Source organism: Onychomys torridus, chromosome 4 (genome assembly GCF_903995425.1).
Source record: "Onychomys torridus chromosome 4, mOncTor1.1, whole genome shotgun sequence".
Classification (NCBI taxonomy): Eukaryota; Metazoa; Chordata; class Mammalia; order Rodentia; family Cricetidae; genus Onychomys; species Onychomys torridus.
Window position 1 is genome coordinate 133,033,638 of NC_050446.1, and position 68,992 is coordinate 133,102,629.

Sequence of the window (68,992 nt, forward strand, 5' to 3'; positions counted from 1 at the left end):
AAGATTCATGGGGGGGGGGGCGCGCTGGAGAGATGGCTCAGTGGTTAAGAGCACTGTCTGCTCTTCCAGAGGTTCTGAGTTCAATTCCCAGCAACCACATGGTGGCTCCCAACCATCTGTAATGAGATTTGGCGCCCTCTTCTGGCCTGCAGACATCATGCAGGCAGAACACTGTATACATAATAAATAAATAAATCTTTAAAAAAAAAAAAAAGATTCATGCCCAGCAGTGGTGGTGCACACCTTTAATCCCAGCACTCAGGAGACAGAGGCAGGCGGATCTCTGTGAGTTCAAGGCCAGCCTGGGCTGTAGAGTGAGTTCTGGGTCCTCTAGGAGAGCAGTGAGTGGTCTTAAATCACTGAGCCATCTCTCTGCCTGATTTTTGTTTTGTTTTGTTTTTGTTTTTTGAAACAGGGTTTCTATGTAGCTTTGGAGCCTGTCCTGGACTAGCTCTGTAGCCCAGGCTGGCCTTGAACTCACAGAGATCCACCTGCCTCTGCCTCCTGAGTGCTGGGATTATAGGCGTGCACCACCACCGCCAGGCAGGAGTTTTTAAAATAACAAATTAATTTTTTTAACACACATGTATAGTACTAAATGATTCCAGGCCTCAAGTCATGGTTTTTGAACGCTGTAGGATCTCCTCCATTGGAAATATGTTTTAAGTCATGCTCTGCACCACATGGAGTACTTTTTGCCCATGGTAAAAGACATCAATCAGCCGGGCGGTGGTGGCGCACGCCTTTAATCGCAGCACTCAGGAGGCAGAGGCAGGCGGATCTCTGTGAGTTCGAGGCCAGCCTGGTCTCCAAAGCGAGTTCCAGAAAAGGCGCAAAGCCACACAGAGAAACCCTGTCAAGAAACAAAGGAAGGAAGGAAGGAAGGAAGGAAGGAAGGAAGGAAGGAAGGAAAGAAAGAAAGAAAGAAAGAAAGAAAGAAAGAAAGAAAGAAAGAAAGAAAGAAAGAAAGAAAGAAGGAAAGAAAGACATCAGTCAGAACATTTCCATGAGCTCTAGACACTGTCCCAGGTAGATGGGTGCTCAGTTGGCAGTTGCCCTGGACAGGCAAAGCTAAGCTGGCTGAAGGTTTGAGGTGTTTAGAGCAATTCGAGGCTAGCTTGCACTTACGGGTGAGACTCTGTCTCAAAAAGAATTAAAAAACAAAACAAAACAGTGACTTGTGTTGGAAACTTTCTAAAAGCTCTGAGACTACACCAGTTCTGCTCTTGAGAGATCCTTCCAGGAAGCCTAGCAAGCCGAAGCATAGGCCACGCCTATCTATGGCCACGCCCCTCAGCCATCGCCGCCTCTCCAGCCTTGCTTGAATAGAGAGCGGCCCAGAACCACGCATGCGCCCTTTCATTGTCGACTCCTGCGCAGGCGTAGTGGAGACTCGCGGCAACTATGGCGGGCCCAGCGCCGGGTACAATTATGGCAGAAGACTACTTTGGGAATGCGCCGGAGTGGGGCGAAGAGACAGACGGCGGCCAGGTGAGAGTGCAGCAGGCGTCCCGCCAGGAAGCCGGTTTTCTGCCGCGTCCTCGCCGGCCAGACCCGGGTACAGGGGGCGTGAACGCTGGCTGGGGTCACAGCCGCCCTGTTGACCCTTGACTCCCCGACCTCCGACCTCGGGCCCCAGCGACTGCACTGAAGGCTTCGGGCTGGTCCTGCCCCTTTGGGGCCTCAGTTTTCCCATTGAGTTGACTCCCAGTGACTCCTGGGCTTACCTCTCTGCCAGGCAAGAGCCCTGGTGCCTCCTGGCCCGAGGGAGCAGAGGACTAGAAGGACGAGTGAGCAAACTTTTCTTTGGGCTTTCCAACAGTTTTGTTTCATTTTGATGTTTGGGTAGAACCCAGGTCTTTATGTATTCTAAGTACAATGAGCTACTGAGCTACATCCCCAGGCCCTCAGTAGGACTTTTTAAAAAAGATACAAAGTAAAGAAATAGAACACTTTCCTCAAAAGTAGTGAACAAACTCTTAACGCCACACTCCAGCGTCGGGGGTGGGGGTGGGGGGACTCCCTGGTGTTGGACAAACCATACTTTTCCCCCCACATTTGGGTTGATTTCATCCATCCTTAGAGTACAGGACAGGAAGGATCTTGCAGCTCCGACTGTCCAGGATTTGGGGTGAGAGATGGGTGGGTGGCACCATTCAGTTTCCCAGCAGAGACGTATCCAGGTGTGTGATTGACATAAGCTTTGCAGGTCCTTCTGGACAGTGTGCAAGGGAGCCTGGGAATTTGGCTTTTTTTTTTTAACAGGAAGCAAGATGAGCTTTGAATGAAGATAGGATGCAGTGAGGTAGACCAGCGGTATAGTTGGTTGTGCAGTGAGGGCGGTGGAGAAGAGGAGAGGGGTTGCTGAAACTGAGGGAAGTCCTCTGTGGTTGATGGTGGAACAGGGGCGATAGTCATTGGACACAGCTGCCTTGCCAGCCAGTTGAACCTAATCAGTAAAATGAGTCAGTGAGAGTCCAGAAAATCAACTGGAGAGTAACTGAAGAAGGCTCCCAACCTTAACCTCCAACCTCTACATACAGACTATGTACACACAGGAACACATGGGTAGCTCACAGACACAAGAAAGTACACTGTGGATTAGCTTGCTGGTGGCTATTTTGCATATTTTGTGCATGTTTAGTGTTTGGAGTCACAGAGTCTGGCCTAGATTCCACTGAATTACAGTTTTTGTTTTAGTTTTTTTGAGATGGGTTTCTCTGTCATTTTGGAGCCTGTTCTGGAATTCACTCTGTTGACCAGGCTGGCCTCGAACTCACAGAGATCCACCTGCCTTTGCCTCCGGAGTGCTGGGATTAAAGGCGTGTGCCACCACCAATCGGCTTGAATTTCAGTCTTAATGACCCTGGTTTGGCTCATTGACCCTCATGATTTCTCCCTGATGAGAGTGATGAGCTATCAGGGTGTCCAATCTTCCACTTGGGTGTCCTGAGAGAATTATGTGACTCAACACTGTCATATATGAGGATGTTCTAGTGCAGTGTGCAAACACTGGACACCTCTGCAGACTGCACACTTGTTTCATCTCTCTTCTCTGGCTGTGCTTGGAAGGGAGAGAGTCCAGAGAGTCGGAGGACAGTGGCATGAGTTGGGTCCTCTGAGTCCAGATGATGGCAACTGAGAGCAGTTGATTGACAGACACATGGATTAGTCAAGCTGTAGGTTGTGCATGGAGATGACAGTAGGTGAGACTTGACAGGTAAGCAGGGTAGAGGCATATAGAGCTTAGCTGTTCTTCCCCTTGAAGGAGATAGGAAACTTCAAGCAGCTAGATCGGATGTGTGACTTCATGAGGGTAGCATGATTTCAGGGGATGACGGACGGAGGCATGTGGAGGAATTGCTACAGTGAACATACAAGAAAGAAGGGCCAAACCGGACCCTTGTATGGGAGATGGAATCTGGGGTCTTGCTGGCAGGCTGTGGGAGGGAAGTGAGGGGAGGAAAAACTGAAGGTCCTTCCAAGGCTTCTGGTGACAGGTGGATGGTGGGAGGAGTCCTTTATTAAAATATCATTTGGTGGGCAGATGTGTTTCCAGGGAAAGACAAGATCAGCTGGACTTCCGGAGTTTGGAGTCCTGCTGGAATGGTGAGTGAAAAGGATAGTGTTGCGTGCCTGAATCTGGAGCAGTCTGACAAAGGTCCAGCTGAAGCTGTAGATGTGTGAGCAGGTGCATGGCCTGGTGTCAGAGAAATGTTGTGGGAGTGGGGACAGGGTAGAAACCTGGCAGTGTTGACACATGTGAGTGGTTCTCAGGCGAAGCACAGCCTGCAGAGCACCTTCACATATGCAGCCAGAGAGCATACATACCGGTCTTCAGAACAAAGTCATAGGGTTCATCTGCGCCCAGCACATCGCTTTCAGAGAGTCCAGACCAGTGGGAGCAAAGCTTCTGTAAAGACCACATAGTAAATACCTTAGGTTGTGTGGGGCTGTGCCACAGCTACTTAACCAGATTAGGGAAATAATCATGGGTAATAAATAGTACATGACAGTGGATATAAGCATTTTCCAATAAAGCTTTATTTACAAGAACAGGAAGAGGGCTCAGTTTGGCTGTTGTTTGCTAGTTCCTGGCCTGGCTTCTACTACTTTATGTCAGTTGCCTGGAGGTTGGTCTCCTAGTTTGTGAATGCCTTCAATGGAAAAGTTTTGTCTTGTATTTTCTAGATTCCCAGTCTCCATGCAGTCATTATTACAGAGCTTGTTGTTATGACGACTTTGCAGCCGGACAGACCTGGGGTCACTCAGTCCACCATAACACGTAGTTGTCAGCAGGTCAAGCAGTTTGTGTGGATTCAGCCCAAGACTGTGTCCAGCTCTAGCCAGGCCTGCTGATTCAAGGGTTAATGATCTTGACTTTTGAAGAGTGACTTGGTGGTTCCTACCGTCAGGATCACTTTATTGGTCTTTGTTGGAGAGCATCATTGGGTAGTACATGCGGAGTAGCAATGGGGACTGGCTGTTGAGCTGAATGTCAGTTGTTGTTCTTGACCCTCCCGTAGCTCAGCTGTGGAATCCTCACACTTGTTGACTGGTATGGCATCATGAGTGCCTTTGTTTAAAAGGATACCATGTATGGTGTACCTGGGTCACCACCGTGGGCTGGCCTTATAGCCTGCTTGGTGCGGTTCCTGACCCTTTGATGTTGCCACTTATCCCACCTACATCATGAGGTTGTTATAGAGTCAGATGAAACCACCCTTGTGACACTTTTAAAATGGACGTCATTACACATCATTGAAGCAAGATTGCCAGGCATTTATATAACAGAACACCTCTCTGGGCTCTTGCCTTTCCCAGCAGCAGGAAGATGATTCCGGAGGAGAGGATGATGCTGAGGTGCAGCAGGAATGTCTGCATAAGTTTTCCACCCGGGACTACATCATGGAGCCCTCCATCTTCAACACTCTGAAGAGGTGTGTGAGTGCAGTGTACACACTCAGGGACTCGGGGAGAGTTTTGTAGTGCAAAGAGTGTGATCTTGGAATAGAGGCTTGTAGAGTCCCATGGCACCTTGGAAGAACCTTAAACTTGACCATGCCTTCCTCCTGCCCTCCTGTTCACCCTGGCTCCTCTGTGTCCATTCAGTGGAAAAGCCACCCTTTTGCTCTTCCCAGGTATTTCCAGGCAGGAGGGTCTCCAGAAAATGTCATCCAGCTCTTGTCTGAGAACTATACAGCGGTGGCCCAGACTGTGAACCTGCTGGCTGAGTGGCTCATTCAGACAGGTGCTTGAGAGGGGGTCCCTGTCCTGGCCACTCATCCCTCCTGTTTCTTTTCCATCTGTGTGTGTGTGTGTGTGTGTGTGTGTGTGTGTGTGTGTGTGTGCATATGGAGGTTCAAGGTTGATTTTTGAGAGTCATCTTAGATTACTTTATTACCTTACTTGTTAAAGTGGGGTCTCAGTCAGTGTGCTGATGTGGTTAGTCTCACTAGCCAGCTTGCTCTGGGGATGCACTGTCTCTGCCTTCTGAGTGGAATCACAGTGGACCACCATGCCTGCCTGGTATTTTAAATGGGTCTGGGTGTGCACACTCTGCTCACCGTGTCTGCATAGCATTTTGCGCACTGGATCCTCTCCCCAGCTCATTCCCTTCACAGGACGTTGGGTCCTTACAATGCTGATAAGTTCTGAGCAGTCTTGGTCTCCAAGACCCAAAGGCAGAAGGACTGACTCCTCCCAGTGTATTGAGCTCTGAGCTATGAATCAGGCACTGGGTTTGCAGGTAGCCCGCTAACAGAGTTCTCACCAAGCTGCTTCCACAACTATGGGATTACAGGTTGCACAGTGTGTGCCCAAAGTTGCCTTTCAAGAGGACTGTTAGAGCTAGCACTAAATGATGGGTAATTTAGTACTGGCTCGGTGATGGCTTTTAGCTAATGTGATCAAAACAGAGCCTTACTGTAAGTCCACTGCACTGGGTACAGTGACATCACTCAAGCGCTGTCCAGAAACCAGCTGCTTCACCACTGTCAGGGTGACTGGATCCAAGTGTGGCTCTTGGCTGCACCTGCTCTCTCCACGGGGGCAGAGTGTACTCCCCAGCTCCTCACCTGTTGGCTCTGGCCCTCTGTCTTTGATGAGTGAGAGTTTGAAGATGTCCCTCTTTTGGCCACACAGAAAGGGTAGCTATCTCGTGGATTCCTACTCTGTTTCTTTTAGGGTCTTACCACTGAATAGATCTAGAGAGTGTGAGGCATCCCCTGTTGTGGTTGGCAGCAGCTCTGCGACACTGGCAGGCTGGCCATGCTGTTTCTGTGGGGTGGGGGGATGGGACTTCAGGTAAAGCTTCCTTCTTCTCTCAGGTGTTGAACCAGTGCAGGTACAGGAGACCGTGGAAAACCACCTCAAGAGTTTACTGATCAAGCATTTTGACCCTCGGAAAGCAGATTCTATTTTCACTGAAGAAGGAGAGGTGAGGAGAGCTGAATTTGACAGCATACCCCAGGACCTTTGCTAGTTCTAAGGAGTGAGGTGCTTGCATGGGAGGCTGCCAGTGGTGAGGCCAAGAGAAGGCCCATTGCCTCCCACCAACTCCTGGGTGCAGGTGTGGGGTTAGAAGGCCGGTAGGGGTCCTCCAAGAAACAAGCACTGACATAGCATTATGCACACTGGAGATCATGGCTCAGGCCTTGTACAGAGTGTGTGTAAATATTGCAGGAGACTGGGGGATCCAGGCTATGGGTCAGATCCCAAGGGTAGAGGGCAGGATAGGAAGGAAGGTGTAAGAAACATCTCAGACTATGCTGCAGCTCTTGGGCCTTCCCTCAGGACCAGCAAATGGTCTTAAGTGACATTGTTGTGGGAGCCCCACTGTGCTCAGACAGTGGCAGGCAGCAGCCATGAGAGCCCGGTCAGGGGAGCCAAAGTACACATTTCCATGAGCGGAACCACCGGAGCTGTGCTGGTTGCCTTTCTTTCTCCTGCTGAGGGCATTGGGCTTGGCAAGCATGAGTTAGTTAGCTGTACATGATGTGCCCATTCTCCGTGGGACTCTCCATGTGTCTCCCACAAAGCATGTTTCCGCACCCTTCCGAGAAGTTAGGCAAATCTTTCAGAAGCTGTGAACAGGCACCCAGCAAGCCTACCATTCAGCTAACTGTGTGACCATGGCAAGCCCTGCTTCCCTAGAGCTGGGGACACCCCGGAGTCTCTTCCAGTTGGAATGGTTGCTAATGCAGACTTCCAAGACTAAAGTGAGGTCTGTGGCCTGGCCCTTTGTCTCTGGCAGACCCCAGCATGGCTCGAGCAGATGATCGCACATACCACGTGGAGAGATCTGTTTTATAAGCTGGCTGAGGCCCATCCTGACTGTTTGATGCTCAACTTCACTGTGAAGGTAGGGAGAGCCCTAGAGTCCAGGAAAGAGGAGGAAGCTCTGCTGTCTTGGTAGAGTTCTGGGTGCCTTTTCATCTTCTTGCTTTCGTCAGCCTTGCACCAAGCAGGGGAAGCAGAGAACTGGTGTCTGTGCTTCGATCAGCATTGACTGTTTCAAGGTTGGGCACAGTGGAGTTTAGATTGTACATGTGTGCTCAAGGGCCTCAGGCAGACGTGACCTATCTGCCTCTTCAGACACCAAGAGACTGTGAGTCTGGGCGAGTGAGCACCTTGCTGGTGGCCCAGCAGGAAGCACAGGCAAAGCTAGGGGTCAAGAGCAGTGCTCACTTGGCTCACTTCTACAAACAGTTGACTGGCTAACCACTCTGAAAGGTGGGGTCCCCAGGTGCTGACCCTTGGCTTTCGGGTTATATGGCAGCTCATTTCTGATGCGGGGTACCAAGGGGAGATCACCAGCGTGTCCACAGCCTGCCAGCAGTTGGAAGTGTTCTCCAGAGTGCTTCGGACCTCTCTAGCCACCATCTTGGATGGAGGAGAGGAAAACCTTGAGAAAAATCTTCCTGAGTTTGCAGTAAGCCCCTGTGAAAGTCAGGTGGAAGGGGGCTGCCCTGGGTCAGGCTTCAGGAGATGCCCCCTCTTTGTAAAGCATCTCCAGGTCATAATCCCTTTTGTCTGCCTTTATCACTATGACTGAACTTTGTCTCCCTGCAATCTTCTAGAAGATGGTGTGCCATGGGGAGCACACATACCTGTTTGCACAGGCCATGATGTCCGTGCTGGCCCAGGAGGAACAGGGTGGCTCTGCAGTACGCAGGGTCGCTCAAGAAGTCCAGCGCTTTGCCCAGGAGAAGTAAGACATGCTTCTGCTTGCCCTGCTCTTCCTTCCACCTCAGAAAGACTGTGGTCCCACTCCATGGCTCAGGCTCAAGCTCAGTCAGTTCTAACCTGTGCAGCTGAAGTCAGTGTAGCTTCTGGTGCCCCAGCCTAGAGGAGTGCTGTGCTGCTGATGGCCCTTTGCTGCAGACATGGTTGGTTGGGTGTGTGCACTTGGGCTCACTTGTGCTAGGAGACCTTGACAGCAGAATAGCCCGGCCTGCTCTCCAGTACCCTGCTTGTTCATGGAGTCCAAGGCGCTTCATTTTCTGCTGCCACGCCTTTCCTAATGAGCTGTGCAGGGTGTGTGAACCCCTTGTGGAGTTACAGCTACATCCAAGTCTTTTGAAGTTCACTGTAGCTGTTGTTCCTAGGGGTCAGTTAGTCACAGGGGTGAGTGACATTAGTGTGGGAAAGCACAGGGTTCCTGCCGGCTCAGCAGTGAACATTTAGGAGTGAAAGAAAGGAGAAAGTCATGAGTGATGGATGCTGTGTGGCTTTCCAACCAGAGGCCACGATGCCAGTCAGATCACACTGGCCTTGGGCACAGCTGCCTCCTACCCTCGGGCCTGCCAAGCTCTCGGCGCCATGCTGTCCAGAGGAGCCCTGAATCCTGCAGATATCACAGTCTTGTTCAAGATGTTCACCAGCATGGACCCTCCTCCTGTAGAGCTCGTAAGCCGCCTATGCTTCAGTGAGGCCAGGTGCCCCACATCAGGTGTCAGGGTGGTTTGGGGAGGCCTCTCAGTTCCCTTCATTCTCTTAAGGCCATGCGTGCTGGTCCCAGTGAAAATAGTTTTTATTGATGTTAGAGACACAGTCTCACTCTCTGGCCCAAGCTGGTCCCAAACTAGGCCAGCTACCCTGCCCTAGCTTCCCTACGTGCTGGGGGTTACATGTATGGCTCCACCTGGCGAAGCCCTCCCCCAACCTCTCTGGCACTACTGCAATTGAAGCCAGGGCCTGTCTCCCTCTGGGCACATCCTATGCTATGGGACTTGTGAGTTTCCATCCTTCCCTCAGCCTTCACCCTATCAGCACCCTACAGGTGGGTGAGCCAGCTCCTCCCTCCTTGCAGTCCACTCCCAAGTGTGCCTCTTCTTAGATCCGGGTACCTGCCTTCCTGGACCTGTTCATGCAGTCACTCTTCAAGCCAGGGGCCAAGATCAACCAGGACCACAAGCACAAGTACATCCACATCCTGGCTTATGCCGCTAGTGTGGTTGAGACCTGGAAGAAGGTACTGTCAGTGCTGAGAACCTATGGACCCTTAGACCAGTGGCCTCCTCGACTGTGGTGCTGGGTGGGGAGTTGGGCTGCAAGAACTCTCAAGGCTGCCCAGCATTGGAAATTCCTTTACCATTGTGCATAAGATACTGAAAGAGCTCAGTGCCTGCAGGAATTGTGTGGCACCTTTTACATTAGGACTGACTAGTGGCATGAAACTGACTTCCCTGAGCCTCCTAAACAGCAGCCGATGATGCGTGGCTTTGTGGGCCGTGTGACTGTGCAGTCGGACAGTTGAATTGACTTTTGACTCTTCAGACAGGGAAGGGGCCACATTCCCGTCCTCACTCACCAGCTTGTATGGTTTCAGAATAAGCGGGTTAGCATCGGCAAAGATGAGCTGAAGTCCACGTCGAAGGCTATAGAGACTGTCCACAATCTGTGCTGTAATGAGAACAAAGGGGCCTCTGAGCTGGTCGCTGAGCTGAGCACACTCTATCAGTGCATTAGGTGAGTGTGACACTCCCCAGCCAGTCCCTGGGGTGCCAAGTCCTCTCGTTCCCACAGTTAGACTGTGTGGACTCTCCTGTGGAGAAAGCCAGAGGAGCTTGGATTTCTCATTCCTAAACACACGTGGAGAACTTTAAGCAGCTGTGGCAGCGTGGGTGCTTTTCAGATGCTTTTTGGCCAGAATTCTGTTCGGCAGACCCTCACAAAGTAAAGAAAGGACATCCAGAATTAGAAAAACTGAGTTAAAGAAGTGTTCATTTGCCGGGCGGTGGTGGCGTATACCTGTAAAAGCACTTGGGAGGCAGAGGCAGGCAGATCTCTGTGAGTTCAAGGCCAGCCTGGTCTACAGAGCTAGTCCAAGACAGGCTCCAAAGCTACAGAGAAACCCTGTCTCAGAAAAAAAAAAAAAAAAAAAAAAAAATGTTCATTTGTGGTACAACTGTTAAGCCAACAAGCATTACGTGGACAGAAGTGATTTGTGATTAAGTACGTAAGTGTGTCTTTGGGAACTGCAACCTCTTAGGCTCACTTCCTGGGGACCAAGAAAGGGTCTGAAATAAAAGTAACCGTGAGTCCCCCAGGCTGCCAGGCGCCATGCTCTGCATTGATGATTGCCTCCTTTGTGATTAGTGGAGTGTTTTGAAGGAGCTGAGAATCAAATCCCTTGAGAGGAGCTGGTCTCATCAAAAACCACTTCCACCATGATCCGCTCGTGCAGGGCAGAGGGAAGGGAGCATTGCTGCTGTGTCCCCAGACTTGGTCTGTTCTTGCCTCCCGACTCTTCATTGCTCCTTGGTGTATTACAGCCACATTCCCCCACTCTGGTCAAAGGAAGCCTGTGCCTTGTCTGCCTGCAGGTTTCCTGTAGTGGCGATGGGTGTTCTGAAGTGGGTAGACTGGACCGTGTCAGAGCCAAGGTACTTCCAGCTCCAGACTGACCACACACCAGTTCACCTGGCTTTGCTGGATGAGGTGAGAGGGCGGGAGGGCCACCTGTGAGGGGCACAGTGGCCTGTGTCTTGGATCTTTGTCCCGATGTGAGGTTAGCAGATGCTCTCTTCGGAGCTGGTGTTTGTGTCCCACTGAGGCTACCCTTTTAAAGACCTGGTTTCAGTGACTGTAGATGTGTTTATCAAGTGTTATCAGAAGAGTCCTAGAAGCTGACAAGTGCTGTCCCCATCAGTGGGAGCCACCCTGGGTGGCCGTGACAATCCTGTGCATCCCTGTGTGCTGCTAGTAAGCCCAGCGAGCCAGCAGGTGCCTCAGGGACGTGACTTTGGCTGTCCACAGATCAGCACCTGCCACCAGCTCCTGCACCCCCAGGTCCTACAGCTGCTTGTTAAGCTTTTTGAGACCGAACACTCGCAGCTAGACGTGATGGAGCAGGTGAGCTGCGCCTTCAGGGCTTGTCAGGGCTAGGAGAGTGATCTGCCCCCCAGACCTGCCCCCTGACCCTGCTCTTCCACAGCTTGAGTTGAAAAAGACCCTGCTGGACAGGATGGTCCATCTGCTAAGCCGTGGCTATGTGCTACCTGTGGTCAGTTACATCCGCAAATGTCTGGAGAAGCTGGACACAGACATCTCACTCATTCGCTACTTCGTCACTGAGGTTGGTGGCACCTGGGCTTCAGGGGTCACTCCTTCCACTAGCCCAGCCCCTCTGCCTTGACATCATTCGTGTGATTCTCAACTCTGAAATCCATGCTTTTGGTAATCATGTTGACACTGATGGTTTATTAAATTCGTCTCACCTGTGGGACCTCTGCTCTGTCCCCAGCATTATGTTCTGTCCTTGGAGTTGGAGGCTGGGGTGTCTCCAGAGAAGCCCCGGGGAGGGGAGGGCCATCTCACACTGCCTGCCGTTAAGTGCCATGCCCCACAGCAGCAGGTGCAGTAACCCTGAGGTCTCCCCCACTAGGTTTTGGATGTCATCGCCCCGCCATATACCTCGGACTTTGTGCAACTTTTCCTCCCAATCTTGGAAAATGACAGCATTGCGGGCACCATCAAAGCAGAGGGCGAGCGCGACCCTGTGACGGAGTTCATCGGTAAGGCTCCCGAACATCTTGTACCACGATGGCCCGCCCCACCCCTCACTGCTCTAACCTGGGGCCTGTGTTCCTCTACAGCCCACTGCAAGTCTAACTTCATCGTGGTGAACTGAGAGCATCCAGAGCTGAAGCAGAACCTGCGGGGCCCAGCTCAGGAGGACCAGAGGACTGGTTCAGGATGCTGCTTGTCAAGAGGCTCAATCAGCCTCCAGGAAGGAAGCAGGGCGTGCTGGGAGGGGGCGGGGTCTGCTGGGAGGGAGCAGGCCGCTCTTCTTAAAAGGACTGTGTTCACAGTGCCCAGGAGTAGCACCAATGGTGGACAGCCCCTTCTTTGTAGTCTGTGGCCCTGCACCACATCACATGCAGGAGTCAGGTGTGTGCACCCCTGGGGAGGAACCCAGTAGGCCTGGGGTAGTGAGGATCCAGCAGCTGGGACACTTCCATGAGTCACCCTTAGGGTTTATGTAAGTTTTCTACCAATGACCCTGGTGGTTGGTTGTTTTATTGTTTCAATTTGCCAAGAGCAATGATGGGTTGAGTGGTACGCGTCCTCCTTTGCTACTCCCATGTAAATAAAGCACACAGGCTCAGTGCCTGGGGAGAAGCCAGTCACTTTATTCATCACCTAGGTAATCTAATCTAGAATCTAGAATTGTTTCCTCTCCCTTGGATTCCAGCATGACATCAGAACTGTTCTAGCCCATGCTGTCTTCTCTGGGTGGCTGAGGGCAGGATTTACCACCTCTTCTTGGCATGGCTTCTGCAGTCCACATACACTCTGGTCCTCATGTCCACAAGCACCGCTTCTAACTGTCCACTGTCCATAGTCACTCCTGTCATGGTTCACAATGTTGCTTCAGAGACGTCTACTTAAACAATGGGGTCCCCATATGTGCAGGCCTCCTCGATGGCGAGGTTGTAGCTGGCACCTACCCCTCCCTTGTAGGTGCTGGTCACGATCCTCATCCAGCCTCTCTCACCCTGTAAGAAGCAAGAACTTGGCATTAGTGCCTCAGGACACATCCCTCTGCTCACCCCTCTGTTCTACAGACCCAGGCCCTGCCCTGCAAAACCTGGGGGTCCAGACAAAGCTCTGTGACTCAGTCCTCTCCATCAGTACTTAACCTGAGGGTGCTCTGCTCTCAGGCAGCTAATGTAAGAAAGCATGACTGTTTCCCTGTGAAGACCCCACTTGTGGCCATTAGTAGACATGGCAGACACTGCATCTCTTCCGCATCTTCCCCTTGGCAATGTTTCAGAGTGTTCCTGTGCCTGGAATGGTTAGCAGTTAACACTGTGTCCTAAAAACCAACCTGCAGTTTTCCTCCCCTGGACTTACGACCTAACTTAAAAATATTCCTGAAAAATGTGTCTGATCACCATCATCAGGACCACTTGGCCCCAGCCTTGGCTGTGGAGGAGTTGGGTTGCTCAGGCTGGGGCTTGGGGAGGAACCACTGGCACCTCAGGGGCTGCAAAATACTCAGAGATGCACAGGACAGCAGTAGCCCTGCACAACTCAGATCCCAGAAGTAGCTTGTGCTCTGATGAGATAGCTGGAGCGACATGTGGACTCTGACCTGACCCTGAGAGAGGGAAACCATCTTACCCAGGGTTCGCCCCATGAATTACGGACGATCCAATACTCAATCCCATCACTGCTGACACCCCAGCCAGCCACGGAGATGATGTGGTTGATAAAAGTCTGGTCTTGATGCTCGGCATAGATGCCTCCGGTATAGTTAGCCATCTTCTCTGTCGCCATTATCCCGCAGCTGTGGAAATCAGTCAGTAATGCAGGAAGTGCATCAGCACTTGTGGGTGGCACTTGGGTCACAGTAATCGGAGTCCTGCGGTAGTGATCCCACCAACATTCCAGACTCAGCACAGCCAGGGGCTTCTCTGGCTAACTTAGACCTCAGGTTTACTTCTGTAAAGCTGACATTACTACAGGCAAAGAGGGCCACGTAGTGCTCAAGCTAGGGGCTCAAACTGACGGGGGGAAGGGGAACAAGACACAGTTGCATGCGTGTGTACAGACCCGGATGTGGTCTCACCGTCTGGGGACCTCTCCCTCACCTGATGGGGCCATTGGCGTAGATCTCTGCCATCATCTTCTCCCTACCCGAGAGGGAGCCATAGTCACCCACTCTCCAGAGGGTGTAATTCTGGATGGTGTGGCACTCTTTGAATTCGGTGCAGGTCCCACACTGGTTAAACTTGTCACAGTCTAGAACACAAGAAGTCAGCATGACACTGTCTCCTCATTAATCCACTAATGAAGCCTACCCCATTCTTTCCACTTTTCTAATTTAGCCTGGCATTCATTAGATGATAGCAAAGACCATCCCGCTCTCAGGTGCTGTTTAATTATGTGCAAGGAGTGATGAAAGGCCTCCCCTGGGCGTGGCAGAACAGAAAGAACGGACTTTGATTAGTACATAGTAGGCACTCTGAAGTTGCCCTTCTCCTCTCCTGTAAAGGCCGAGAGGAGGATGCTGTAATTGAAAACCCAGTTCAATCACACTATTAAAATGTAACCAGATGATTCCACTGCTGGGTAGTGACTAAATAGGCCAATCCACTTGATTTAAAGAAATGCATCCTCGGGTTGGGGATTTAGCTCAGTGGTAGAGCACTTGCCCCTGGGTTCAGTCCTTAGTTGGGGTGGTGGGGGGGAGAACTGCGTCCTCTTGGCTTCAGAAATATCAGAATTCAGGTTACAGGAATAGCCAAAGCAATCCCAAGGAGCAAGAACATCGTTTGAGGCATCTCAATACTTGACCTCAAATTACACTATAGAGCTATAGTGACAAAAGACTGGTGCTGGCATAGAAACAGACAGACAGACAAAATAGAGCCTGAAAATACCTGACAAAGCTATGCCCCTTAATTCATGACAAAAGAGGCAAAAATATACATTGGAAAAAGCCTATTTAATTAACAGTGCTGGGAAAACTGGATATCCACCTAAGAAAAATAAAATTTTTCTTTCATCCTGTACAAAATCCACTCACATTGGATCAAAGACCTTAATTTAAAACAAAGTTCTAGACAAAAATATAGGGAATACCCCATAAGATATTAGGGTAGGCTAGAACTTTCTGAGTAGAACACCATAGCACAGGAATTAGCCCCAAATAACAGATGAGACCACTGGAAAAGAAAATGTTTCTGGCTGGGCGCTGGTGGCGCATGCCTGTAATCCCAGCATGCGGGAGGAGAGGCAAGCTTCAGAGAAGGGGCTGACACTCAGAATTTACAAAGAACTACTGACATTAAGTACCAAGGAAGTAAGACTGCCAATCAACAAATGCTGCATGAAACATAAATGGCCAAAACTATATTTAAGAGAAAGTCTGGGGCCGGGCAGTGGTGGCCCACGCCTTTAATCCCAGCACTTGGGAGGCAGAGCCAGGTGGATCTCTGTGAGTTTGAGGCCAGCCTGGTCTACAGAGTGAGTTCCAGGAGCAAAGCTACACAGAGAAACCCTGTCTTGAAAAATAAAAAAAAAAAAAAAGGTCTGGGCATGGCGCCATGCACTTTTTTTTTTTTTTGAATGGAGACACCATGCTTCTCTGTAACAGCCCTGGCTCTTCTGGAACTCGCTCTGTAGACCACGCTGACCTCAGACTCAGAGATCTGCCTGTTTCTGCCTCCCGAGTGGAGTGTTGGGATTAAAGGTGGTATATAGAGGTAAGTGGATCTCTGTGAGCTTGAGGCCTGGTCTACACAGCAATTTCCAGAACAGTCAAAGACTACATAGTGAGACCCTGAGTCAAAGAGGAAGGGAAAAAAAAAAAGCGTTCAATATCCCTAGTCACCAAGCCATCAGGGGAAATGCAAATTAAAACAACTTTGAGAAACTACCTCATCCTGGTCAGAATGAAGAAATCTGACCAAAAATGTTGGAGAGGATTTTTGGAAAAAAGAAACCCTTATTCACTGCTGGTGGGGGTGCAAATTAATACAGCCGTTATGGAAATCAGCTTGGAGATTGCTCAAAAATTAAGAATAGAACTGCTATGACCCAGCTGTCTCTCCCTGCACACAAACCATGAGAACTCCATACCCACCATGGAGACACTGGCACGGCGTGTTTACCGCAGCTTTATTCACCGCAGCAAAGATTGGAATCAGACTAGTTGTTCATCAACAGGAGTGGATAATGAAAACCCGGCACATAGAAAACTCAAATACTATTCTGAAGAACAACAAAAGCACAACTTTTGCACAAAGAATGAATGGACTTAGCATTTACAATATTAAGCAAAGTGACCCAAACTCAGAAAGAAAAAAAAACTGTTCGCCTTCATATGCAGATCCTAGCCCATAATGCATACAGGTATGCAAATAAAGAAACGCACATGTATACAACATGTGGAAAGAACAAGAAAGATAATTAAAAATTGGCCAAGTGCTTGCTAGTGACATCACATCTATAAGACATTTTGTGTAAGTCCTTTGAATGTCCTTTCAAGGAATCACACATTTGTTTTTCTTTTTTTCTTTTTTGGTGTTTCAAGACGGTTTCTCTGTGTAGCCCTAGCTGCCCTGGAACTCACTCTGTAGACCAGGCTGGCCTTGAACTCGCAGAGATTGACTGCCTCTGCCTCCCGAGTGCTGGGATTAAAGGTGTGCGCCAGAACCGCCTGGCAGAATCATACTTTTTAAATATAAAGCTGTGCTCTTAACAGGCAGCATCCTCATGTGGTCTCACATGGGGCCGTTGCCTCACTGGGGGTCTGAACTGTAAATTATATTTTCTATCGAACACTGCTGCAGGGCATAGCTCTTTTATTTAATGAATACCAAACTTGTATTCATTAAACAATAATTTTACTTGTCCAAATAACAGAATGAGAAAGTTGCTAAAAGAATGTCGATAGCTGGGCGGTGGTGGCGCACGCCTTTAATCCCAGCATTTGGGAAGCAGAGGCAGGCAGATCTCTGAGTTCCAGGCCAGCCTGGTCTACAAAGTGAGTCCAGGACAGCCAAGGCTGTTACAGAGAAGCCCTGTCTTGAAAAAACAAAAACAAAAATAAAAAAGTTGATAATAATTCTAATTTTATTTATGAGAATACCTGGGAATAGTGATTTATTGTACCAGAATCTCAAAGAGTAATATGCTAGGAATTTGGAAATACTCAGAAGCCTGCTATCTTCCACTGTATGTTATAATTCTAAAATGTATCACTATTGCTGAATAAATGTACTTTATTTTTTAAAAATGAAGGAAAAAAAAAAGAATTAGGTTTAAGGACTGGGGAAATAAATCAGTAAAGTGCCTGCCATTGCAAACATGAGGGCCTGAGCTTGGATGCTCGCAAAGTACCCACATAAAGTCATCATGATGGTGCCTGTCTGTAATCCCAGCCCTGGGTGATGAAGTCATTTGGCTCTCTGAAGTCTGCTCCAGGCTCAGTGAGAGAACGAGGTGGAGCGTGACAGAGGAAGACACCCCTGAGGCTGACCTCTTGTGTTGTAACTATACATCTGTCCAGACCCTTCCCTGGGACAATAAACTTCTTGAGGATTACATCATCAGTTTCACCTGTCTCTCAGATACCAGTGCTCAGTGTGAGGTGCACCAGGAACATGGTGGCTCTCGGGCCATATTTGTTCCTACAGAGAGAGACTGATGAGTGGTTCTAATGAACCCAACCATCTGTGAGTCTGGGGAGGACCAGAGGGACCTAGCTTCAGCTGGATGACACCAGTTTGGGGTGGAGGAGGGAGGATAAGGTCTCAGGGACATTCCACAAAGCAGTCCTCTGCCTTCCCTCCACCCTGCATCTGTTCCCCTGGTGGGGTTTCTGTCACTTCTGGGTTTACCCATCCTTGACTCACCCAATTAGGCCAGAGAACTCCTTCAATTCTTAGTGGTGAGGCAGTAAGGTCTATGAGGTAGGCAAGGGAACACCATCCACACGGGTGGTGAAGAGCAACCAAGTGTCCTCCAGGCACCTGAGTTCCTCAGAGCATCCTGCCGCAGCCATGAGGGAGGTCTAAGGATCAAAGCTTACAGCCACAAAGGAGGGATTTGGTCCAGGAGTTTCCTTTTCTTTGGTTTCCAAGGAAAGCAGCCCAAAAGGGGTGTACCAACCATGGATTTCTGGGCCAGACTGCTCTGCCCATTCATGATCTGTCCAGGACTGCTGGGGCAGGAACCAGGCTAGTGCTACATGTCAACTGGGCAGGCTAACCTGCAGCCCAGAAAGCAGCCACCTGCTCTCAGCTCCAGATTGTGGGAAAGGTATGCTTTCTTCCATCAGCTGCCTAGCTGTACCGCCCCCTTATAAAAGGCCCATAAAACCATCCAAATGCCAGGTCTGAGAACACACACACCATATCCAATCCTGGCTACAGGGATGTTGTTCTGCTTATTTATTCATTATCAATGCTGGGATTGAGCCTAGGCCCTCATGCATGGCAGGCCAATGCTCGCTCACTGAGCTACATCCCTAGTTTGGAGTGCTGTTCTTCTGGTTTATCTCCATGCTGAACTCAACAAGGACCATGGGCTCCAGCTTTCTGTTATCCTAACACTAACCCACCAGGTTCAAAGTGACATCAGATAACCCTGGAGGCCATGCCAGGAACCATCCAGCTCTTCCTGGGGGCTTCAGTCTCCACCCCCACCCTCTTCAGCATCCCAGCCACAATATGACAGACATGGCATACTTGGGCTCTCAGCTATTCTTTCGGAAGAGGAACATGAAGTTGTACAGCAATGTGGGGGCACAGGCAGAGCCTACCTTGGTCCTTGGCCTGGTAGTTGTTGCAGGTCTCATCGGGGATGCCATGCTTATGAGCATACGCCCACACCGGAAGATCATTGCCTCCCTCACAGGAGCCAGCATTGCCACAGTCAATGACGTTCTGCACCGAAAGCAGGATGGAGGGCCAGGCACCTTTTCTCTTGATGTTGATGCGGTCTGCAACAGTCAGCACTCCGGTCAGCACCACCCACTCTCCCAACAGTCCATAGGGCTCTGCCCACTGGCTCTTCTATTGTGGAGGCCTCAGCTCAACTGTGGCTTCAAAAAAACATGCTCTGGTCTTCCTTGGGCACCATGACGTCTGTGTGTGTCTACAAGTGTCATGAGGCAGGGCCAGATCTGGAAGTCCCAAGAAGCATCTGCCATGGCACCACTACAGGATGGCAACAAGACCACTTGTGTAAGGAGGCTAGAGACCAGATACAGAAAGAAGGCTGGTGTGGGCATCGCCAGAGAAAAGCACAGCCCAGGGAGCCAGTGAGTCCCAGTGAGGGGCCAGACATCAGAGCTCATGTGCTGGGCCCACACATTAAGGGGCAGCTAGGATCATCACAGCATCCACTAGGGGATAGTTGACCTGCATCCTGAAAAACCATCTTGCTCTTTACTCTCAAGCTACACACACACACACACACACACACACACACACACACACACACACACACCAGCCATGTCTCCTTGTCTCCTCCACTCCTCCCCTGAAGCCAAAGTCTATCTTTGTTTTCCCTCCAGCCTATGGACTTAGCTCTGAGTCACCTCCCATACTCTTCCACTCTAGTCCTGCTCCACAAGGCTGCCATCTAACAGCACAGAACCTTCTAGAATTACCCCTCATACCCTGCACACACACACACTTGATGACCTCAGAAAGAATATCACTGAAAAACTCAAAAGCAGACCTTGTCTTGTCACCATTTAGACCTGTTTCTGTGCCCAGAATGTACTTCCTGTGCTAACAACAAACAGGCTCCCAGCTGCCCAAGGCACACAGGCCCATCTCTCCTGTCTCCTTCCTCTGCTTGGCTCCCTATAGTGTGGTGGTATCGTGTTCCCCAAAGTATTGTGCACCCTAATAAATTTACCTGGGGTCAGAGAATGGAACAGCCACTAGACAGACATAGAGGCCAGAAAATGGTGGCACTCACACCTTTAATCCTAGCATTCCAGAGGCAGAAATCCCTGTGGATCTCTGAGTTCAAGGCCACACTGGAAACAGCCAGGCACGGTGACACAAGCCTTTAATCCCAAGAAGTGAGCCTTTAATCCTAGGGAGTGATACAGATAGCAGAAAGGTGTATAAGGCGTGAGGACCAGAAACTTGAAGCTTTTGGCTGGTTAAACTTTTAGGCTTTTGAGCAGCAGTTCAGCTAAGACCAATTCCGGATGAGGATTCAGAGGAAACAGGATCAGCTGAGGAACTGGCGAGGTGAGGTAGCTGTGGCTTGTTCTACTTCTCTGATATTCCAGCATTCATCCCAATAACTGGCTTCAGGTTTGATTTTACTAATAAGAATTTTTTTTAACCTTTCTAGAGCTTTATTTAGAGAGAAGGGGAGAGGGAGAGAGAGAGAGGGGCCCAGAGAAACAGAGAGACTGCCCGGAGGGAAGAGAGCCGAAAGAGAAAAGCTAATAAGAACTTTTAAGATTCCTGCTACACTATAGCCTTCTCCCCTGTACATCCCCAGCAACAGTTTACCTCTCAGTGAGGGGCATCCTCAAGCCCACAGACCTGCCTTTCCTAGAGTCCAACCCAAGGGCCCAGGACTTTATGCCTTGCCTCGGCAGTATGAGGTGGGATCCACCACTGTTTGTATGTCTCTCTTTGGCCTCCCAAGCTTGCCTTGTCCAGGCCCCTATTTTGACACCACCCATCCATCCTAACTCCTCTCTACCCTCATCTGACTGCCTCTTCCAGAGGGCCAGCAGAGGGGCCACTCCAGCCTTCTGGAAGTGCCCGGGATGTCTCTTCTGCATTCAACCCTAGCAGTGTGTTTCTTAGGGCTTTCTGAGAGTCCTTTCCTTCTCTTCTCAGGTCTTTCCCTTCTGGTGACCTCAGCTAAGGCCTGATGGCAGTGGCTGGCTAGATAGCCTCAGGCCTGGCGTCTTCTACATTTGATGTAATGTCTAGTTTCAACCTGACCGTAATTTGCAGGCTTCTTGATGACCTTTCTACACTCTACCTTTTCTGACCTGGCTCCTTTTCATTCTCAGATTTCCATTCACACCTTCTGTGTGCTGAGCACTGTTCAAGCCGGAGAAGCCAGCCAGCAAGGGCAAGCTCTGCTCTGTGGACTTGTGCCATGGCAGAGGAGGACGGCAATGAGCAAGCAGAACAGCACAGCAAGATGTTCCAGGGGCATCCAGGGGCTAAGGTATCATGTGCACAGGGTAGCCTTAGTCATGGTGTTTCTTCACAGCCATCCAAGGAGAGAAGTGTAAAGATGAGGAGAAGAGCAACTTGCAAAAGAAGGTACCTATGCCTCACCTGCCGGTGTGAGGACAAGATGGAGGAGGAGCCAGACTGCAGGCTTAGGAGGTCAGAGAAGGACCTTGCCATTGGTCTAGATGGAATCCTGAGATAGTGTCAAATAAAGAAATTCGATGGGACTCAGGTTTAACAGACATATTCTGGGAATCTCTTGTCTGAGACCAGACAGGAGCAAGATGCTGGGAGAGGCATCCTTCATTAGACTAGTGGACAACCAAAGGACCTGTGACCAGTTTGTAGGAGCAACACAAGATGAGAGTCAGATAATCTCTGAGCTTTGCCTGAGTATCCTCAGGGCAAGGATGGGGTGCTGGTATGTAAGACAGGAAGGATGGCCTGAATGTCTGGGGTGGGTAGTTGCAGATGGATACAAAAGCGAGTCCAGGGAAAGGCCACAACTGGGAACAGAGGTCAGATGTGTGGGAAGTAAGGAAGCCAAGGAGCTGGGGAGGCCCAGGCTGGTGGGGAGTGTGAGACAGTGAGGGTCTGACTTCACCCCAATGGGGGAAGGCCGGGGTACACTGACTCATGAGTCTCAAAAAATGGCAAAGGGTAGAATATAAGTAAGGCAGATGAAGGCCCAGGGCAGAGAAGAGGAAGTGGTGGGGGGGTGTCCAGAATACCCAAGAGGAGCAGCAAGCAATGGGATGTCGAGAGGTGGGTAGGACCAAGGGGCTCTTGGTCACCTACTGGAGGTGACCGATGAAGGGATAAAGATGACCTCCAGTGATGAGGATAGGTGACCTCATAGAGAGAAGCGTGGATGCTTAACCACCCAGAGATGGCCACGGGCAAACTGGTTCCACTGCTGCCCCGCTGGCACTTGGCCAGGGCCCTGTGGAAGTCCCTTTTGGTGTCTGCTCAGAGAAAGAGGAAGTAAGACCTTGCCTACTACTGATGACCATGTCAGAGATTTAGGAAGAAAGGGTGAAGCAGCCATTTTCTCCGAGACACTCCACTCTAGTAATGGGGAAGGTGCAACCTCAGTAGGACCTTGCATCCATCTAAGGTTCCAAGCCCAAGAACCTCCAGCCATCCTCCCTACCCTGCAACGTTCTGTACCCTCCTCATGCACCACACTCCACAGACCTGCTGACCTTTTCTGCTCCCCATCACCCTCACCCCACCCTGTGCCCTGCTGAGAAGGTCTTTTCACTTCCCCAACCCCAGCCCCGGACCCCACTCCTGAGTGCTCTGGACCTGGCTCTGATCCTCTGCTACGGGCCTCCCCCACACACCCTGCCTGCTTGACTGAGCACCTCTTGACCTTCCCACACTAAAGCTTCTCAGACCACCTTCCTTCTGCCTCCTTCTCAAGGGTTGGCAGTACATCCCAGACCCCAGAGGTGACTCTGCAACATGACACAGCTAGCTACACCTGGCTAGCTCTGGGGTACAGATGGCACCCTCAGTCAGGAACTCCTCAACCTAAAGAGGGTGCAAGCTGATGGGCAGAACCCCAGCTGTCACTCACCTCACAGTGGAGTCTGGGAACTGAGAGCCAACTGGCAGGCAACAGGACTACACAAACCCTGCAGGCATGGGTGCTGCCATTTAACTGTTACTAATCCTCAACCTAGGCTCCACCTACAGCAGGCCAGGCCAGAAAGATACCAAATCAAGAGAGAGGACACTGCCTGTCACACCCCCAGCCAGGAGAGTCCCTTCCCCAGGGGCTTCCAGGGGCCACCTCTGCAAATGGCAAAGCTGAGTCTACATGCTTGAGGCTGAATGGCACTTCCTGGCTCCTGCTTCCTCTACCAAGGAAGGGCAGGCACAGCAGCCCTCTGTGCAGACCTCGGTGGCCAGGCTAAGATTTAAATCGAGAGAGCTGGCCATTTCAAGCTGGGGACTGTCAATCCCAAATACCAACTGCAGGGGTTGGGGATTTAGCTCAGTGGTAGAGCGCTTGCCTAGCAAGCACAAGGCCCTGGGTTCGGTCCTCAGCTCGGGCAAAAAAAAAAAGCCAACTACCAACTGCCTCCGAGAAGCAGTTTCACTTCCGTGACCCCATACAGGCTGGCAGCTCCATGATTTTGCAATGCTGCCTCCATCTCAGTGGCTGAAGTCACAAGTTCTAGGGGAGGGGGATACCCAGGAGCCACTTGTCACAGGGTTCCAGTCCAAGCCTGTTCCCCAGAGGCCCTAAGTGGGCCCACAGGACAGAACTCCAGAATGACAGTCACATCACTCTGGCAGAGGAAAAAAACCCAGCCTGAATCCTGGTACAGATTCACAGGGTCCTGGAACCCTGGGCTGTGGCTATCACGGCTCACATGGAGGCAGCTCCGGTGAAGTGCAGCCACCCGCCTTGTCAGGGAACTGGCCTGCCCTGGGCTTATCGTGGAGCCCCAGGCCACCCACCTGCCATAGCACTGGTGCTACCGTGGGCCCAGCAGGAACCACAGTACTGTGGGATGTGCTGGTTCCTGGTGACGCTGACATAGTTGACACCATCCACATTTCTCCAGTCCCAGGACTTGGGGAGGTCCGAGGGGGACAGGTACTCATACGGCCGAGGGTAAGTCCTGGGAAGAGGTTACCATTATGAACATCAACCCTGGAACACCTGGGACCTCCCCTCCCCCACCAGGGCCACAGACCCAGGCAGTCCTCCTGGGGCCTTCTTCTCTTTCCCAAAAAGTGGGAGTTTCAGAGCTTGTTCCTTTGACCACCAGAAGGGCCACCAGCAGAACTCAGCACTACTGGAGGCTGGCGGTGACAGGACATCTCTCAAATACACTAGTACCCACCAACTAAGGCCAGAGAGGTAAGGATTGCGCAATCTAGCAAACACCAAAGCTCTCCGGATGTGAAAGTCATCCCAAAAGGAAGGGATGAGATTTCCCAGGCAAAAAGTGGCAGGGTGGCCCAGAGAGAAGCAAGGTCCCGGGTGGCAGGGGGCGCGCGCCTGGCCTAGAAGTGTACCCTCTTCCTCCCCAGGCACAGCCCCGCGCCCACCTTCGCCCCTGCTGGGACAGCTGGTCCCCGCGAAGGGGCCGGTAGCAAGTCTGGCCCGGGCGGAAGTAGAGGCTGGCCTGCGCCGCGCCCGCCAGCAACAGCATCAGCAGCACCAGCCGCGGCTGCTGCACAGACCCCGACGACGCCATGCTCCTGCTCCTGGCCAAGTTGGATCCTGGATCACGCGCTGTACCTTCGACCTCTTGACCTGACCTGAAGACCCACGCGCTCCGGCCGCCCCGCCCTGTCCTTTAGGAGGCGCCCAAGTTGGACACACCCCGGAGGCGGGGCCTTCCCGCTGCTCCTGCCCCGGCCCTGCCCGACAGCCCCCAGGGCAGAATCTACACCCCAGGGATCAGCCTGATCAGCAGAACTTGAGGTCATGAAGGAGGTCCTACAACCAGACCCAGGATCTGACAGTGTCACTAGCCACTGTGATCGCTTGGACTGACTGAGCACAATTGTCAAACTTAAAGAGACCCAGGCATTCTGGAGCAGGGTAGGTCTCTGCAGGTTTCCATGGCCCACCCAGCCCAAGATTCTTCTGTCTCCCAGGTCGGGAATGATGGTGCAGTTTTAGGCTAGGCCTCCCCTAGGAACACACAGAGATTCCGTGAATCTCAAGAACAAGGTATGGGTCATCCCCAGCTTTGGACCCTAGCCTGGCTTTCTGAATCCCATTCCCCCAAAGGTTCAGGCTCTCCTTCACAGAAAGGAAGTTATGATCCTTCTAGAATTATTCTTTTATTTTTTATTTTATTTTTTTTCCTGGAACTCACTTGGTAGCCCAGGCTGGCCTTGAACTCATGGAGATCCACATGGGTCTGCCCCGCCACCAGTGCTAGGATTAAAGGCAGGTGCCACCACCGCCCAGCCAGAATTATTCTTAAGGGAATGTTCACTTGGCACATACATCATGAGACCCTGGGGTTCTGGGAAAGGGTCTCCGCAGCCAGATTCTTCCAAAATGAGGAACCGAGAAAGAAGTGGACCCAGGGTCTAGGTTTTGTAATTGAAGAATTTCCCCTTCCTCCTGTGCCCTATGAGTTATGGTCAACAGCCCCATGCCACAAAGCCATCTCCTCTTTTCTAAGAAAAATCTGCTAGGATCCTAGCTCAGGATCTCTCCAGATGGTGGCTGTCAGGTGCCCAGTGGCCAGCCATCACCGTTCCTCTGCCTGTGCTTGGAGGCAGTCAGAAATCAAAATGGCTGCTTTGCTGCTTCCCTTTCCAGATCATCAAGAATTCCAGCAGGACTCAGAAAGAAGACCCAGCCAGAACCACTCGTTTGAACCCCCTAAGGCAGTTCTCCCCAATGGTGACCATGTATTGACCTCGGAGCCCTGAGATCCACTCTGGTGGAGGGAGGAGGAAATGCCATCTCCCACATTGGTTCCATGTGGGTTCTCTCTTGCCTCCATAACCCCAGATTCACAGGAGCGGGGAAGTCAGTCTTAGTGATTTGATGATGTCATTCGGGTAAGGTCTACTGAATTGGGGAGGGATTGTTGCCTGGGAAGAAAACAACAGAGGTTAGAGATATAATTCAACAGGAGAGTATGTACTTAGCATGCTCAAGGACCCAAATTCAACTCCTGGCACAAATAATGAGTAAAATAAATGAATAAATTAAAAAATAAAGACTTATTTTTAATAATGTGCATGTGTCTATGTATTCTGTGTGTGTGAATGCCCTTGGAGGTCGGAAGAGCATGCCCAGCACCATGGAGGTGCAGTTACAGGCAGTTGTGAGCTAACAGATGTGGGTACTGAGACCCCAGGGCTGGTCATCTGGAAGGGCAGTCTGTGCCCTCAGCCTCTGAACTAATTAATTAATTAAGAGAAAGAAAGGAAGAAAGCAAGCTGAAAAACACTGTCTGTGTGTGGCAGAAGTTTTCTCACTCCCCAGAAGCCAGCCAGGGTCTTTTGTTTGTTTGTTTGTTTTCTGAGACAGGGTTTCTCTGTGTAGCTTTGCGCCTTTCCTGGATCTCGCTCTGTAGACTAGGCTAGCCTTGAACTCACAGAGATCCGCCTGGCTCTGCCTCCTGAGTGCTGAGATTAAAGGCGCGTGCGACACCACCACCTGGCGTGGACAGAGCTCATTTTCTTTATTTTTTATTTTTTTGGTTTTTTTGAGACAAGATTTCTCTGTGTAATTTTGGTGCCTGTCCTGCTCTGTAGACCAGGCTGGCCTTGAACTTAACAGAGATCTGCCTGGCTCTGACTCCCGGGTGCTGGGATTATAGGCGTGCACCACTGCTGCCCCAGCCAGGGTCTTGATGGTGCAAAGTCCACCCACACATTCCAAGGCATTGCAATCAGCTTGGAGTTATCCGGCAGGCCTAGGACTGAACTCCGTGCTTACAGGCAGCACACTGCTGTAGGCACACACCCTCAACTTACTATGTGAGCGTGCCCTGGCATTGTTACGGTACCCCACTGCACTTCGAAGCTGTTTAGCTACGGAGGACCTGCCATGAGGACATGGGACTCCGCAGTCTTGCAGAGCACCAAGCTTGAGAGGGTTCACTTTTTCCTGGCCCCAGAAAATTGAACAGCGGGTATGTTGAGCATGGTGTCGTCATTCGCCTGGCCTGCAGGAAGTCATAGAGTCTAACAGGCACCCAGTCTTGTCCTCTAAGCCTTGTCACAGGTTTTCTCACTATATGGTGCTTAAAGGTCGAGGTAGGAGCTGCAGGGTTACAGACTAGTGAGGTGTCACACCCTAGATAGTTGAGTTGAAGCTCCCCAGAGCTTCCCTAACACAGAACTCAGGAGGTGATGAAAAGAGAGTGGGGAGCTCAAGATTTTCAAACCAAGAAGGAAATGGGGCCGTGACTCACTCCCTGTATGTTATTTCAGCACCTTGTGATGGGTCAGACTCGGCACAGCCGAGTTGCCAAGGGCTCTTCACCTCCAAGTCTAGTGCCCATCAGGTGGTAGGTAACCACCCTGCACCTGCAGTCAGACCCCACTGGCCGCCCTGCTCTACCATTTTCTAAGTCCATGCTAGGCAAACCCGTCCCACAGTTCTTCGTTGTTTTTGGTGCATGTGTATGTGTCCTGTTGCAGGGGCAGCCACCGATCAATCAAAACTCCATTTACTGCTGCTGCTTCTGAAGGGCCTTGATGTTCTCTGAAGGGCACATGCATGAAGGGATATGACTGCTAGGACCTGGGACATGTGGGGCCTGTGATTTGCCTCTGCCTTGGTCCCATGCACACTGGAGGCTGAGTTCATCCCTGTGGAGACTCTCACTCAAAGTGGACTCACTGGCCCGGCAGCACGGAGCCATAGCCTGAAAGGTGTGTCCCTTTTTGACATCACTTCAGGTGTCAAGGAGGTCATTTTGGGGGTTGTGACTCATCTTCTGATCTGAGCCTGAAAGGAAGGAGGCTGGGGCAGGGCGGGCACCTTCCTGCCTTGGAGGCCCTGCTTACCCGCGTGCTGCTTCTAGCAGCTGTTTTATGAGCAGCTGTGTGTCTCTGCCACCCAGGCTTCGGGCACAGTCAAGCAGGTGTTCATGAACTGGGCATGTCTCCGGAAACTACTATACAGTTCTTTGCCTGAGTGACTGGCTGGGGGAGTTGTTCTCAGCGGGAACTGAGTCATTCTAGTTCAGGTGTTGCTGGAGCAGGTAACAGTCCTCCTTTGATTCTTCGTCCTCTCCTGAATGGGACGGGGTAGAGACATGTGGGAGGATGGCACTTCCAGTGAGATCAGGACTTAGCATGAGACTTGAGGCTACAGATCTGAATCTGAGGGGATTTTTGTTGTTGTTTTTGTTGTTTTTTAAATATTCCATAAAGTCTCCTGGCAAACACATGATCCAAGGCCACAGACACAAAAGACTATTCATTTCTAAAAATAAGGTTGATTTTCCCCTCATCCGAATAAAGAACAACATGCATATTTTTGAGTTAGGCCAGGGTCAACCCACCTTCCTAACCCGATGGGAGGGTGGCCTAGAGTTCGCGCATGGTGGACTGGCCTCAAGATCATTCTCTCCTTCTTCCTTTGTGCGGTATTGTCTGGCTCCCACCCTGGCCAGCTGCAGACATTTCCTATTATTGCACATTCCTGAGTGGGGCCACATCCTGGAGACAGCATTTGTTTTGATGGCTGCTGACAGTGTTCCAGAAGCAGGCTGGTTTTGCAGGGCACCATGGCTTCCTCACCAGCCAGCCACAGGCCTCCTCTTTATTCGCTCGGTCAATGGCCAGAAGCCTGTGCTAACTCACAGACATCCAGGCCAAGAAGGCCTTCTGATCCGGTGGTTCAGCTTTGTCATGGACCCTGCCACTGTCCCCAAGACCATCTTGCTTCATATCCTGACCTGCTGTCGGCACGTGTTTGCCATGAAAGTAGCTTCCTGGAGTCATGTTCATGAGGTTGGCTTCAGGGCCATTATTTCCGGAACATGCTGCCTACAGCCGGCACCTAATATATGAATAGTTGATACAGGAATCCACCCTTGAGGTCTTTCAAAGGGGCACTTTATCTTTTGTGGGATAGAATTCACTTGCCCTCTAAAGGCGTGACACCAGAACCTATTGGGTGACTCTTACCATGTGCCAGGCTTCTGCTTTTGGCCCAGGGTGGGGGTGGGGTGGGCCACAGGGAAGGGGAGCTTACATTCTGCTAAAGAAAGGTTGAAAAAGTAGAAAGTGCTGAGAGATGGTGCCAGATCAGTGGGCAAGGACTTGAGTTCCATCTTAGAACCCCCTCCCCCACACAAAAAGTCTGTCTATGATGACATACTTGTAATCCCAGTACTGGGGAGACTGAGACAGACTTGCTGATCAATTAGCCTAGACTAATTGGCAAGTCCAAGGCCAATTAAAGACCTTGTTTCAAAAAACAAGATAGGCCGGGTGTTGGTGGTGCACACCTTTAATTCCAGCACTAGGGAGGCAAAGGCAAGCAGATCTCTGTGAGTTCAAGGCCAGCCTGGTCTACTGAGTGAGTTCCAGGACAGTGTTTCACAGAGAAACCCTGTCTCAATAAACTAAAACCAATGGGGTTGGGGATTTAGCTCAGTGGTAGAGTGCTTGCCTAGCAAGTGTAAGGCCCTGGGTTAGGTCCTCAGCTCTGGATAAACAAACAAACAAACAAACAAACCAAACCAAACCAAACAAACAAACAAAACTAAGGTAGAAGCCAGGCAGTAGGGGCACACACCTTTAATGCCAGCACTTGGGAGGCAGAGCCAGGCAGATCTTTATGAGTTCGAGGCCAGCCTGGTCTACAGAGCAAGATTGCACAAAGCTACACAGAGAAACCCTGTCTCGAAGAAAAACAAGCAACAACAAAATAACAACAACAAAAAAAAAAGAAAGAAAAAAAGTAAAGTAGATGGCACCTGACCTTTACACACATCATCTATTCATGCATACACACTCATAACACACACACACACACACACACACACACACACACACACACACAGAGGGGAGCTGAGAGATTGGGGTCTTCTGTAATCATTTTCTTATCCTATGATCTGAGATTCAGTGATAAGGCCGTAGCCACCAGCTCTTCTGGAGGGAGACTGAAGAAGAGGGAACAGTGTGTGTGTCCAGGCCTTAGTGCATGGGAACCGCTGGCAGCTGCCATAGAGCAGAGGATGCTCGGGGGAGGAGATCTCAGAAGAGTTATCAGAGCACCAGGCTATGGGAAAGGTCCCTGCCACCTCCCACTGCCACCCGAGCGCCTAAAGCCACTTCCAGCAGGTCTGTCCATTACTCTTCTCCTGGCTACTCGGTCCCTCTCCACATTTCCCCACTCAGAGGACTTCTTATGCCTGTCTCACAACAGCAATGCAAGGTCTGCTTACCTCATGTGATGGCTAACCTTGATTGTCTACTTGATATACCTGCGCAGAGTGAACCTCAGGTGAGGAATTGCCACCCTCAGATTGGTCTGTGGGCATGTCTATGGACCATTTTCTTGGCTACTAATATAGAAATGTCCATGAGCCCAGAAGCAAGCCAGAAAAATGTTTCTTCATGGTTTCAGCTTCAAGCTTCTGCCTTAAGTTCCTGCCTTGGGTTCCCCCCATGATGGACAATAATCTATAAAAGCAAATAAACTCCTTTCTTCTCAAAGTGTCTTTGGTCATGATGTTTATTCCAGCAAGAGATCCCAAACTAAGGCGTCCGGGTTGTCACTAGTTTCAGGAGAATGGCTGAGGGGACCCGGTAACCGATGAGGAAGGACACAACCTACTGAGGGCTAATTTGAACGCCATGTATGGGAGGGCTGTTGGCAGTGGATGAAGGCATGACTTGGAGAGGTATGGGGAAAGGGCAGGATGCAGCTGTTCATCAGAAGGGAGGGAAGCACGCTGAGAGAACCCAGGCTCCCAGGATGTCGGACTGGGAGCCCTCTCTCCAGCCCGTCTTCTGATGCCTTGGACTGAACCCTTGGCTAGATGAGTCTGAAGACCTGCCAAGCTGTTCTGAAGTTGGGATGAGTCAGTTTCTACCTCCAGCCCCCACTTCTGGGCTGCAGCCGAGAGAGGAAGCCCACGCTCCTGTCAGCCTCCAAGTCCTTGGAGGGCAGGACCTTTTCTAAGGTCCCTCTGATAATATTTGCTAAATAAATAGATCTTTTCCGAGACTCATACACCAGCTCATGCAGACAAACCCTGGGCCTTGAAGAACTCTATATTTTTGTTTGGTTTTGGCTCCAGGTGCTAACGGCTATGAGCTTATCTCTGTTCCCACCACAGATCATTGCTTATCAGTGGCTGCACACCTTGGGAGATGGAAAATGCAATTGAGAGGGCTCGGGATCCATTGCCTTCAGAATCACAGCAGGGCCGGGAAAGTAGTGTGTGTGTGTGTGTGTGTGTGTGTGTGTGTATGTGTGTCCCCTCACATGTCTGACTGTTAATGAGAGAAACCTTGGCTCACGAAGCTGGTGTCAATGCACTGAAGAGGTGACCAGGTTTCTTCATGGTCTAGGGCTGCAAGGCAGATGAGGAGGAGCACGGCATGCATATGTATCAGTCTCAGGGGAGCAAACTGGAAGGCTCCTTTGTAGAGCTGGGAAGCCATCCACATCTTTCAGCCCCTCTCTGCTTGAAGAGACTTATTCCTCCTGGAACTTCCCTTTCGAGTTAGGGACACACATGGAAGCGGGGTGCAGAGGAGTGGAGCTCAGCTCATCAGAGAGGCTGCCCACACCCACTGAGTCACTCATAGCGACTGCTCGGAGGTCATTTTCTTGCTGAGACATTAGGAAAAATTTCTGCTCCTGAATCATTAGCAAACACTGTAATTCAACAATCTTCTCTTGAGTTATCCAAGGAACGGCCCATGCATCCCAAGTGGAGGACCGGGGGTGGATAATCAACAAATGCTCTGAGCGCTGTTTGCTCCGCACTAAGTTTCACTTGCCAAGTGGGAGTCAGGGCGTTCCATGTGACCCCTGGGACAGCTCCTGGGAGGGAAGTCTGAAAGTGGCTGATTGGGGGCTTCTGTATGACACTGGTGTTTTCTTATCTTCTTGGTTCCATTCCCATAATAGACCCCAGAGTCATCCAGGAAAAGGCTACAACCATTCTCTTGTGGCCTGCTGATTGTGACAGCCTGAAGGGGAAGGTGCTACCCAGGAAGGGGTGACTATCCCTGTTGAAGAATCTCTGTGTCTCTGCTTGGCCTCCCACTGGCATGTTAAGAGTCCCTGCTTCTGCCCTCTGTGCCCCCGGAGCAGCATCAGGTAAAGTTGTACACTTGAATTCAGTCATCGCTAACCTGCCTTTGCCATACCCCTTCCCAGGGGCCAGAGAATGGTTTGTCATTCATCACAGAGGGCCACCCTTCATCTCTTGCCACAGTTCAGGGCTATGGGGTCACTTTCAGCCTGGCAAGAGATCAGACCTGAGGGTGACACTGTCCTCTCTGGGGACACTGTTCGCCTGCATCTTGAACAGGGCAGTTCTGTTGGTCTGAGGTGTGGCCATATAATCACCCCTTGACTGGCATATGACCAATTGGCAACAGAAAGCTCTCTTCCTCTAACAGGTATCCTCATGAACAAGGAGCTGAGATAAGACGCTCACTCTTCAGAAGTTTTATGTGTGTGTTCTTATCCCTGGCAGTGTGACTCAGTGCCCTGGACCCTGACCATCAGGGATGACCAGGAGGCTGCATCCACAGGTGGTCTCTATTCAGACAGCTGTACCCCATTCTCCATGAACACCTACCACTGAGGTGTCAGGGTCCATCTCACTGCACTGAGGTGTCAGGGTCAATCTCACTGCACTAACTTCTCCAAAGAGATTTTTGACTTTGAGACTGTTAATCCCAGCTTTGCAGATCAAGAAATTCTCAGCCTGGAAGGAGATGGGCCCCTCTCAGGGGCAGCCCTGGGGAACTGCCAGCCCTCTCCTGCCCAGCACCTACCCCCACCCCAGCTTCCCTACAGCATCCAAAGTGAAGCACTGGGCCGAGACTGAGTAAACACTGCTGATGATACAGGAATCAAAGCAAACAAGGCCTCTCTTTTTGCCAACTGCCCCATTAACAGAAAAGCCTTTTAAGGGCCCATCTGGAAGCCAGGCTTTCCCCTCCCTAAGCAAACTGAGTTGACCGAGAGGAATGTGCTCAAGAGAGGGCTGCTCTAGGGGACCCAGGCACACTGGGGCCTGGTCATACAGTGGGGAATGAAGACAGGAAAATCAAAAAGCGTTGTTGGAGTCAGTCCTGAGGTCTACACAGCAAGGCAGCATGCAGCCACACGGGCCCCTTTCAAGACTTCTGTGCAGAGGCCAGGGCCACCACGGACATGGCTTCTCACAATAGCTCACTGTGGCTGGCTGTTCCCCGCCCAGCTGTGCCTGTCAGCCAAGGTTCTTGGAACATTTTCTACTTTCAACTTAGACCACCTCTCAGGGGGCAGAGGAAAGCGTCCTTGAGCACTGTGTCCCTACACACCATTACAAGGACTCACTCCTGAATGAACACATTATAGGCTTTATGGAAACCTGCCTTTCTGAGCTGGGTTGCTCAAACTCACCCAGCTGTTTGTGATCACCTGACAAACACTGCTAAGGCCCTGTTGTGCATCGGGCACTTTAGGGTCTCAAAGCTGATATGAGACCAGCAACCCCTGGCTGATCAAGAGATAAGGCATGCATCTTAGTAATTAGCAAACGATTGCTTGTGACCTTTGCACACTTCTGATGATCCTAAGGATGTGAGAGGCTTCAAGGGCAAGGCAGTTTCCTCTAAGCCACCAGGGCCCCAAAGGCAAGGGGGCCATTAACAGTGAAGTAAGAGGGAGGCTAGAGGGTGTATGGCTTCTGAATTGACCTTCCCAGTGCACTTTTTTTTTTTTTGAGCTGAGGATCGAACTCAGGGCCTTGTGCTTGCTAGGCAAGCGCTCTACCACTGAGCTAAATCCCCAACCCCCCAGTGCACTTTTTAAATTAATTGTATTTTATAGATTGATTTTGTGTTAGAGGACACGTGCCACAGTGCATGTGGACATCAGAGGACAATTTGTGGGAGCTGGGTCTCTTCTTCTAGAACATGAGGCCTTAGGGATTGAGTTCAATTTTCGGTCTTGATGGATGGTGCCTTCATCTGCTCATCTATCTCCCTGGTTCTTATTCCTTTTGAGACAGGACCTCACTATGTGGCCGAGGCTGCTCAGCCTCCAACTTGTGGTAATCTTCCCATTCCAGCTTCCCCAGCTGATGGGATGACAGGTATGTGTGTGTGCCAACATGGCAAACTTGTATGTATTTTTCTTCATTTCCCCCCTTTGATGTGTATATGGATGGGGGTACATGTGTGTATATGTTTGTGTTCCTGTGTGTGGGTACCATGTTGTGTACATGCTTGTGGAGGCCTGATTTTAATATCAGGAATATTTCTCCATTGTTGTTCTATCTTATTCTTTCAGGCATGGTCTCTCAGTCTAACCCAGAGCTTACCAGTAGAGCTGGTCTTCCTCTCCAGCTTGCTCGGGAATCCCTAGCTCTTCCTTTTAAAGCTGGAATTACAATTGGGTTTCCACACCCACCTAACACTTTCCATGAGTTCTGAGGATGTGACCTCTGGTCCTCTCATGTACACAAGCTCTTTAACTGCTGAGCCATCTCCCATTCCTCTGCAGTTGTTACTGTGTGAAAGATGCTGAGAAATACATGTAAGTTTTCACCTCTCAAGTTTGCACATTCTCCTTATCTTGGGGGTGCAGATGATTGGGGCAAGAACATCTGAGAAACATGTGGTCATTCCGACCATGAAGTAGCCTCCAAAGCTGCAGAAGTGAGGCCTGCACTGACTCTGCAGAGAGGCCTCTCTTCAGTAGCATCTTGACGGATTTGCTCAGTGTTGCGACCAAGCAGACGGTCTCCTGCCATTCATGGACCACTATACCTCAGCCAGAGTTGAGACATAGAATGTTCCATCCAATATTCACAGCCCACGTTTGGATTTTGTTGGCAATCCCAAGTTCTTCCATGACAGCAGCTCCGTCTCTAGCTGTGGAATCCCACTGGGACTGGGGTCTGAGAGTAGGCACCTGGGTCAGAATGAAGAACTGTGTGTACACTTGACCTGACCCTCTGGAGACAAGGTCTTTCACAGAGTTTCTCTTCGGTTTAGAGCCCAGGCCTTTCCACAGGCTGATTCAAATCCTGTGGAGGAAAAGGCTCTTCTCCTGTCTCTCCCTTCTTAGTCATCTCTCTGCGCACTGGGGACTCCATTGAGACTAAAGATAGTTCCTTGGAGACAGCCCCTTCACAGGCCCTTGGGAAATAGTGTTGGGGTTTATCCCCGTCAGTGTCACTGGCCTAATGTACTTCTAGCCTTAAATCCAGCATTTGGTTCCACTGGGTCCATATCCTCTGAGATGGCCTCTCTGGCTTGCCACATCATCAAGTTTCTGAGGCTCAATCTCTGAAAAAGGGGCTGGAGGAGATTTTGAGACCAGGTAGCCCAGGCTAGCCTTGAATTCCCTATGTAGCCAAGGATGATCTTGAACTTCTGATCCTCCTGCCTCAACTTCCATGTACTAGGATTATAGAGATGCACCATAACCCCTGGTTTATGCAGGGCTAGGGATCCAACCCAGAGCTTTATGCACACTAGGCAAACTCTACCAAATTGAACCATAGCCCCAGCTCTGAATTTTCTCTCTTAATGGTGATGTTTTCTGTTTAAAAGATTTACTTTACTTTATTTTATGTTTTTTAAGATTTTATTTATTTATTTATTATACAGTATTCTGCCTGCATGCTAGAAGAGAGCATCAGATGGTTGTGAGCCACCATGTGGTCACTGGGACTTGAACTCAGGACCTCAGGAAGAGCAGCCAGTGCTCTTAACCTCTGAGCTATCTCTCCAGCCCAGATTTACTTTATTTTTAACTATGTATATGTGTGTGTGTGTGTGTCTGGCGAGAAGGGGTGTGTGCATGTCCCCAAGGTCACCTCAGTGCAGAGGTTGTTTTCCAAATTGTTCTTCTGTAGGTAACATGGCTGAAAATAGGACAAGTCATAGATAAGCAAAACGATGACTTGGATAGGGAAAGCCCTTTTGGGGTGGGTCCCAGTTGCCCCCTTCAGCCATAACCCATGGATGTATGTCAGTGACACCATCAGTTGAGATCAGGTCTGTAAGAGGGGCCTCAGTCCGACTCAGATCTAGGAAATGACTGGGCGGAGTTCTGGACAGACAAGCACCCCTCTTACCATGACTGTGGAAAACAGGGAAGGCCTGGGGTGGGGCCTTCAGCCAGACACACTCTTAGGCCTATTGGGAGAGCAGCTGGGTGGGCTGGTCCCACCAGGGCCATGAAAGAAACTGCGCCCAGCTCACACTGACAATCCATACTCTTCCAGACTCTGAGACCTAACTAACCCTTGGGTTCAAGGCTAGGATGCGGGAAATCGTGCACATTCAGATTGGCCAGTGTGGCAACCAAATCGGATCCAAGGTAGGTAAGACCAGAGCATTTTGCCACAGGTTGCTGCCAACCCTACAGATGCCCAGGTTCCCAGGAGGAGGAAGAGGGCCTTGCAGGTTTGCAAATACTTGCTAAATAGATGGCTTATTAAACAAGGTCTTTTAGCAAAACCATTAGAGTTAGAGTGTTAATTAATGTTAATTTTGCCTATAATTATATGTGTAAATGGGTATGGGAGCCATTTTGCTTTTAGCATTTTAGAAATGAGCTTTCCACATCTAAAACCAGTAATTTGTTTCAAGAGTTTTCTGAAGCTTTTTGGAAAATTTTCTTAATTTAAATTGTGTATATTATAATTTGTGGTGCGTGGCGGGGTATGTGGGTGTGTTGTGGTGTGTGTTTGTGTATGTATGCTGTTTATGTGTTGTGTGTGTGTGTGTGTGTGTGTGTGTGTGTGTGTGCAGGCATGATGTCCCAGCATGCATGTAGATGTCAGAGGACAGTCTTCTCAGTCGCTGCTCTCCTTCCACTGTGGCCACAAGATCGAACTCAGGTCATTAGGTTTGACAGCAAGCTCCTTTACCTTGTGAGCCATCTACAAAGCAGTACTTATGAATATTCTTTTTGGGAGGCTGGTGAGATGGCTCAGCAGTTGAGAGCACTGGCTACTCTCTCAGAGGACCCAGGTTCAATTCCCAGCACTCACATGGCAGCTCATAACTGTCTGTAACTCTAGTTCCAGGGTTTCTGACACCTTCATACAGACATACATGCAAGCAAAACACTGATAAACATAAAATAAGAATAAATAAATCACTAAAAGATGCTTAAATTTTTTTTGAATTATGTATTTGGGAGGGTGGGTACATGCTACTGTGCACTAGTGATGATCAGAGCACAAGTTCTCTCCTTTCCATCAAGGGGTTGACCTCAGGTCATTAAGCTTGGTGGCAAGGGTCTATGCTGCTAAGCTGTCTTGCCAGCCTTACTTGAAGGATTTTTGTTTTTTGGGTTCTTTTGTTAATACCCTAGTACTCTAGTGCCTTCTGCCTCCAAAATGTCCTTTTTAAAATTTATTCTTTGGCAATTTTAAAATTTAATCAATCAGTTAATTAATTTGGTTTTTCAAGACAGAGTTTCTCTGTGTAGTCCCGGCAGTCCTGGAACTTGCTCTGTAGACTAGGCTGGCCTTGAACTCAGAGATCCACCTGCCTCTGCCTCACGAGTCCTGGGGTTGAAGCCATGCACCACTACTGCCTGGATTAATTCTTGGGCAATTTTATACATGTATGTATTGACCAGATCCACCCCTACCTTCTACCACTACCCCTGGACACTCTCTAATACATCCATCTCCTTCTCTCTCTCTCTCTCTCTCTCTCTCTCTCTCTCTCTCTCTCTCTCTCTCACACACACACACACACACACACACACACACACACACACACACACACAAGTCTTAAAACCCACTGAGTCCAGTCAGTGCTGCCTGTTGGGCTACTAATGAATCTTAGCTTGATGTCGTACAGGTAGTCACAGATTCTGTGAATTTGAGTGCAGTGGTCATTCAGCGTCTGGAAGACATTTCCCAGTGCCCTTCGCCATCCTCCGGCTCTGAAATTCTTTCTGCCCCTTCTTCCTCAATGTTCTCTGAGCTGTAGTGTGCAGGTCAGGGTCCATGCTTATATTACAAAGAACACTTCATATGCAATAGAAAATTAAAGAGATTATCTCAAACACAGAGATAAGTGATTTGTAGATGAGTTTTCCTCTCAACTCTTAGTTCCTCCTGTTGCAGTTCTGAGAGAGGCTCTTGACTCCTTCCCCAGGGACACCAGGAAGGCAGGCTCTGGAGGTCAGGATTGCCACTCCTAATTTTAAGATCAACAACTGATCTGTAGCACCTATGGGGAGAGTGCCCTATGTTACTGTGGAATTATTTTCATGTGTATGAATTATGTGTTTAAAAACACTATCATGAAAGACCTTTGTCCCTTTATAGCAGTATTGCTAACCATAGCCAAAAGGTGGGACCAGGGGCCAGCCAGATGGCTCTGTGGGTAAAGATGCTTGCTGCCAAGCTTAATGACTTGAGTTCGATCCTCAAGACCCATATGGTAAAAAGAGAAAACCGATTCCTACAAGCTACATTCTGACCTTCAGTTGTGTTCTATGACACATGTGTGCACCCCACCCACAACACAAACAAGTGAAAAACACATTGTAAAGGTGGAAAAACCCTGAATATAATAGATGAACGCAGTGTATTTTATTCATTATCCTATTATTTTATTATAATGAAACATTATGCAGCTTTAAAAAGAAATTCAAAAGCTTTTGGTGTGGTAAGATGCATGTTGTGGAAATGTTCCTTCTTTGTCATTTTTGTATGAAAATTAGGTAGTACTGAGTATGCTTTGTAACCCACCTTCAAAATACCTTTCAACTTATAAAATGGAAACTCTGCCCTGCTGAAACTGGACCTCATTCTTCTCTCACTCCCTTCTCTGACAATGGCCATTCTACTTCAGGTCTTTGTGTGTGTCTGCCCTTCTGGATATAGACCTTGAGTAGATCCATGTGATAGCAGGGTTGGAGTCCGCTTCATTTTGAGCTGAGCAATACCCTACCATGAGTATGGACCACGTAGTGTCTAACCAAGGGATGGGCTTCTACTGTAAGGAACACAGCTGTGAAAAAGTGAAGAAAGCCCTTTCAGTTTTTCTAATTCTCTTTATCTACCTTTACATTTTCATTCAGATCTATATTGTATCCTGAGTATATTCCTCCACCCATCTCCCATTTACCCCTTTTCTTTACTGGGCTAGTTTTACATCTACTTTTATCTTATGTATACATGCATGATTTTATATGACTATATGAACTCCAGGACATACACATGAGAGAAAACATGTAAGATTTGTCTTTGGAGACCAGCTTAGTCTTCTTAATACAATGCTCTCCAGTTTTGACCATTTTCCAGAAAATGACAAAACTTTGTTCTTTGTGGTTGAAAAGAAATTCCACTGTGTATAATTACATTTCCTTTATCTAACACTTTACTCAGGGAAATCCATGGCAGGTGGATTTTATTTCTTAGCTGCTGTGAACAGTGCCACAGTCTACAAGTATACACACATATCTCTGTGCTGTATTGACTTGGAGGCCTTCGGGTGAAGGAACACCCAGGAAAGTTAAAGCTGGGTTGCCTTAAACTGAAGGTCTTTGAGCTCTGTGGCAAACATTATCACAGCCTGACAAACATCAGTCATCTCATATGCCACAGGAATCAGACCTTCATAACCAACAGAGAAGTGCATTGGAGAGGGGTCAGGGAGACTGCTCTGACCTTAGATGATAAGATGGAGAGAGGCCTCAGGGAGGAAGTACAGGAAAGGACAGGGGGATCATCAGCTCAAGATGCCTTGGGATTGTGCCATCTGGTGGCTGGAGTCCCGGCCATGACTTCTTGTGGGCCGTAGTAGGAGTGTTAAGAAACGTTCTAGGCCGAAGAGCCAGTTTACCCGGTAAAGTTTCTGCCATGGAAACAAGAAGACATAGTTTAAATCCCAAACACCCATATTGAGAGTCACATGTGTAATCCCAGGCTCTGGGAAGGCAGAGGCAGGCAGCTCCTTAGAGCTTGCGGGCCTGACCAAAATCAATGAGCTCTGATCAGTGAACAGCCCTGTCTTCAATAGTAAGGTGAAGGGCTTGAGGGAACCACCAGACCTCGGCCTCTGGTCTCCACACACATACATGCAAATGTATGTATGCCAGCAGGCACATGTACACATGATTGTGAATACATATACACAATGCTAAGACACATTTCGTCGGCACCATCTCAGAGCTTCTTTGTACTTACTCTTCCGGTCTTCAAAGCCCATTATAGCACTGTGCTGTTTTCTTAAGAGTGTGACTAGGGCAGAGATGCTGCTTACAGAGAGGCTTGGGAAAATACCCTGGAGATTTTGACTCAAGGGAAGGTATTTTTATTGCACTTTAATATGAGAGTTTTCCAGAATGGTCTAATGAAATCATCCCAGGGGCTTCCTCTGTGTTAGTAAATGCTGTGGGCCAGCAAGATGGTCCAGCAGGTAAAGGCGTTTGCCACCAAGCCTGATGGTCTGAGTTACATCCCAGGGGCCCACAAGATGGCAAAAACTGACTACCACTGAATGCTTTGGCACACATTAACAAACATACATGCACACATGAATGAATGAATAAATAAATAAAAGTAATAAATGATTTTCTCATCAGGGTATGATGGTGTACTTAGGCAGATCTCTGTGAGTTTGAGGCCAGTCTGGTCTACATAGTAATCTCAAAAGCTGTATGCATGATTGGGAGCATAGAATATCCCAAATAGTTCCAAGACATCAGCTATGCATAATTCTGAACTGTGAGTATGTCTGTTAGTCAAAACATACATTATATCAGGTTGTGCAGGAGGGCCCTGAGGTGAAGTTTATGGGGGAAAAAAAATCCCCAAAATGAAAGGAGATACCATTGTGAAATCAAGTAAGAATTCAGTTTTTTTCCCCCCTGGGATCAGCACTTCTCCAGCTCAGGCCAAAGCAAAGTGAAATTTGAGCTCCCTCATCTGAAGTAAGAGTCTAAAAGGACCAGCTGTAACGCACCAGGGTTAATAGCAAAGTCCAATTTAATGTTTTCTGTGTTTGACATTTTGCTTCAGAAGCTCAGATGTGTCTAAAGCACAGTCTTCATAGTCACACTTAGTGGAGGCAAGAAGAGGAAGAACAAGAAGGAAGTGTTGGGCAGGGTCAGGCAGCCTCCAGGGCAGCAACATCCTTACAGGAGCCATCCCACTCTATGACATTTGTCTTATTATGTCTATTTATTTATTCATTTATTTATCTATTTGTGTGTGTGTGTGTGTGTGTGTGTGCGTGTATGCAAGAGAGAGTACACATGCCATGTGTGCATGTGGTAGTCAGAGGACAATTTGTGGTAGTTAGTTCTCTCTTTCCTGCAGGTGGGGTCCCAGGGATTGAACTCAGGTCATCAGGCTTGGTGGCAAGCCCCTTTCCTGGCTGAGCTGCTGAGTTGTCCCAATGGCTCTTCCTTCCCCAGGTCTCTGAACTGATTTCTCTCTTTCTGTCCACAGTTCTGGGAGGTTATCGGAGAAGAACATGGGATTGACTGCACTGGGAGTGACCGTGGGGCTTCTGCTCTGCAACTGGAGAGGATCAGCGTGTACTACAACGAAGCCTACGGTAGGCTGGCTGCTAGGTTGGCAGAGGCCTACCATCTGGCGAGCATGGGCTGAGCAAACGACCCAAATGTGAAAGAGTGAAGTGTCAACCTGAGACTGGTAGAAAGGCAGAGTTGCAGAGTCTAGCTAGCAGGTGCCCCACTCCAGGGCAAGGGGCAGAAGGGAATGCTATCACTGATGCTAGCCAGCCATTCCCCACAGGAAGGGTGAGAATCCATGCTCTTGGTGAGATAATGAACCAACAAACACACAGTAATGAAAGAAGTGGAGTTTAAAAAGGTATTTAAACAGATTTGTGTCACAGTAGTCTGGGTCAGGTATGATCAGGCATAGATGTTAAAATGTCTACCTACCAAAGGCCTCCCTCTAGAACACTTACGTTTTTTGGATCAGTATCCCAAGGATCCATTTTGAGGAAACATCACCTTTTAGAAAAAACAATCATATGCAGCCAGTGGTGGTGCACGCCTTTAATCCCAGCACTGTGGAGGCAGAGGCAGATGGATCTCTTTGAATTCCAGGCCAGCTTGGGCTACAGAGTGAGTTCCAGAACAGCCAGGACTATTTCACAGAGAAGAAAAACCAAACATCCAACCAAACAACAACCCCCTAACCCCCACAACCATATGCTGAGTCTTTCCTATTAATCTGCACAGGTAAGAAGTATGTGCCCCGAGCTGTGCTTGTGGACCTGGAACCCGGGACGATGGACAGCATCCGATCCAGCAGATTAGGAGCTCTCTTTCAGCCTGACAGTTTTGTTCATGGTAGGTTTTTTCCAGAAGCTTCTACCAGGAAGAGCTGAAGATGCCTTCTGGTGGTGCTTTGCCCACCTCACCTTTTCCCCTCCCATCCTTCTCCTGGTCATAGGTAACTCAGGAGCTGGTAACAACTGGGCCAAGGGCCACTACACAGAGGGAGCAGAGCTGATCGAGAATGTCATGGATGTGGTGAGGAGGGAGAGCGAGAGCTGCGACTGCCTGCAGGGTTTCCAGATCGTGCACTCTCTGGGTGGGGGTACTGGCTCAGGCATGGGCACTTTGCTCATGAACAAGATCAGAGAGGAATACCCAGATCGGATCCTGAATTCCTTTAGCGTCATGCCATCTCCCAAGGTGTCAGACACGGTGGTAGAGCCCTACAATGCCGTGCTGTCTATTCACCAGCTGATTGAGAACACAGATGCCTGTTTCTGCATCGACAATGAGGCACTCTATGATATTTGCTTCCGCACCCTGAGGCTGACGACACCCACCTATGGGGATCTCAACCACCTGGTGTCCTTGACCATGAGTGGCATCACTACCTCACTACGCTTTCCTGGCCAGCTCAATGCAGACCTGCGCAAGCTGGCAGTGAATATGGTGCCCTTTCCACGTCTTCACTTCTTTATGCCTGGCTTCGCTCCACTCACGGCCCAGGGGAGCCAGCAGTACCGAGCCCTCTCAGTGGCTGAGCTCACCCAACAGATGTTTGATGCCCGCAACATCATGGCTGCCTGTGATCCTCGCCGGGGTCGCTACCTGACTGTGGCCTGTATCTTCCGGGGTAAGATGTCCACTAAGGAAGTGGACCAACAGCTGCTGTCCGTGCAGACAAGGAATAGCAACTGCTTCGTGGAATGGATTCCCAACAATGTCAAGGTGGCCGTGTGTGACATCCCACCCCGGGGGCTGAACATGGCAGCTACCTTCCTAGGTAACAATACAGCTATCCAAGAGCTCTTCACCAGGGTGTCTGAGCACTTCTCAGCCATGTTCAGAAGGAGAGCTTTTGTGCACTGGTACACAAGCGAAGGGATGGATGTAAGTGAATTTGGGGAAGCTGAAGGTGACATCCACGACCTGGTGTCTGAGTACCAACAATTTCAAGATGTCAAAGCAGAGCTGGAGGAAGGTGAAGACGACAGGGAAGAGGAGGCAGAAACAGAGACAGAAGATAAAGAGCATTAGCCAGGAGAGAAGCTAAAGGGCAGCCATTTTCAGAAATTTCTCCAAAGATTGTCCTGAAGTCCTTGGCACAGCCAAGGGGTGGGATTACAGGTGTATGTGGTGATGATGGTTGGGAGTGGCAAGACCTTTACCCACAGTTACTAGCCAGGGCTCAACAGCCATTGCATGATTTTTCTTCTTCTTTTTAAATAGCAAGTAAATCTACTGTAGTGAGCCCCATTTAGTTTTCACTAACTGTAGGTAGACATCCAGATGAAGTGTGTGAGTTTGCCAGGAGTCCTTTGCAGCTGATGGCCCCTCTTCAACCCTTTAGCATTGCTGGGTACCAGTAACTAGAGCAGCTAAGAAGCCTCACTGGGTCCCTCTTTCACAAAGCCAGCAAAGCCGGGTGTCTGAAGAGTGTGTGGGAGGTTCAGGGCCAAGGGAAGTGTGAGTCCGCCTCCATGATTGCACTGTGTAGACCTTATGTACTAGTCAACAGGCTGACTGGGAAAAGACAAAGGGAAGCAAGAAAAGCCACATATCTCCTCTCGGCTCCCACCGTCCAAAAGACCAGCAAAAGCAAAGCATTCCAGTCCTTGGACCTTTGTTTCCCAGGAACTGGCTTCCAACATATTTCTGTGTTTTAAGGTTCTTATTAGAGCTAGATGCCAGTAATTCACTAATGATTGTCTCTGGTTTTCCTCTTAAAGGCTGTTTGTAGACACCCTTTTCATTTCCCCTCAGCAATCACCCCTGAAGCTCCCATACAGCCTCTCCATTTTCTGGGAAAGGGCACAAGGCATGCTCAGCAACCATTTGAATGCAGGAATGTAGTCGCATTGCCGCAGTGTCCTCCTTGGTGACAGAGGACATGGTCTCATTAGGGAACTTTTATAGTTCAGATTAATTTGCAGAAGTTGCCATAGACGCTTGCAGGATGGCACAGCTTTAACCATTGCACAGCTGTAATCTCACATCGTAACAGGACTGAGCACACAGGAGCCAAATCACCCACTCATAACCTCTTGATTATAGTGTGCCTAGGTCTGAGGTACATGAGGTCTTGATGGTCTGCTGGAATCACTGAGGAGCTCCTTGACCTCTCCAAAGGGAGTTATTCCATGAAATTGAGTTCTAGTGTCTTAGTTTGTCCCCATGATGCTAGGGATGGAATCCAGGGCCTTGGGGTATGCTAGACAAATGCTCTGTCATCAGCTCTGTACTCTCTTGGGCTCATTTATAATCAATACTAAAGTGGCAGGTGGATGGATGGCACTCTCCTCATATATGCCCTGTGAGGAAATAATTACAATTCATATTTAGAGAAAATCAAGCCCCATTGTTGGTATGACTGACCAGGCTCCTGTTTACATAATCAAAAAGCACAAAGTATTTTAACTACTTTCCACTTTGGTATGGATGGAGAAGCACTAGCCGTAGTGAGGTATGCACCTCTCCACTCTTCTTTAGATGCTAACAAGGTTAGCTTACAGCCCATGACTCTGCAGGAGTCAGCTGCATGCTTACCTGGATACCTTCATTCTAAACCTCAAAAGGCAATCACACACGTGCAAGAAAGACTTAAATTCTTTCTAGATTGTTTTTTAAATTTATGACTGTGAAGACTTGTTCATTAATAATCACTGAAGTGCAAATAAATTCCATTTTAAACGACTAAGTCATTTTATCTCCGATTCAGCAAACTGCTTTTCTTGGAGTCTAACCACTCAGACTGATGTCTCACCTCCTAACTGTTCTAATGGCACAAATAGATTAAACCACCAACTGACTGAAAGCCCAGGGACACTTGGTCCCTTCAGTGGTATGGTTGCCATAGCGACCTCAGTGTATCTGAAATCAACAGGAGCCCTAAGATTTCAAAGCTCCCTGGATCCCTTTGCTCTGTCTCTGACACCACTGGTTAGTAACAGGCCAGGGGTCTGGCTGCGGAGAGCCACCTCATCTCTTGCCAAGTCGTCCTGTCATCCTGAGGTGCTGGACCTGAGTTTATTTCATCCCAGTGTTGATTCAGTTTTTATTAGGTCACAACGAGTCTCAGAACCTTGATGGGAAGTCAATTCTTTTATTTGGTTATTTTAATCCTTATCCCCAAGTCTCATCTCTAGTCACCCCAGTGGCTCCCCTAATAAATGATTTCCGAAAGTAGAAATCCCTTAGCCCTTTGCTTATTAGCTAGCCTAGTTATCCACGGCCTATGAGTCAGCTGCTCCCATCCCTGGTAATGGGAGATGCTTCTTGGGGCCTTAATCTTGGAGGAGGTATGGCTGTAACTTCCTAACAACAGGACTTCAGCCCCAGGCAGATGCCAGGGAAGCCTTTCAGGGCCACTACTGTCCCATTCTATTAATGTCCCTCCTTGAGCAACTCTGTGCTGAGAATCCAATAAAACCCATAGGTGAGGTGTATAGAGGACAGGAAGCAGTCCCTGGAGCCAAGAGCATCTGTCCTCAGCCTCATGTGAGCTGAAGCTCAGATTCCAGTCCTTTTTCTGGAGGTTTCTCTTGAGAAGTTACAATGTGCAGTCAACTCTGCAGTGGCTCTACTCAGCCAAGCGTATCCATGGAAAACAAAACACTTTGTTCCTGAACACTTAACTAACGAATGAATGGCCAAACATGATCTGACTGCCCTACCTACCCACTGAGCCTAGACTGGTCATTAGGAATCACAGGTTTTAATTGCAGTTCAGCTATCAACACAGGACACAAGGTATTGACCGGCTCTGCCTCATTCCTGGTGAGAAATGCACCCAGAAAATAACTAATAAAAGGTGAGAAGCATTTTGTCTAGATAAATTCTGATGTTAATGACTCTGCTCTGCAGGCTTGTGTGAAGTGAGATGAGTTACACAATTTGTTCCTCTACTGTGTGTTCTAATTGTTTTCACTGGATCACGGGCTAATCGGAAGGAACCACCTAGAGTCACTGCTTTAATGTGAGTATGATCCGAGACTAGAGACAACCACCTCAGTGACAGTGATGCCAAACAGAACGTTCAGTGGGATACATTTAAACAGTGGTCTTGGTAGTTCAGTGGTCATTAGATAGTAAGCCCTTCCATCCTTTTAAGAAGCTCTGGTTCATATGGTCACACTCATATGATGTGGAAAATTCCTATTTAAAAAAAAAAAAAAAGTACAACAGAAACAAAACCCAGCAGAGAGTAAACCATGTTAATTTATTGGCATAGTCAATTTATCAACAAGGGTAGTTTTGTCCCCAGGAGGTGAGGTTGATTTCAATCTGCCATAACAGGTACCCACATGTCTTCACCTTGACAATTCAGCAATTCATGTTTCAGTCAGGGCCTAGGCAGAAACAAGAAAATGCAATAGTTGCTAGTTTGCAGCATCTTCTTCACATCCACCCTCAATGGGAGAGCCTGCCTGCGGCAGCATGCAGCACAACATCGGCAGCAACCGTACAAAGAGTCTGGGCTGCCTGCGGGCACAGGGCCTGCAACAGGTACACCCTTGAGTAAATCACTTCTCCTGTAACAGCTTTGTCCTAGAGCCTCCTGCCCTCATTCATGCTGGCGGACTGGGGTCCTCCCCGTTGCGAGACATTAAGATAGGGGCCAGCCACACTTCGTTTCCAGGAGCCAGACATACTTTGCTGACCCAAGGCTCCCACAAAGTCATAGGAGTCAGCCAGACAGGCACAGTGTGACTGCAGGTGAGAAGGAAGAGCCCAACATAAATGAAGTTTTACAGGTGCAAATTCTGAGATGAGATGAGACAGATCCAAGAAAAGGGGCTCAACCCTGGTTATAATAAAATATTTGTAATTCAAGATAAAAATGAGAAGTGCTTGGGGAGAGAGTTTCAATCTGGCAGACTGCTCACAGCATAGGCTTTGGAGCGTGAATGTCATGGGCTGTGCTGCTGTGGGGCTGACACATTTCAAAAGCAAAAGCAAATGAAATCTGAAGAACATCTCTCTGATAACTTGCCTTGCTTATCTTTGAAATAACAATGTAAATAAAGTAGCTGGGAGATCAAATCAGTCTGGAGAACCACAATCTGAACCCATCGACTGTGCAGAACCGCTTCGTCACGGCAGATGACTGCCACTTCACATTCCCAACACCTCTGCACAGGTAAAATGAGCCAGGCTCTCTGAAAGCAAAAGGAACTCAGCAGAACAGGGCTCACCCAGGGCGAGCAGCCCTAATTTAATGAAATGGCAAGACCCTGCCAGCAGGTGTGCCCGTATGTTTAGGAAGAAGGGATGTGTGAGGGCAGCAGCAGCCATGGGGGAAGGAGCATGCAGAGAACTGCCATTTCTCAGGCTCCCAACCCATTACATAACTCCAACAGCAATCACAATTATTTGATCTTGTGCAGGTAGATGAACCAGGTTTAATTAAAATAAGGTGGTTCTCTATCCGAGGATTGCTAACTGCACCGAGAGTCAATGTGCCAATTATTCTGCTTGTCGGGGCTGCACAGAGACTCTTTCATCACATCAGGAGCCGTCTAAGACCTGTATACTCCAAATCATTGCTGCAGGAACCAGTGTCCAAAGACACCAACCGGGAGGCAGAATCTCCAACTAAAGTGAGTTTTGGTAAGATCTCAAAACTTGAAGAGACGAGCCCTAACAAAGCAGGGACTCACCGGCTACTCCTTCTTCACTTTCACGATCTTTACGCTGCTGCCGGACGCCTTCTCAGCGTTTGCTCTGAACTCTGTCTTCAGGGCATCCCTCACTGCTTTTGCACAGATCTGGGAGAACCGGATGTAGCTGGAAAGTGAGAGAGGATGGAGGCTTATTACCAACAGCTAGACAGAGATGTCATCATGTGCGGCATCTTGGATTTCTTTCCATACTCTTTATTTGTTTTGGCTGGTTACTCACTATGGCAAAATTGGATTGAAAACTGGGAAATACCAAAAACAATCTATACAAAGGAGACAATCAGAAATGTGCCCCCAGATTAGCTGGTATTTGACTTAGAGATCCTAAGTTTTCTTCTTGGCAGTGTATCTTTTCATATTAATTTAAAATGAAGGATTTTTTTTTTTTAAAATCCCACAGTGTAGGAAACAGAGCAAAATGTGAACAGCTCTCACATAAATGATTCCCCAGCTCATTTCTGTAAGAATAATGTAACTAAAAACAATTATATATATATTAGAAAGAAAACTTTTGAATCTGTCACTGAAAATACCTCCTAATCAAGGTTCCCAAGGTGAACTAAAAGTTCTCAGAGAACAACTAGCAAAGGAGCTCACAGGCAGCTTCCTGTTTGGCAGGCAGACTTCATCTGTCAATATCTTTCTCTTCCAAAATAGTACTTTTCACTTTTCACACTTTCTGAAATCAGGATGGGTGGTGGCTGTGTCTCCTGCTTTAGGATTTATCTGAGGGGCTCAGGAGCAAAGGGTTTAACCTTCCCTTTCCTTGTGCATCTGCAAAGCAACAGATTAAAGTAACACCCGGCCTGCGAGGGGCTGGGAGGAGGAAAGCAAGGCGTGCAGGTGGGTGCATGGATGCCATGGGAGCTGGCTTACCATGTGGTACTGACTACGGGCGTACCATCCTTTCGTTCCACAAAACCTTGCTCGACCTGTCAGGACCCTGGGCCACTCACTTGTGGCAGGGCCTTGCGTATGACTTTTGGAAGGTGTACTGCCTGGAGCAGGGAAACCAAGTGGGTGCTAACATGGGCTGCTGCAGAGCTCTCCACAGTTTAGGGGCTTCCATTTTCTTCACGACTAGGAAAGGTCACTGTGGTCACGACTTGTGTGCCCCTCCTTCTGTGCAGGTGAGAAGTCTCAGGGCAGCGTGGCCAGCCCTAGGGTGCTGTGCACTTGGCCTTCACAGCGGCCATGCAGGGACCGCAGGCTTCCTCCCTCGAGGAGCAGCCACCTCAGTTTGGGGCCCGTGACCCCGTGACCCCGCAGCATGCCTTGTCCACGGCGACGCCATCTTGGCGGGTGGCCGCGTGGCTTGGCCGTCGCGCCGGCCTGCTGTGGCGGGCCGGGCCTCCCCAACGCTGCCCGGGCGTACCTGAGTCCAGCCTGCCGCCAGTACGCCACCATGGTGTCGCGAGCAGGGCGTGTCGGGCAGAACCGCTGAGTCGCTTCAGAGTCGCCTCAGTCGGGACCCGCCGCAGGAAGGTCAGGCCGCCTGAATAGCGGAAGGGGTGGGGCATGGACCCGCCAGTCACCGCCTCACCCCGCCCTTGTCACAGACGGGAGCCAATAGGGGCACCCATTGGCCGAGCGGCTTCCGGAAACCGCGGCCGCATGGACACCTGGGACAGCGAGGCCACTGCGTCCTGGTCACCTTCCCAGGTATAGTGGCAGAGGGCGGGGCCTCTCGAACCCGCGGTCAGACAGCCGAAGTTTCAGTCTGCACGTCAGGGTTCTACCAGGCAGGACGGTGACCTCCCCAAAAACTTCGCTGGCTGTACATTTGTATTTAAACAGCCATTTAAGATGGAACTGTATTGCAAAATAAAGTTTTATATAATTTTAAACTGAAGTTTAAATAAAAAATCATTAGGGCATCAGATCCTTTCCAGAGCAGGTGTGATTCATAGAAACCACACCAAATACTTTGTCCAACACGAACATTTAGTGGTGTTCTGCTTAGCTGGAATGTTATTCCACTTGTCAAAACTAGCTTCGTTTAATTCATTAGATTTAACCTGCTTTAATAAGTGTCCAAAGAATTCTTAAGCTAAGCAACCTTTTAAAGTAGGAAGACAAGAATTTTAAAGCCATTTAAAAGTCTCTGTGGTTTTGCATACATATTAACTAGTCTCTCTAGGAAAACTAAGAAGCTTGTTCCATAAAAGTCAAAAGCCAGGGCCAGGCAGTGGTGGCACACGCCTTTAATCCCAGCACTCGGGAGGCAGAGGCAGGTGGATCTTTGTGAGTTCGAGGCCAGCCTGGTCTACAGAGCGAGATCCAGGAAAGGCACCAAAAGTACACAGAGAAACCCTGCCTCAAAAAACCAAAAAAACAAAAACAACAACAACAAAAAAAACCCAAAAACGTCAAAAGCCAGTCACCCTGACAAGACAGTAGGGACAGTAGGCATCAGGGCAAACACCATTAGTGATCGGCAATCTATGGCTTTTTTGCAGCCATCCTCTGGCACCCCAAAACAGCATCAGTCTTCCAGGTGTCCCCTCCCCCGTTCTGTTCTCACCCAGCACCCCGTGTTAAAAGTACCGCTAATCTAGGTGACATTTGAGTCTCAAATGATGGATAGCTCTTCCCATAAAAAAGATGTTTTGTGGTCATAATTACCCCCCAAAGTAATTATATTCAAATAACCTGACATATCATGTCTTAGCAATTACAAAACCATGATTTTGACATGTGGCAATTTATAAGTTAAGTAAATGTGAAGTGCTAAGAGATGTGAACAGCTGCTCTTTTGTCTCAGGTTCTGTTTAAGAGTGATGCGACACTCAGGTAATGACTTTATTTTCTCAGTTAACATAACCAGCCCACAGTACAGCATGCAAATCACAAAGTACAAATTCAAGAAGGGAATGCCTTTACTAAGTCACAAAACTTTGGCAAATCAATACAGTACCCGTTAATACAATAAAATACTATTTTTACTGGAGTCAGAGATTACCTTAGTGATAATTTTCACTCCAAAAATATCATTTAAATCCAAATCCAAACACTGGTTTCTAACAGGGCGAGTTGTTTTATACAAATTAATTTCATTTGAAATTATACAATTTCTCTTTTTAAAGGGAGTTCCTCACACAGGTGGTTCTAGTTCACTGCATCAGTCAAGTGGGTAGACGCCAGGGCAGCTGGACTGTGTTCTGGTTGTCTGCAGCCAGGTCGTGTTCCAGTACCTAAAAGGCTTTAAGATTCTCCCTAAGGAGACCCGAGATCAACATGGATTTCTTCTAAGTACTTAAATAACAACAAACAAACCCGTTAATTGTTCACAAGAGCACAGACTCTCCTCCAGTCAGTCAGTTCCCTCAAGCCTGTCCACCCCAGACGATCACTTTGATTTAGAAGCTCTCCATCTTTTGATCAAAAGTCACAGCCTTACCCCAGCTCATTAAAAAAAAAAAAAAAAAAAATCTACCTAAAATAGCGGTATCTTTTAAATAACAAATAAATATGATGTCAGCTTGAAGAGTCCTGGGGGCCCTGTAGCTGCACACCAATTTCCATTGTCATTTTTCTACCAACGCTGCTGCGGCCGCCATTGGTGTCCTTATGCTTCCTCTTGCTGATGCTGTCAATTCTTCAATTTCAGCGTTCAGTTTGTGTATCACCCATTCCATTGCTTCTCGGCCCTTAAGAAGTGCAGGAATTTATTATTGTGAGAGCAAAGGTATACGAAATGGAGATGGCAAGCAGGACGGCGGGGGTGCTATAGGTTAAGCCTCAAGGACAGATCTCTGGCCCCTGCTTTCTTTTGCTTTTCAGTTATAATTTACCAGATACCAAAGGCCTTGAGCAATTGGCTTGATCCAGAAGCCAAATTTTATTTTGTGTGCAGATGTTGTAGAAGAATGTAAGGCTGCGTGGCAGGATGTCTTACTGACTGTGTGACTGGAGTGGTCAAGCCCCTTTTCTTTGTATCAAAGCTGTAAATCAACCGTGCACACACCCCAGGATCTGGTCCTTGACCCCCCTCCCCTCCCAGCCCTCTTCCTTCCTGAGGCTCTACAGTTTCTTGAGGAATGAAGGAGGAACACTTCAGGCTTCCTGTCAAGGGCCTCTGCACGTGCCGCTCCCCACCCGAATGTTCTTCCTGGATACTGCTTGCACCGACTCCCTCTCAGCACTTGGCACAGACATCAGTTATCAAACGCTCATTGAACACTCACGCCTGCCTTTACTGTTCCTTTCCTAGCGGGGTGCGGTATGATTACTGCTGCCTTCCTGAGTCCTCTGATGGCAGCACATTTGTTTGGCTGCCTGTGTATTGAGCATGCCTTGTCGGAATGACTCGGTGAGACATGTTAGAGCAACAATGTGTTGGGCATCTTCCCCCAAACTTACTGCTTTAACATGGGGGTCATTCCAATGGAGTAAAACAAGTGTGGGGGAACTCACTATTTTATGTACAAGACACACATGTGGCATGTGTATCAGATAATTTCATGATGGTAATCAGAAGTAAAAACGTCTAAAACTGATGGGCATAACAAACTATTGCCGAGGACCAGCACTTTCTGCAGACATAGCACTGTTCACATCCAAGCATGTCTAAATGGGCCAGGCCTGGGCTGCTTTCGATGCTGTCATGTCAACAGAGCTGTGCTGGACTCCAGAGCCCACACAAACACTGCCTAATGTTCTGCCTCTCCCTCCAGAGTGGCCAGTCAGCTTCGGGGACAGCTGCATTCAGCACAAGCCTTTACAGGCAGTGAACCTGGGGTGAGGAGCAATGAGGAAGATAGTGCCTGGCCCACTTACTTTGTTAGCGTTGGAAGATATGGTGCTTGCCATGAGTCCTTCAAGGTAGCTGCTGAGGCTGACCCCTTTCACGGTGATGATGGCTTCCTGGGTCAGGACAGTTCTAGCAAAACAACCCACAGCTTTAGATGACTCATGTTTGATGTTCAAAGAGCAAGCCACCAAGGAACAAGAGTTCTTCACTGAGCCAGGCCACTACCCAGCTTTACTTACTTCTCTGGGTCCTGGGGATGTGGCCTATATGTGAGCCTCTCGTCTACTGAGACCATATTTGTAAATGAGATCTGCAGCGGGAAGAAAAAGTCAGGACACTTTGGAAACTATGATTAGAAAGATTTCTAAAATCAACACACAACTCAAAATCTTATTTACTAAATTCACAAAACAAAAAACTTAAAATAAACCATCTTGGCATTACTGGGAAACTGTAATTTAAATTTCACTATTTAAATTTATACTTAAATTTCATCAAACTTTTATTTGGACAGGAAGGTGGCTCCACAGGTAAAGAAAAGTGTTTCCCTAAGCTTGATGACCTGAGCTCTATCTATCCCCTGGTAGGAGAGAGCTGACTCCCATGGTAGGCTGTCCTGACTTCCTTCATAGGGTTTCCTGAGCATGACCCTCCCCTATACTCTAAATGCAAAAAAAGAAAATGAATTTAGGAAATTCAGGGCTGGGGTGTATATAGTACTTCCCCTCCTTTATTATTATTTATTTATTTTTAACTTTGGGATACTAGGGGATTGGACTTTGGGCCACCAACATGCTAGGAAAGTACTCTATCATGCCCCTAGCCTTTAAAAGAAATAAATAAGCTGAACAGTGGTGGTGAAGCCTTTAATCCCAGCACTCCAGAGGCAGAGGCAGGTGGATCTCTCAGTTCAAGGCCAGCCTGGTATATAGAGCTAGTTCCAGGACAGCCAGGACTATACAGAGAAATCCTATCTCGAAAAAAAAAACAAAACAAAAACTATATATAAAAAAGAATAAAGGAGCCTCTCTTTATGTTGCCCCGAATAGCCCTGAATGCAATCTAGTCATGTTGGCTTTGAATTTGTGAGTCTCCTGCCTCAGTCTTCAAAGCAGCTGGACTACAGGCATATACCACTATGTCCAGCCAGACACTGCCTTTTCATAGCATGTACTCATGCACATATTTCATTTGTCATCTTAGGTCAAAGACTGAAGAATTAAAATAAAGAAGGCAGGACTCACGTTAGTGGACTTGAGCTCCATTGTCTTTCTTACCGGGTCAACTACAGAATGCTCTTGCACGTACGTTTTTGTTCTTGCGGCACCAATAAGCTACAGGCAACATTACAGTTAGTACCAGTCAAGCACATCCATCTTTCACTTAGGTACAAATACATTAATTTGGAGGTAACAGGGACTTGCACACAGAGGAAGCCAAGACTGACATATGCCCTACTTAAGGACTTCACCAGAGGCAATCAGCAACCAGCTCGCTGATGCTGTGATGTTGTACTCGCCACGGTGTGATGCTGATGCAGGGAAGGGGGCATCTGGAAGTCAGAAGACCCCGGGTAGCACCCTGTCTAGCAGGAATACCGCATCAGTCAGTGTCTCAAGCAGACCAGGGAGAAGCCCCGCCCCACCCCAACTGGCTAGGTAAGTAAGTAGGCCTCACAGCTGAGGGGGTACATCCATAACAAGTACCCTTCCATGGGTGTGTCCCAAGCCCACCCTCCTCTGCTGTGGTGGAAAGCAGGCTCCTTCTTCTGAATAGAGACCCAATACAGAAGCCTGAATCCAAGTGCCACCAGTGTTATCACACCAACTGGCATTCTAGTTTCTCACTGGTTGATGGTTTGTCATAGAAATAGAACCACTTTTACATGTAGAGAAAGTACCAGACCATGGCCTAAATGTTGAACAGCCAGCCAGACACAATCCTGGTCACTTAATGTTCACAACCTACAAGGGCCTAAAGTCACCTAATAGTTAGGACCCAACCATTGTAAATTCCATGGTAGGCCTCAGACTGGAGCAAAAGCAGGAAAAGATGTGACCCCTTCTCCACCGAGCCAGCTTGCTACAGCCATGGTACCTTTAGGAGGACTGAACAGTATTTCTAATTCACCACACATTCCTAACTCCTTTATTAGAATGTAATTTCAACATGGCAACTAAATGGAATATGGTAGAAGATTCCAGCACTTTCCCAGGCAGGGCATACTTACGGACTTCACAATGGAAGGCAGGCCCCACTCTGTGCTAAGGAGTCTATGGCTGTGCAGCTTTCCAGAGGGATCGACATGTCTGTCTAACACGTCAACACCAACCACGCTTGGGTTCATGGGGTTTGGGTATTTCTGCATTGCAGCTGTGGTAACCATTTCCCATGGGTGGCTGCAGACAAACCAAAAATGGTGGATGAAGTAAGTCATTCTTCTACACAGCAAGGTGTGCTTTATGGCAACAAGTTATGTTGGAAATAACTTTTGGAGACACTGAGCGGTGACAATTTTTAAATGTGTACAGCACCCCAGATGCCTTAAGAAGCAAACCCTTAGAGAAGCATGCCTCTCCCACAGTCAGTACCAAAGCCGGCTGGTCCATCTGTAGTCTGACCCACCCTTCCTATACTATTTATCTGTGCCTCTGCTCTTTGGAGATGGATTTCAAGCCACACCTGTGCCCACAAACCACACTGCTCTTGTTAATCTAAAAGCAAAGCAGGTGGGCATTAATCCATTTCAGTTTTGTAGAGAACCAGGCTGACAACTACACCTTGTCAACAGAAAACCTCAACCCCATTCATTTTCCAGAACCATAGACAACCAGTGACATGGTTTTAATGTTTTCATTGGTTAAGAATATCCTATAAACGAGCCTTAACTTCTATTTCATCTCAAGCCCCATTCCACAGTCCATGCAGGTACGTAAGCAACAGCTTCATCAACTGAAATAGCCCCCAATGGCAGTGATTTGGCCAAGCCCTGACTATCACGGAGGCAACTAACTAAAATGATAATCAGACAAGGCCCTCTCGGTCAGGAAGCCAGATTAGCTGCCTTCCATGCACTTAGCTTTTCTCCCTTTCTGAAGAATTAATAAAGGACCCGGGGCTGCTGTGCTTTACTGTGATTTGCCCCTCAGTGCTCTCCAGGCCGACTTTTTTTTTTTTTTTTTCTTTTCTGAGACAGGGTTTCTCTGTATAGCTTTGTGCCTTTCCCGGAACTCGCTTTGTAGACCAGGCTGGCCTCGAACTCACAGAGATCCGCCTGGCTCTGCCTCCCGAGTGCTGGGATTACAGGTGTGCGCCACCACTGCCCGGCGACTTTTTGTTTTGTTTGTTTTTAACAGCACCAGCAGGGTTTTATTTAGTGACAGTAAGGTTAATGACTCTCAAATATGGGACAGGCCACCTGGTTTATTCAAACTGAATCTAAACCTTAGATCTGACTCAACAGTAACATCAGAAATCTTTAATGACACAAACCCGTGTTAAACCAAGGACAGTTGAGTCTTAAAAGCTCTACTACTGATGGGCTGGCATCTACAACATGAGTGTTCAGTTCAGTTACAAAAGCACATTGGAGTTTCTTGGCTGCCACATCTTAAGCAGGTCTGAAATACACTGTCTCCTCCAGTCCAACTTTAAACAGCACCGCTGACCTAGCTCAAATCTCACCAAGGGCACACACCATGGTCACTAGTGTTCCAGCAATGAGTTTTAGCTGTATTGGTAAAAACATGATTATGTGAAAAAGATCTCGGCAGACATTCATGGAACACCGAAATCCTGACCACAGCTGGTGACCTGTCCAATCTCAGCCCTGTAAATGGGAACACTGTTAACGGACAGAGGTGGCAACAGTTGTTTTGGACTCTTAAAAAAGCTGTGCTGGGACATACTGTTCACTCAGATGCTGGAAGACTCAACAAGTGATTCCACATTGAGTGCTAATAATATGCCACGCCTCAGAAGTGCCCCAAAAATCCAAGATGTGTGGATGAAGAAAGACTTGGGATTCTGCTGGAGAGCAACGCTCTCAACATGGAACCGTGGAAATGGTAGAGAGACATCAGGACTGCAACCCAGGAGGTGAAGTCAGAAGCTCAGTGTGCTCCCATGTTTGCCATTCTGTTTTCTGAGACTCCACATGCGGAGCAGTCCAGGCTGCCCAGCACATACTATGTAGTACTATGTTCAGGCTAGCCTCAGATTCATGGCAATTCTCCTGCCTCAGGCTCTGAAATGTTAGGGTTATAGGCATGCAGCACATCCTGCTTGAGACATGGGTGCCATACGTGTGTGGGCTGGGTGGCTCGGCTATCTGGAGGGTACCGACAGCATTTATCTGCAGATCTGTCTTCTAGGAGACAGGCACTGGAGCGACAAAAAGGACTAAGGTCAGGCATGAAGAGTAAAAGACAGGAGGCCGAGGACCAAATGTCACTGAAAACACACACTGGTAGAAAGGTGAGGAAAAGGTTCAAGGGCAGAGGAGTGGAGAGAGAGACAAGCCGAGGGAAGAGTGCTGAGGACTGAAAGGGAGGAACCAGTTCTTCGCACATGGGACTTGTTGCCGGCAACTCTAAAGCATTCAGATCCAGAAGAGGACAGGGGTGTAGAATCTCTTCTTCTGAAATAGACTATCAAAGGCTGTGACCAGGTTAAAAAGCACTCTAAGGACTACAGTCCTATGGCCCCACAGTCCCAAAAGTGTTGATTCCCTTCTGGTTCCAGTATTCTGTCCTAATGGGGTACAGGAGACCCTCAGATGCAGCTGATCCACTATGGAAAAATGTTCACAACTTCTTTTAAAATTGCCCTCAGTTTTTAAAAGTATTGGCCTGCCGAGATTAAAACATACCACAAAGCTATACTATTAAAACAGTGTGGCAACAAAGGCGAAATGAAACAGCCCCGATCATCTGGAAGTGAATTCAAATGTTAAGTCAACGATAATTATGATAAGGTGACATTTTACAATAGAGAACAATGGGTCAGTCAACCAAGGAATGCTGGAACAGGGGGTTATCGGGGATGGGAGGGCTGGGTGGAAAGCCCCATGGTATCGAGTATGTGGCACTGTGACTTGGGCGGTGTAATTCCCAACACACCACAGTCTCTGGTCCTGTTTTCCATTACAAGTTCAGAGAACCATAAAGTTATGACTGGATGTGATGGCAGAGACTGGCTATTTGCTCAACTGTCATGGCTCATAGAATGGGAAACCAAGGTCACAAATTATCTGGAAGAGCAAGCCCTGGTCTCCAGACCTCTGGCTGTTCCTCAGGCTGACTGTCACCAAGGTTGGCATGATGGTGGTATTGACTGAGCACATCAGGAAGAAACTCCTCCTGGATGGGCGGCTGCCTGGATGTCCGTGGGAGGTCCATGAACTGGGGGGCCTCAATCAGGCCAGCCTGGGCCACCATGGGTTCAATTAGGATACCCCAGGGCACTGTGAGGCCGTCGGGTATCAGTCAGGGCACTCCAGGCCACCGTGAACGCGTCGGGGTTCCGTCAGGCCACTCCAAGCAACCACGAGGCAGTCGGAGCTCACAACACCCTAGGCACCATAAGGCCGTCGGGGCCTAGTGCTCTGCGACCCCTGCCGGAAGTCACTTCCGGGTCAGGCCCGACGGCCCGCTCCCGTCTTCCGTCAGTGGCTGGGGGCCCACGCCCGGGGTGACGGAGGCCCTAGCTCGGCTTGGGGTCGTGACCTTGGCGGGCCCCGGGCCCCGGGCTCAGCCCCGCTTGTTCCGTCACACCCGATGCCAGGAAGCTCCCCAACGGCGCGGGAACCGGTAGCCGCGCCCACACTCACTCAAAGACGTGCTCCGAAGTCCAGATCTTCATGGTGCCAGCCGCCTGCCCAGTGTCCTGCGGCGTCCCGGGACGACGAGGCACAGAAGTTCACCGGCCCCGCCCCGTCCCGGCCGGCCGGCCTCGCAGCGCGCAGGCGCCGTCGGGCCCAGCGCGAGGGCGCCCGGAAGTGCAGTCCCGCGGCTTGGCCGAGCCGGTTAGGCCCCGCCCTTCGGCACATCCAGGCCCCGCCCCTCGCGCTCCGCGCAACTAAGCCCTGCCTTCGTGAGGGCTCAGTGCGCTGGCGCAGAGCTGGATAGCGCGGAGGCCGGCGGGCCGGCGCTGTCCTGCGCATGCACGGAGCTTGCGGGCGGGACATTTTGCATTTGGCGGCTTCTTGAAACGTTTCATGTCTTCTCTTTGGACGTGGCCAATCCTGGCGGCGTTCACCAGAGCACGCTTTCGTGATGGTGTCTTAGAGAGTTAGTTCCACCTTTTACTTAAAGCTAAACGATTGTGGGTCGCAATCAGCGCTGTGCCCATTCTCCTTGCCAGCCCCAGGGGTCGTGACCTTTGGTGGGACAGGCTGCCTATCCACCAAGCAGGGACCACTGTCCTGCCACGGGAGCAGTCGGAGCATGGAGGCCTAGACCCGGCTGGAGCAGGGGCCATCGGCCCAGGCATATTGCTCTGGGGTCATAGGTCATCCCCAGCACCGTACCTCAGTGATGCCCACGCCCTTCTGTGCATCCATAACTTCCTGTTACATATTTCTTAACAATTACCACTCTGAGATCATCGTGTTTATCTGCTTAACTGCCACCAGAAGTCAGCCCTAGAATGCCAGGTCTGGCCTGTCTGCAGGATGGCCCTCAGCGCCTATGGATAACAGAGGTTCAAAGGTTATTGAAAATGCAACAATTATTTGAGTAATGAATTAGTTAAGCCATCTCATTTATCTGCTTGACTTCTAGTCTGTAGGCACCTGAGGATGAGGCTCTTGCTAGGCTTGTTCAGTGATATCCTCCTTGTATCTACCTAGTAATTACAGATGACATTCGTGAGTGAATGATTAAGTGAGGGGCAGGAGCGGATGGCATGTGGTTCTATTCAGAGATTCACCGGGTAAGATGGACGAACTGCTTGGCTTGAGTTTTAGGTATAGCTTCCCACCTCTGCTCATCCTGTTCCCCCCATCCTGTGCCTCCCTACTGAACAATTTGCTATTTGAAATGACGGGTGGAGGAAAATCTTGGTACTTAAGGAGCTCCTTAGAATTAATTGTTTCATTTTTGTCCCTACTTTGTTCAATTGTTAAAAACAAATAAAAGGTTCATTTAGGAGGGCAGATCATTCTTTTTTAAACAGCCAACGCCACTTACATTTTAAAAAACAGAAAAATTACATTAGATGGAAAGGATGGTAGCTGCTAAGTGCAATTGGTGGTACCTGGCTTTTATTTTATTTCATTTTTTTTAATATTCAGTACTTTGAGTGGTTTCTTGAGGAGGTAATGCTTTATGGGCTGCTGAGAGGGGCTCAGTCATGATTAAGATGTGTGAAGTTATCATTGCTGAATGTTACTGGCTCTGGAACCATCATTACAGAATAGTCTGTCCCTGATGCCCTGGAGCTTTGTGAAGCTATTCTCCAGAATATTCTCCTATCCTTCCTTCCTTCCTTCCTTCCTTCCTTCCTTCCTTCCTTCCTTCCTCCCTTCCTCTCTCCCTCCCTCCCTCTCTCCCTCCCTCCCTCCCTTCCAAAAGAATGTTATTCTGTCCCGTAGTTCAAGATTTTTATTGTCAAAGTCACACCAGAAAAATGGCTTCTTTTCCACTGCACTCCTAAACACCACTGTACCAATCTACTGATTTTGCTTCCTACATATGGAGTGATGGGGATGGAGTGATGGGGCCCAAGGCTCTTTTCTGTGTCTCCCTATGCTAAAAATGCTGACAACTTTTTGGAGTTTGGAGAGCAAGAGCTCTGTCACTATCCCCTAGAGACCTACTGAGAGCTCCGTGAGGGAGCAAAGGAAGGTGTTTAGACCCCTAAGCACTGTGTTATTGATGGTGCCTCTTACTGAAAGGAAAGTCATTAGTAGGTCATTAACTTGATTCGAAGTGTTTGGCTCCTGTGGGTCTGAGCCAGAGTTGCTACTTGTCCCCACCCCCTTTGCTGCAATGTCGTGCCCAGCTGTGGCTGGAGGAAGAGTGCAGGTGTGACTCCCACTTGTTAGGAGCTTCACAGCGGTAGTTTGGGGAGCTGACTACAAGTCAAGAGAAAACTAGGTGTTTGGAGAGAAAGCTCTGGACTGTGAGCAGTAACCTCAGGCCTTACTGAGATCGGGAAGAGGGGCACCAGACATTGGCTTTTGAAGAGGTGTGTGCAAGCCCTGGTGTTAGTGGACCTCAGGGACAGGCCCTGGTTCTGCCTCTGACTGGGCCTCCACTCCTTGGATTTCTAAGCTTCCCTCATTTGCCTCCATGGTTGACATTTTGCACCATCCTTATTCCATCTGATTCCTTGTTACTGAATTTTTTTTGTAATCAGTGTGGTACACAATAATCCATTGTTACCCATAGTTTTGTTTTCTGTAATTCTTTGACCATCCATGGTCTACTATAGATATTAAATGAAAACTTCCAGAGGTAAACAATCTATGAGATTAAATTGCATTCCATTCTGAGTAGCGTGATAAAGTCTTGTGCCAGCTCACTCTTCCCTACCCCAGACATGTACCAGATTTTTGTACAGAGTATCCATGCTGTATGGACCACCCACCAATACAAATCATCCTTCTCCAGTGTATTCATGCTGTATATACTACCCACTGATGTCAATCATCTCTCTCTAGTGAGTTCATGTCTTGTACACTATTCATCTGTGGTTCCAGGAATCCACTGTGGGTCTTGAAACACATCTCAGAGGACAAGAAACCACTATTGTAATTATATATGTATTTGGTATTTGTCCCGTCTCTGTCACAGAACTGATACCTTGTGATTTCCTGAGTGATAGGAGTATCTTGTCACAATGGGTTCCTTTAGATGTCTCAGCTTACAGTAGAGATGGTAATAAGATGATGTAGGTGGGATGGTACTAGCCTGAGGATGGAGCCAGACATGGGAAAGGACAATTGAGGGCTAGAACCTTTATCCATGCTCCCATATCTCCAAAGAAGGGTGGGCAGAGCCAGAGATAGAGCTCTACAGCATCATGGACAAGGAGATCTGATGGGCTTTGGGTTGGTGAGTACATTCCCAGGCTGGGAGGGCAATGTCCCCAAACTCCATAAGAATAGAAGCTCCTGTGTCCTGGACCCTTGTGGACCCTATCCTGTGAACTTCTCCATCTGACTGTTCATCACTATTCTTTATTACACGTAAAGGGTTTTCCCTGAGGCCTCAGAGGCATCCTAACAAGTCATAAATGCAGGGAGGGCCTGCCCTGCCCAGAGACACAGTTTATAGCTGGTCACCAGGACTGCAAGTGACCAGGGGGAAGTTGAGATCAGACATCCAAAGACAGCAAAGGTGGGGGTAGTCTAGGGACGAGGTGCTTATAGCCTGCTTCCAAGTAGAGTGTCCTCTGGAGAACTGCTGCAGGCATGTGACCTCCTCCCAAATCCAGTGTTTGTGTGGAGAGAGCAGTAAGAGGTGACTCTGAGAATCAGCTCCTTTGTGTAACTATTGTGCTTCCAAGAGACAGCCGGTGTTGGCGCCGGCATGGGCTAAACATGTGCTAAAAGGTAGCAAGGCCCACAGGCTTCCGAAGTCCTCATGCTTCTACGATCAGAACTTTATTGACCAAGTATCTCTTCAGCCCCTTGATTCACTACAGGAATTGCTCCTGATGGACTCCAGGCCATTGCTTCCTCATTCCCTATATTAACTGCTCTGGGCAGCTTCCCCATGGGGCATGGAGCACTTCAGAGACATGGTTGGTTGCCTCCGCTGGTGGTGCAATTGCTCTTGGCACCCAGTGGGCAGAGGCCAGGATGGCTTCTCAGTATCTCCCAAGCACAGCATGGTGACAGCCACCTCAAAACAAAAAAGAATGTAGTTCCAAATGTCAATGACATCCCAGGGTAGAAGCCCTGGTGTGTGGCTGGCAGGCTCTGGCAATCTGGTCCATTTACCTGGCTAGCTGGGATGTTCTGTCCTCCTGCTTCCCAACACCACTGCACTTTATTGCAGTGTGAGCAAACTGACACCTGTGGCCATACATTTCCACACCCTTGGACTTCGAGCCTGGGTTTTCTGCTCCCTGAATGCACTCTTCCTGTATTTACTCTCAACAATCTTACCTTTGAAGTTCTGTTCAAATACTCCACTCCTTAAAGGCCTCTTGGAGGCGCCTTTCATGGAACTCTGCACAAAGCCCACTCTGCGGGTGCATTGCCTATCATCACACAAGGACCGCACTGTCCACAGCTACAGTTTAAAGGACAAGTTTTTGTGTCAAAGATACGGAAGTCCTTCTTACACACTTGTCACATGGCCCCACAAGGAAGCTAGGATCATTCTGACATGAAAATATATTCACTACCAAACAATTGCCAGCTTGCAGCCTGGTGGAAACCCCAGCCTAGACCCTCATCTGCTGACTCACCTTTCTCATTGCTCTGATCAAAGACTCGGAAGAAGCTAACTAAAGGGAGGGAGGGCTTGGCTTACTTCACGTTTCCAGTTATAGTCCACCTCCACGTGGGGGCAAGTCACAGCCGCAGGAGTGAGGCAGTTGGTTACATTGTATCCACAGTCCAGAAACAAATAAATGAACAAAAACCTAAAAGGAGCTGGTGAGTTGGCTCAGCAGGTGAAGCACTTGCTTTGAAAGCCTAATGACCTGAGTTTGGTCTCTGGAACTGACAGACAAGAGCCGGCTTTGGTGGGTTGAACCTGTAAAACAAACACTCTATGGCAAACTGGGATGTGGAGACAGGAGAATTGTCCAGAAGCTTGTGGGCTAGCTAGCTTAACCTGAAGTACATAGCAGAAACACGAGAGAGCATGCCTCAGCCAAGTGGAGGATGAGAGTGAGCACCTTCTGAAGGTTGTCCTTGACCGCCACATGCCACATGAGCACTATGGCATATGAGTGCATGCACACAGAGTACATACATGCACAAATAAAGAGCAGAGAGCAATGGATGCTTGTGTTCAGCCCACTTTCTCCTTTTTATGCAGGATGAATAATGCACCCATAGTGGACAGGTCTTCAAACCTCAATTAACCTAATCAAGAAAACTCCCATAGACATGCCCAGAGGCCAGTCTCTCAGATGATTCTAGATCTCCTCAAGTTGAAGATCACTCCAAAATTCTGTTGTCCTATACCAAGCTGGCAGTTACTACTTGAAGAGGAAGATAATAGGATCACTCCACCACTACACCCATGAGGGACAAGATTAGTGTGCCATGAAGCTGTGACTTGAATGATGGCTTGGGAGAGATCTTTGCGGGAAGAGAATCAAGTCCGTGGATGTTTCTGCAAAGACATCCATGACTGGGATTGGCCTGTGAAATGTAAATGTACTGGAAACACACCTTTGCAGTTGTGGGGGTGGGGTACAGATTGTGGCAGAATGTGCCATAATCTTGACTCATGAATGTAATGCACACTTGTGAAGCTACAATTCTAAGTCTTATTTGTTCATAGATTTCATCTATGTATACTGTAATATGTTTGTACCACTACATATATGTATGAGTACATGTAGTATATTACCATACTTTTATACCTCATTTTTTTTCATGTTAAAGTCTCAGCTAGGACTTTTTTTATTTTTAAAAAACAATAGTTAATTCTTTTTTAAAGGTTTATTTATTTATTATATATATAGCATGTATGACTGCAGGCCAGAAGAAGGTGCCAGATCTCATTACAGATGGTTGTGATCCGCCATGTGGGTGCTGGGAATTGTACTCAGGACCTCTAGAAGAGCAGTCAGTGCTCTTAACCTCTGAGCCATCTCTCCAGCCCCAAGTTAATTCTTTTCATTATTTGTTTTTGAGATTCTGGTCTCACTATGTAGACCAGACTCACAGAGATATACCTGTTTCAGCCTCTTGATTGTTGGGATTAAAGTGTATACCACCATGCCTGGCAACAAAAATTAAATCTAAAACCAGAATACGAAAGAACAAATCTTCATTCTGACATTTCATATGGACACATCTCTGTGCCTGGCTCCTACTCACCCTCCACTCTCTTTTTCTGCCATACTCCCTTAGAAGAGTTCAGATTCTGCTTTCATGCTGTATATATGTCCCTGGCTAGTTAAATCTACTGTACTAATTGGAGTTCTCCAGAGGAACAGAACATAGAGAATGAATCTATACATACATATAGAAAGGGGATTTATTAGAATGGCTTATAGGCTGTGGTCCAGCTAGTCCAACAAGAGTCTACCAACAGAAGGTCCCAGAATCCAACAGTTGTTCAGTCCACAAGACTGAATGTTTCAGCTGGCCTTCAGTATACTTCAGAATCCCAAACAAAAAAGTTCTAATGTTAGTGAAGGAATGGTCTTGTTAGCAAGAGTGAGAGCAAGCAAGCTTCCTTCTTCCATGTCCTTTACATAGGCTGCCAGCAGAAGGTGTGGTCCTCATTTTAAAGATGGATCTTTCCAACTCAAAAGATCTGTAATAAAAGTGGGTCTTCCCACTTCAAATGATTTAATTAAGAAAAAAAATTCTCTCACACATGTACCCAGCTGCTTGAGTTTTAGTTAATTCCACATGTAGTCAAGTTGACAAGCAAGAATAGGCATCACATTTAGTTTCTGTATGTGGCAGAAAATGTGATGTTTTTATATTTCTCCCTCTGTGATGGCCAATCTTGGTTTTCAATTTGACCACATCTGGAATCAACAAAACCCAAGCAGCTGGGCAAACCTGTGAGAGTTTTCTTGATTGAACTATTTGAGGTGAGAAGACACACCCTAAATCTGGGCTACTCCTTCTGGTGGCAGCCTACATAAAAGGGCATGGAAGAAGGAAGCTTTTGTGTTTGCCTGCTTGCCCTCACCCTCACTGGCAAGTTCTTCTACCCTGTTGCTGAGGCACTCCTTCCCTGGTATGAGAACCTACTTCTTCAGGATTCCCATGTAGACTGAAGACCAGCTGAGACATCCAACTTCATGGACCAAATGTAAAACCAAATTCTTGGCCTTTCCATCAGAAGACAGCCATTGTTGGACTAGCCAGACCACAGTCTGGAAGCCACTCTAGTAAATCTCATACACGTTCTTTCCATTGGTTCTGGCCCCCTTTCCCATTGTCCTCTTTGGCTCCCCTCTTTAGGCCCATCCCCTCTCTCACGATTCCAGAGCTACTCCCGTATCATATATGTGTATATAATATCATCCATACTGTATGTACCTATGTATTTAAATCTAGAGTGCAGGAACAAGAAGAAACATGGTGTCTGTCTTGCTGAGTCTCGCTTCTTTCTCTGGCCATGGTGCTCTTAGGTTTTCACAGATGAATAAAACCACCAGCTACTCTCTTTGTTTGCTTGCTGCTTTTACTGTTCACTTGAACTTTTGGTTTTGATTTTGAGTGAATTCATTTTGGAAGGGCTTCTTGGGTACCAGCTTCACACCCCAAAGGAGGCTTTTCCTTCCTTCCTTCCTTTTTTTTTTATTTGTTCTTATCTCATATATTACATCCCTCTGCTCTTCTCCCTGCCCCTCCCCTCTCCCCCAGATTCATTTTTCTGTTTCCCTTCAGAAAAGGGCAGGCCTTCCAGGGATATCGACCAAACGTGCCATAACAAGTTGCAGTAAGACTACCCTCATATTAAGGCTGGATGAGGCAACCCAGTAGGAGGAAGAGTCCCAAAAGCTGGCAGAATCCAGAATCAGAGACAATCCCCACTCCCACTGTTTGGAGTCCCACAAGAACACTAAGCTACACAACTGTAACATATAAGCAGAGGACCTAGGTCAGACCCATACAGGCTCCCTGATTGGCGGTTTAGTCTCTCTGAGCCCCTAGGAGCCTTGCTTAGTAGATTCTGTGGGTTTTCTTGTTGTGTCCTTGACCCTCTGGCTCCTACAATCCTTTCTCACCCTCTTGTGCAGGATTCTCCTAGCTCCACCTAATGTTCAGCTGTGGGTCTCTGCATCTGCTTCCATCAGTTGCCAGATGAAGGCTCTTTGATGACAATTATACTAGGCTCCAATCTAGAAGTATAGCAGAGTTTCATTATGAATCATTTAATTGACTTTTTCTTCCTTCCTTCCTTCCTTCCTTCCTTCCTTCCTTCCTTCCTTCCTTCCTTCCTTCCTTCCTTCCTTTCTTTCTTGCCTGTCATGTTTGGTTCGATCCTAGGTCTCTGAGCTATCTAGCCGTTGGGTCTTGGCTCTTCAGACAGTTTCAGGTGTGGGCTCCCTCTCATGGCTTGGATCTCAGGCCAGACCAGTCTTTGATTGGCAACTCCCACAACTTCTGCACAACCTTTAACCCACCACAGCTTGCAGGCAGGACACATTGCAGGTTGAAGGTTTTGTGGTTGTGTTGGCGTCCCAATCCCTCCACTGGAAGTCTTGCCTGGTTAGAGAAGATGGCCAGTTCAGGCTCCATATCTCCCTTCAGTAGGAGTCTTCGCTAAGTTCACCCCCACAGATTCCTGGGAAACGCTCTCCCCCCCATCCCAGTTGTCTTTCCCAGTGCTCTCTCCACCCCAACCTGATCCCTCCTGTTCCCATGCCCACCCGCCCCCAGTCCACCCAAAAATCTATTCTGTTCCCCTTCCCAGGGAGACCCGTGCACCTCCCCTTGAGTCCTCCTTGTTACTCAGCCTCTCTGGGTTTGTGGGTTGTAGCATGGTTATCCTTTACAACTAATATCCATTTATAAGTGAGTACTTACCATGTTTGTCTTTCTGGATCAGGATGATTTCTTTTTTCTAGTTCCATCCATTTGCCTGCAAATTTCATGATGCCATTTTTTTTCACAGCTGAGTAATATTCCATCGTGTAAATGTACCACATTTTCTTTATCTATTCTTCAGTTGAGGGACATCAAGTTTGTTTCCAGGTTCTAGCTGTTACAAATAAAGCTGCTATGAACATACTTGAACAAGTGTCCCTGTGATAGGATGGAGTGTCCTTTAGGTCTTGAGGTAGATCAATTCCCAGTTTTCTGAGAAACCACCATGTTGATTTCCAAAGTAGCTGTACACATTTGCATTCTCACCAACAATGAATGAATGTTCCCCTTGCTTCACATTCTCTCTAGCATGAGCTGTCACTTGAGGTTTTTATCTTAGCCATTCTGACAGGTGTAAGATGGAATCTCAGTGTCATTTTGATTTGCATTTCCCTGATGGCTGAAGGTGTTGAACATTCTCCTAAGTGTTACTCAGCCATTTGAGATTCATCTGTTGAGAATTTTGTTTAGATCTGCACCCCATTTTTAAATTGGATTATTTAGTTTGTTGATGCCTAGTTTCTTGAGTTATCTATCTATCTATCTATATCTATCTATCTATCTATCTATCTATATCTATCTATCTCTATATATATATCTATATCAGCCCTCTGTCAGATATGGGGTTAGTGAAGATCTTTTCCTATTCTGTATGCTGCCACTTTGACCTATTGGCAATGTCCTCTGCCTTACAGAAGCCTTTCAGTTTTATGAGGTCCCATTTGTTAATTGTCAATCTTAGTGCCTGTGCTATTGGTGTTCTGTTCAGGAAGTTGTCTCCTGTGCCAATGCGTTCAAGGCTAGTCCCCACTTTCTCTTGTATCAGGCTCAGTGTATATGTTTTATGTTGAGGTTTTTGATGCACTTGGACTTGAGTTTTGTGCAGGGTGATATATGGATCTATTTGCATTCTACATACTGTTTGGCCAGCACCATCTGTTGAAAATGCTTTCTATTTTTCATTCTGTATTTCTGGCTTCTTTATAAAAAATCAGTTGTCCATAGGTGTGTGGATTTATGTCTGGGTCTTTCATTCAATTCCATTGATCCACCTGTCGGTTTTTATGCCAATACCATGTGGTTTTTATTACTATAGCTCTGTAGTAGAGCTTAAAATCAGGGATGGTGGTACCCTAGGAAGTTCTTTTATTATACAGGATTGTTTTAGCTATCCTGGTTTTGTTTTTTTGTTTTTGTTTTTTTTTTTCATGTGAAGTTGAGAATTGTTCTTTCAAAGCCCTTAAAAAGTTGTGTTGGGATTTTAATGAGGACTGCATTGAATCTGTAGATTGCTTTTGGTAGGATGGCTATTTTTACTATGTTAATTCTACCGATGCATGAGCATGGGAGATCTTTCCATCTTCTGATATCTTCTTCAATTTCTTTCTTCAAAGACTTGAAGTTCTTGCCATACAGGTTATTCACTTGCTTGGTTAGAGTTACTCCAAGATATTTTATATTATTTGTGGCTACTAT

General features: G+C 48.4%; 5 protein-coding genes across 7 annotated transcripts; 2 read left to right on the forward strand and 3 right to left on the reverse strand.

Annotated features, from left to right (window-relative positions):
• The first annotated feature begins 1,339 nt into the window (after window positions 1-1,339).
• Window positions 1,340-12,627, forward strand: Nelfcd (negative elongation factor complex member C/D). Of its 2 annotated transcripts, none has more exons than XM_036184523.1 (15): window positions 1,340-1,491; window positions 4,825-4,940; window positions 5,142-5,251; window positions 6,330-6,439; window positions 7,256-7,363; window positions 7,781-7,933; window positions 8,082-8,212; window positions 8,745-8,910; window positions 9,341-9,475; window positions 9,833-9,972; window positions 10,830-10,944; window positions 11,263-11,358; window positions 11,441-11,581; window positions 11,891-12,020; window positions 12,102-12,627. In XM_036184523.1, the coding sequence occupies exons 1-15, from the start codon at window positions 1,405-1,407 to the stop codon at window positions 12,134-12,136; spliced, it is 1,773 nt and encodes a 590-aa protein (XP_036040416.1). In that variant the 5' UTR covers window positions 1,340-1,404; the 3' UTR covers window positions 12,137-12,627. The 2 variants fall into 2 exon arrangements, with proteins under 2 accessions (XP_036040416.1, XP_036040417.1); XM_036184524.1 differs by having other exon boundaries at window positions 1,370-1,491; window positions 4,828-4,940.
• On the reverse strand, window positions 12,618-24,539 carry Ctsz (cathepsin Z). Its single transcript, XM_036184526.1, has 6 exons — window positions 24,255-24,539; window positions 23,658-23,821; window positions 18,782-18,961; window positions 14,103-14,253; window positions 13,633-13,798; window positions 12,618-13,004 (listed from the first exon to the last, which is right to left on the reverse strand). The coding sequence occupies exons 1-6, from the start codon at window positions 24,401-24,403 to the stop codon at window positions 12,894-12,896; spliced, it is 921 nt and encodes a 306-aa protein (XP_036040419.1). The 5' UTR covers window positions 24,404-24,539; the 3' UTR covers window positions 12,618-12,893.
• An 11,599-nt stretch (window positions 24,540-36,138) lies between these two features.
• Tubb1 (tubulin beta 1 class VI) lies at window positions 36,139-43,793 on the forward strand. 2 transcript variants are annotated; one of them, XM_036185694.1, is made up of 4 exons: window positions 36,139-36,207; window positions 41,312-41,420; window positions 42,076-42,186; window positions 42,290-43,793. In XM_036185694.1, the coding sequence occupies exons 1-4, from the start codon at window positions 36,151-36,153 to the stop codon at window positions 43,369-43,371; spliced, it is 1,359 nt and encodes a 452-aa protein (XP_036041587.1). In that variant the 5' UTR covers window positions 36,139-36,150; the 3' UTR covers window positions 43,372-43,793. The 2 variants fall into 2 exon arrangements, with proteins under 2 accessions (XP_036041587.1, XP_036041588.1); XM_036185695.1 differs by lacking the exon at window positions 41,312-41,420 and having other exon boundaries at window positions 36,151-36,184; window positions 42,290-43,397.
• Window positions 43,794-46,533: 2,740 nt separating this feature from the next.
• On the reverse strand, window positions 46,534-49,539 carry Atp5f1e (ATP synthase F1 subunit epsilon). Its single transcript, XM_036185209.1, has 3 exons — window positions 49,390-49,539; window positions 47,994-48,120; window positions 46,534-46,682 (listed from the first exon to the last, which is right to left on the reverse strand). Exons 1-2 carry the CDS (start codon window positions 49,419-49,421, stop codon window positions 47,997-47,999), a joined length of 156 nt encoding a protein of 51 aa, XP_036041102.1. The 5' UTR covers window positions 49,422-49,539; the 3' UTR covers window positions 46,534-46,682; window positions 47,994-47,996.
• Window positions 49,540-50,779: 1,240 nt separating this feature from the next.
• Prelid3b (PRELI domain containing 3B) lies at window positions 50,780-58,806 on the reverse strand. Its single transcript, XM_036186265.1, has 6 exons — window positions 58,598-58,806; window positions 54,998-55,166; window positions 54,012-54,101; window positions 53,007-53,077; window positions 52,794-52,896; window positions 50,780-51,664 (listed from the first exon to the last, which is right to left on the reverse strand). Exons 1-6 carry the CDS (start codon window positions 58,627-58,629, stop codon window positions 51,542-51,544), a joined length of 588 nt encoding a protein of 195 aa, XP_036042158.1. The 5' UTR covers window positions 58,630-58,806; the 3' UTR covers window positions 50,780-51,541.
• Between the last annotated feature and the right edge of the window lie 10,186 nt (window positions 58,807-68,992).

Coding starts and splice junctions, on each gene's coding strand:
- Nelfcd (XM_036184523.1), top strand. CDS start 1,405: ATGGCGGGCCCAGCGCCGGGTACAATTATGGCAGAAGACTACTTTGGG. Junction 1,492..4,824: donor AAGAGACAGACGGCGGCCAG/GTGAGAGTGCAG, acceptor TGCCTTTCCCAG/CAGCAGGAAGATGATTCCGG. Junction 6,440..7,255: donor TTTTCACTGAAGAAGGAGAG/GTGAGGAGAGCT, acceptor TGTCTCTGGCAG/ACCCCAGCATGGCTCGAGCA.
- Ctsz (XM_036184526.1), bottom strand. CDS start 24,403: ATGGCGTCGTCGGGGTCTGTGCAGCAGCCGCGGCTGGTGCTGCTGATG. Junction 14,254..18,781: donor CTACCAGGCCAAGGACCAAG/GTAGGCTCTGCC, acceptor CTTGTGTTCTAG/ACTGTGACAAGTTTAACCAG. Junction 13,005..13,632: donor ATTCATGGGGCGAACCCTGG/GTAAGATGGTTT, acceptor TGCTTCTTACAG/GGTGAGAGAGGCTGGATGAG.
- Tubb1 (XM_036185694.1), top strand. CDS start 36,151: ATGCGGGAAATCGTGCACATTCAGATTGGCCAGTGTGGCAACCAAATC. Junction 41,421..42,075: donor GTACTACAACGAAGCCTACG/GTAGGCTGGCTG, acceptor TAATCTGCACAG/GTAAGAAGTATGTGCCCCGA. Junction 42,187..42,289: donor GCCTGACAGTTTTGTTCATG/GTAGGTTTTTTC, acceptor TCCTGGTCATAG/GTAACTCAGGAGCTGGTAAC.
- Atp5f1e (XM_036185209.1), bottom strand. CDS start 49,421: ATGGTGGCGTACTGGCGGCAGGCTGGACTCAG. Junction 48,121..49,389: donor TGGCGGCAGGCTGGACTCAG/GTACGCCCGGGC, acceptor CTCACTTTCCAG/CTACATCCGGTTCTCCCAGA.
- Prelid3b (XM_036186265.1), bottom strand. CDS start 58,629: ATGAAGATCTGGACTTCGGAGCACGTCTTTGA. Junction 54,102..54,997: donor TGCCTTCCATTGTGAAGTCC/GTAAGTATGCCC, acceptor TGTTGCCTGTAG/CTTATTGGTGCCGCAAGAAC. Junction 52,897..53,006: donor CATCCCCAGGACCCAGAGAA/GTAAGTAAAGCT, acceptor TTGTTTTGCTAG/AACTGTCCTGACCCAGGAAG.